Genomic DNA, 72,089 nt, shown 5'->3' with positions numbered 1-72,089 from the left:
CCGATGGTGCAGCTCTACACTGTCCCTCCTCATCATCAGCACATTGTGTAGTTCTGCACTTTCCCTCTTCATCATTAGTTCTACACTGTACCTCCTCATCGCCAGCAGATGGCGCAATTCCACACTGTCCCTCCTCATCATCAGCACATTTTCTAGTTCTGCACTGTCCCTCTTCATCACTGTCCATCCTCATCACCAGCAGATGGCGCAATTCCACACTATCCCTCCTCATCACCAGCAGATGGCGCAGTTCTACACTGTCCCTCTTCATCACCAGCAGCAGGTGAAGTTCATTACTAATTAAAGGCTTTTAGATTTAAGAGTCGCCGCTGAGTTTAAACCGTCAGATCGGCTAAAGCAGAAGCAAACTCAGCTCAGCTTACACCACCCTCAGGTGGCGCTCTGATTGTGGAGCAATTCTAGTCTGGAGGACTGAACTCCTGTCCTCTTTTTCTGGAACACCAACAGGAGAACCACAGCACTAACAACGATATTTATGGTTAAATAAACTTCCCGAAGAGAGAAAAGCTGACGAGTTCAGGTCTTTGACTTTGTTTAGGTTTGCAGTCTCTCTCCAACCGTCTTAAACTATCGCCCAGGTGAGAAGAAAGTCTCTATAATCACTATAACAGAGCGCTAAGAGCACCAGGACGGAAACTAGAGCAGCACCACTGATATTTCTGCAGTTAGCACTTTATAAACACTTCACAACAGTGATGTAGGAAGCTGAGGCTAACATTATTAGCATGCGTGCTAGCAGTTAGAGATAGCTCTTGTTGAGATTCTCCTCATTAACGAGGAAAACATTGGCAGTTCAGCCCTCCTGAGGTTTGTAGACGGAGCTCTGAGCTGATCTGGTCCTGCTGAAGACTCACTGCTTCTGTTTTGTTCTTGTAGCTTTACATTTTCACACTGTTCACTAAAATAACAGCAGCACTTCGATTCAGAACAATGTCTGATCAGCCTACCTGACTCTGGAGCCGCTCTCCTTCTAACACCACACCTCATTGGCTGATCTGTTACCATGTCCTTGTCTGATTGGTCCATCATTAATGTAGCGTTCATGATTATTATGGTGTAAACACTGTGCCAGTCTTAAAATCTTTGAAGTAGAAAATGAATATTTAAAATATTAGCAAGTAATTAAAACTTAAAACTAAATTTAATCATAGAAAAACTCAATCAGCCCGTTTAAACAACCTAATCAATATATATCCGTATTCAGATGATAGCACTAACACCTTAGATCTAAAATTTAAAATCTACTAACACTACTGCTATTAATATTAGTAATATAATCACTTGTAGGTAGTTTGACCAGAGGAGGATGGGTCCCCCCTGGTGAGCCTGGTTCCTCCCAAGATTTCTTCCTCATTTCTGAGGGAGTTATTCCTATTCCTGTTGCCCCTGGCTTGCCTGCCGGGGGCTTTTTACATTCTTGTTCAAACTTTGTCTTTTCTGGAATTCTGTGAAGCTGCTTTGTGACAACATCTGTTGTAAAAAGCGCTACAAATAAATTTGATTTGATAATTGTTTAGGATTTTTCATACCCAAAGGGTGAAGTGCCCATTTTTTGTTGAGGGGGTTCTCACCCCTCCTCTTTTCACACCCACTGAAAGAAGAGTGTCTGAGTTTATCTGATTAAAGACTTACAGGGACAAAATACTTCATTACATAATATTAAAATATGAGAGGAGACCTCCGTTCTGTTGATAGAACCTGTTATCATCAGGACACCATCCTGAGTCCCACTCCATCTGCAGCACTGGTGACCGTTGAAGGTCCAGAAACCTGACCGTGGAATCTGGGTGGATCATGTGACTCAACAATGGAGGAGGTTCACACTCCAGGCTTCACTGGTGCCTCACAATAGGAGCTTTGTGTGTTAGCAAGTGAAACAGGTCAGTAATGAGAGGGGTGGAGATTCCTGTAATGAGCCACACCCACTCCAGCTAATTAGCTTCTTCAGAAGTGCCTGATTGAAACCACACTGTTCATTTTCTTATTCTGCACTTGGAGAAAGCTGTCAGAACTTTAAAAGTCTTTTTTGGGGGGTACTAAAGTGGCGGCATTGCACAAAGCATTGTGTCACAGAACTGTTTACCATCAATGTGAAGACCGGTACTAAAGTACTTAGAAACTATAAAATGGAAAATCTCTGGGTGCAATGGTCTAGAAGTTTGTGACTTCCATGTCTATGATTGTGACAGGCTGTGTTGTATGATAGTACTTAATAATCTAAAAACAATTTTGCATAATTGACCTTAAAATGAGCAGAAAGAACAGTTCAGAAATTCAAGATGTCAAACAGAGTTTGCAGCTTGGTTGGTCACATCTAACATGGTGCTCTAGGATTCTCATTCATGGTGACTCAAAAAATTTGCATAATTATCATATTCTCATCAGGAAATGACAAGAAGTTACCATCAATTTGAGAGCCAGTCCTCAAAGCTGCTATTCATAAGAGGAAGCTTGTTCTTCACGACGTGATTAAAACAACATGTTTAAAGTCTCTTGTCTAAAGTGGAACAGGGGAGCGTCAAAATATGTTGCTGGTATTTCCAACATGAGGCTTGTTGCTGTAACTGTGCAATATTCCTGACCACTACAAGTTTCTGACCACAGTGTCAAACAGAGAGGAAACGGCTTCATCAGCCAATCTTAACGTGGAGCTTCAAGCTTCTCATTTATGGTCCATCCATCCATCCATCCATTTTCTAAGCCGCTTCTCCGTAAGGGTCGCGGGGGGGAGCTGGAGCCTATCCCAGCAGTCTTCGGGCGGAAGGCAGGATACACCCTGGACAGGTCGCCAGTCCATCGCAGGGCAATTTCATTTATGGTAACCCAGAAAATTAGCATATTACCATATCTGGATATCAAAACTTACCATCAATGTGACAAGTAGTCTTGAAGCAGTTAACACGTTTATATCTGTTTTTTCTCTTATAAATTTGGGCTGCTCAAACTGCTTCAGGTCCCATCTGAGGCTATAGAGATGGTTGGCTAGTCTTAAGTCCCGCCCACAGAAGGCAGGAGGACCGCCTCTTTGGCAGTGAAGGGGTGGAGCAAATGTGCTAGCCCAAATTTAATCTGCCATGTTCTACCATGTGGTCAGAGCTCTGATTCTTCGAGATTCGATAGCGCTTCAGGCCTAATGGAGAACGTGGACACGGCCCTCGGGTGTTGGGCGAAGGCCAGGTCAGGGCGGTGGACACGGCCCAGGCAATGCCCTCAGCCGTTGGGCGAAGGCCAGGGCGGTGGACACGGCCCAGGCCATTCCCTCGGCCGTTGGGCGAAGGCCAGGGCGGTGGACACGGCCAAGGCCATGCCCTCGGCCGTTGGGCGAAGGCCAGGGCGGTGGACACGGCCCAGGCCAGGCCCTCGGCCGTTGGACACGGCCCAGGCCAGGCCCTCGGCCGTGGGGCGGTGGACACGGCCCAGGCCAGGCCCTCGGCCGTTGGACACGGCCCAGGCCAGGCCCTCGGCCGTGGGGCGGTGGACACGGCCCAGGCCAGGACCTCGGCCGTTGGGCGGTGGACACGGCCCAGGCCAGGACCTCGGCCGTTGGACACGGCCCAGGCCAGGACCTCGGCCGTTGGACACGGCCCAGGCCAGGACCTCGGCCGTTGGACACGGCCCAGGCCAGGACCTCGGCCGTGGGGCGGTGGACACAGCCAAAGTGTAGAAAGACTTGAGGTCAAGGAAAGAATAAATGCTATACGAAGCGTTTTAAAAAGCACTTTGAACAAGAGAACCTCTTTTGCGATGCTGGTATTTACTCTGTGGGACTAGGCTTCTCAATCGTGGTAGAAATACCTGTTTTTCAGAGTTTTTCTCGTCTTCACCGTCATGCAGAACACCGTTCACATCACAAGCTTTATAAAGACTCAATGGAATTTTTAATTACTTGACTCCTCTGATTGGTCGCTTGCTCATTAACATGCAAATATATGCAAAACTCATGTGGAAGAAGAAGAAGTCCATGAGATTCTTGGTGTCTAGCATTCTGGGAAGGTTATTTGTGCTGCAGAAAATCCAACTGAATGACGCTTTCAGACTGAAGTCAGACCAACAACCAGGAACTTTTCAGCATGGAATGAAGGTCCAGAGGCCAAAATCCAGACCCAGTTCCCTGAAAGCATCACAGTGTTAACATGATAAGATCTGGTAGAGGGAAAGAAAACAAACATATTTACAACATTTCATCAGCTTTTGAACAATTTACAGCTCATTTCTGAAAGGTGAAGAACACCTACTCGTCTTTTCTCACAGACTGATAAAATAAAAACATTTGCAAGATAATTTTCCAATTTTACAGCTGTGATATTTTTCATTTTTCCTCATGGATGAGAGCTATGCATGATGATAATCAATGGAAATCTAAATTTCAAATATATAAAAACATGTCAGAAACATTCTATTTGAATAACAAGCTAGCAGTTTACACTTAAGATACGGACAGTGCTTGTAAGGGTGAGCGCTGCTTCCAGACTCTGAGATTCATTAACCGCATTGGAACATTTTTCAGAACGGGCGGTGCTGCATATCACACACGGTACAGCATAACGTGTCATATGCGTCAGCCTCATCCTGAGAAAACCCATAGAAAACATTGTGATTTGGGGTTTTGTGATGTGTTTTGGCTGTTTTCATGGGTCAATATCACAACGTAAAGGATCCTAATGGCTTAACAGGTGACCAATGTCTGATTCTAAGTTCATTTGATGGTACCATATTGGGATGTAAAGGTGTTCTACAGGAAGCTTGTGGTTGGAAACCGTTAAGCCATTAGGGTTCTTTACATTGTGATATGAACCCATTAAAAACGACAAAACAGATTACAAAACCATCAGGAGCCAACAGAAACACAATGGCTTTCACGCGCGAGCGCTGGTTGACGACTGGGCAGATGTTAGGCACTGAGGCCAAAATAGGGCCACATGCTTTAGAGCTGAAAGCAGCTTTGCCTTGAGTCTATATTACTGGGCCAATTCTGGTGTGACTGCTGTGAACCAATAATGTAAAAAAATGACATTTGTTTCTAAGATACACTCAATAACCTGTCGTTCCGTCCTTTAGTTTTCAGACAATTTGTTAATGAAAAAAGGTAATAAGTGGTATTGAATGTCCTGGTGACCTGAAATCTTCTCTGTCGACTTTACTCTGTCTGGCGCAGTTCTACACTGTCCCTCCTCATCATCAACCGATGGTGCAGCTCTACACTGTCCCTCCTCATCATCAGCACATTGTGTAGTTCTGCACTTTCCCTCTTCATCATCAGTTCTACACTGTACCTCCTCATCACCAACCGATGGTGCAGCTCTACACTGTCCCTCCTCATCATCAGCACATTGTGTAGTTCTGCACTTTCCCTCTTCATCATCAGTTCTACACTGTACCTCCTCATCACCAACCGATGGTGCAGTTCTACACTTTCCCTCTTCATCATCAGCAGATGGCGTAGTTCTACACTTTCCCTCCTCATCATCAGCACATTGTCTAGTTCTGCACTGTTGCTCTTCATCACTGTCCCTCCTCATCGCCAGCAGATGGCGCAGTTCTACATTGTCCCTCCTCATCATCAACAGATGGCGATGTTTTACACTGTCCCTCCTCATCACCAACCGATGGTGCAGCTCTACACTGTACCTCTTCGTCATCAGCAGATGGCATAGTTCTACACTGTCCCTCCTCATCATCAGCACATTGTGTAGTTCTGCACTTTCCCTCTTCATCATTAGTTCTACACTGTACCTCATCGCCAGCAGATGGCGCAATTCCACACTGTCCCTCCTCATCATCAGCACATTTTCTAGTTCTGCACTGTCCCTCTTCATCACTGTCCATCCTCATCACCAGCCGATGGTGCAGTTCTACGCTTTCCTTCTTCATCATTAGTTCTACACTGTCCCTCCTCATCATCAACCGATGGTGCAGCTCTACACTGTCCCTCCTCATCATCAGCACATTGTGTAGTTCTGCACTTTCCCTCTTCATCATTAGTTCTACACTGTACCTCATCGCCAGCAGATGGCCCAATTCCACACTGTCCCTCCTCATCATCAGCACATTTTCTAGTTCTGCACTGTCCCTCTTCATCACTGTCCATCCTCATCACCAGCCGATGGTGCAGTTCTACACTTTCCTTCTTCATCATTAGTCCTACACTGTACCTCCTCATCATCAGCAGATGGCGCAATTCTGCACTGTCCCTCTTCATCACTGTCCATCCTCATCATCAGCAGATGGCGTAGTTCTACACTGTCCCTCCTCATCACCAACCGATGGTGCAGCTCTACACTGTCCCTCCTCATCATCAGCACATTGTGTAGTTCTGCACTTTCCCTCTTCATCATTAGTTCTACACTGTACCTCCTCATCGCCAGCAGATGGCGCAATTCCACACTGTCCCTCCTCATCATCAGCACATTTTCTAGTTCTGCACTGTCCCTCTTCATCACTGTCCATCCTCATCACCAGCAGATGGCGCAATTCCACACTATCCCTCCTCATCACCAGCAGATGGCGCAGTTCTACACTGTCCCTCTTCATCACCAGCAGCAGGTGAAGTTCATTACTAATTAAAGGCTTTTAGATTTAAGAATCGCCGCTGAGTTTAAACCGTCAGATCGGCTAAAGCAGAAGCAAACTCAGCTCAGCTTACACCACCCTCAGGTGGCGCTCTGATTGTGGAGCAATTCTAGTCTGGAGGACTGAACTCCTGTCCTCTTTTTCTGGAACACCAACAGGAGAACCACAGCACTAACTACGATATTTATGGTTAAATAAACTTCCCGAAGAGAGAAAAGCTGACGAGTTCAGGTCTTTGACTTTGTTTAGGTTTGCAGTCTCTCTCCAACCGTCTTAAACTATCGCCCAGGTGAGAAGAAAGTCTCTATAATCACTATAACAGAGCGCTAAGAGCACCAGGACGGAAACTAGAGCAGCACCACTGATATTTCTGCACTTAGCACTTTATAAACACTTCACAACAGTGATGTAGGAAGCTGAGGCTAACATTATTAGCATGCGTGCTAGCAGTTAGAGATAGCTCTTGTTGAGATTCTCCTCATTAACGAGGAAAACATTGGCAGTTCAGCCCTCCTGAGGTTTGTAGACGGAGCTCTGAGCTGATCTGGTCCTGCTGAAGACTCACTGCTTCTGTTTTGTTCTTGTAGCTTTACATTTTCACACTGTTCACTAAAATAACAGCAGCACTTCATTTCAGAACAATGTCTGATCAGCCTACCTGACTCTGGAGCCGCTCTCCTTCTAACACCACACCTCATTGGCTGATCTGTTACCATGTCCTTGTCTGATTGGTCCATCATTAATGTAGCGTTCATGATTATTATGGTGTAAACACTGTGCCAGTCTTAAAATCTTTGAAGTAGAAAATGAATATTTAAAATATTAGCAAGTAATTAAAACTTAAAACTAAATTTAATCATAGAAAAACTCAATCAGCCCGTTTAAACAACCTAATCAATATATATCCGTATTCAGATGATAGCACTAACACCTTAGATCTAAAATTTAAAATCTACTAACACTACTGCTATTAATATTAGTAATATAATCACTTGTAGGTAGTTTGACCAGAGGAGGATGGGTCCCCCCTGGTGAGCCTGGTTCCTCCCAAGATTTCTTCCTCATTTCTGAGGGAGTTATTCCTATTCCTGTTGCCCCTGGCTTGCCTGCCGGGGGCTTTTTACATTCTTGTTCAAACTTTGTCTTTTCTGGAATTCTGTGAAGCTGCTTTGTGACAACATCTGTTGTAAAAAGCGCTACAAATAAATTTGATTTGATAATTGTTTAGGATTTTTCATACCCAAAGGGTGAAGTGCCCATTTTTTGTTGAGGGGGTTCTCACCCCTCCTCTTTTCACACCCACTGAAAGAAGAGTGTCTGAGTTTATCTGATTAAAGACTTACAGGGACAAAATACTTCATTACATAATATTAAAATATGAGAGGAGACCTCCGTTCTGTTGATAGAACCTGTTATCATCAGGACACCATCCTGAGTCCCACTCCATCTGCAGCACTGGTGACCGTTGAAGGTCCAGAAACCTGACCGTGGAATCTGGGTGGATCATGTGACTCAACAATGGAGGAGGTTCACACTCCAGGCTTCACTGGTGCCTCACAATAGGAGCTTTGTGTGTTAGCAAGTGAAACAGGTCAGTAATGAGAGGGGTGGAGATTCCTGTAATGAGCCACACCCACTCCAGCTAATTAGCTTCTTCAGAAGTGCCTGATTGAAACCACACTGTTCATTTTCTTATTCTGCACTTGGAGAAAGCTGTCAGAACTTTAAAAGTCTTTTTTGGGGGGTACTAAAGTGGCGGCATTGCACAAAGCATTGTGTCACAGAACTGTTTACCATCAATGTGAAGACCGGTACTAAAGTACTTAGAAACTATAAAATGGAAAATTTCTGGGTGCAATGGTCTAGAAGTTTGTGACTTCCATGTCTATGATTGTGACAGGCTGTGTTGTATGATAGTACTTAATAATCTAAAAACAATTTTGCATAATTGACCTTAAACTGAGCAGAAAGAACAGTTCAGAAATTCAAGATGTCAAACAGAGTTTGCAGCTTGGTTGGTTACATCTAACATGGTGCTCTAGGATTCTCATTCATGGTGACTCAAAAAATTTGCATAATTATCATATTCTCATCAGGAAATGACAAGAAGTTACCATCAATTTGAGAGCCAGTCCTCAAAGCTGCTATTCATAAGAGGAAGCTTGTTCTTCACGACGTGATTAAAACAACATGTTTAAAGTCTCTTGTCTAAAGTGGAACAGGGGAGCGTCAAAATATGTTGCTGGTATTTCCAACATGAGGCTTGTTGCTGTAACTGTGCAATATTCCTGACCACTACAAGTTTCTGACCACAGTGTCAAACAGAGAGGAAACGGCTTCATCAGCCAATCTTAACGTGGAGCTTCAAGCTTCTCATTTATGGTAACCCAGAAAATTAGCATATTACCATATCTGGATATCAAAACTTACCATCAATGTGACAAGTAGTCTTGAAGCAGTTAACACATTTATATCTGTTTTTTCTCTTATAAATTTGGGCTGCTCAAACTGCTTCAGGTCCCATCTGAGGCTATAGAGATGGTAGGCTAGTCAAACACTGGCTAGTCTTAAGTCCCGCCCACAGAAGGCAGGAGGACCGCCTCTTTGGCAGTGAAGGGGTGGAGCAAATGTGCTAGCCCAAATTTAATCTGCCATGTTCTACCATGTGGTCAGAGCGCTGATTCTTTGAGATTCGATAGCGCTTCAGGCCTAATGGAGAACGTAGACACGGCCCTCGGGTGTTGGGCGAAGGCCAGGTCAGGGCGGTGGACACGGCCCAGGCCATTCCCTCGGCCGTTGGGCGAAGGCCAGGGCGGTGGACACGGCCAAGGCCATGCCCTCGGCCGTTGGGCGAAGACCAGGGCGGTGGACACGGCCCAGGCCATGCCCTCGGCCCGTGGGCGGTGGACACGGCCCAGGCCATGCCCTCGGCCCGTGGGCGGTGGACACGGCCCAGGCCATGCCCTCGGCCCGTGGGCGGTGGACACGGCCCAGGTCATGCCCTCGGCCCGTGGGCGGTGGACAGGGCCCAGGCCATGCCCTCGGCCCGTGGGCGGTGGACACGGCCCCAGGCCATGCCCTCGGCCCGTGGGCGGTGGACAGGGCCCAGGCCATGCCCTCGGCCCGTGGGCGGTGGACACGGCCCAGGCCATGCCCTCGGCCCGTGGGCGGTGGACACGGCCCAGGCCATGCCCTCGGCCCGTGGGCGGTGGACACGGCCCAGGCCATGCCTCGGCCGTGGGCGGTGGACACGGCCCAGCATGGGACACGGCCCAGGCCAGGACCTCGGCCGTGGGGCGGTGGACACGGCCCAGGCCAGGACCTCGGCCGTGGGGCGGTGGACACAGCCAAAGTGTAGAAAGACTTGAGGTCAAGGAAAGAATAAATGCTATACGAAGCGTTTTAAAAAGCACTTTGAACAAGAGAACCTCTTTTGCGATGCTGGTATTTACTCTGTGGGACTAGGCTTCTCAATCGTGGTAGAAATACCTGTTTTTCAGAGTTTTTCTCGTCTTCACCGTCATGCAGAACACCGTTCACATCACAAGCTTTATAAAGACTCAATGGAATTTTTAATTACTTGACTCCTCTGATTGGTCGCTTGCTCATTAACATGCAAATATATGCAAAACTCATGTGGAAGAAGAAGAAGTCCATGAGATTCTTGGTGTCTAGCATTCTGGGAAGGTTATTTGTGCTGCAGAAAATCCAACTGAATGACGCTTTCAGACTGAAGTCAGACCAACAACCAGGAACTTTTCAGCATGGAATGAAGGTCCAGAGGCCAAAATCCAAACCCAGTTCCCTGAAAGCATCACAGTGTTAACATGATAAGATCTGGTAGAGGGAAAGAAAACAAACATATTTACAACATTTCATCAGCTTTTGAACAATTTACAGCTCATTTCTGAAAGGTGAAGAACACCTACTCGTCTTTTCTCACAGACTGATAAAATAAAAACATTTGCAAGATAATTTTCCAATTTTACAGCTGTGATATTTTTCATTTTTCCTCATGGATGAGAGCTATGCATGATGATAATCAATGGAAATCTAAATTTCAAATATATAAAAACATGTCAGAAACATTCTATTTGAATAACAAGCTAGCAGTTTACACTTAAGATACGGACAGTGCTTGTAAGGGTGAGCGCTGCTTCCAGACTCTGAGATTCATTAACCGCATTGGAACATTTTTTCAGAACGGGCGGTGCTGCATATCACACACGGTACAGCATAACGTGTCATATGCGTCAGCCTCATCCTGAGAAAACCCATAGAAAACATTGTGATTTGGGGTTTTGTGATGTGTTTTGGCTGTTTTCATGGGTCAATATCACAACGTAAAGGATCCTAATGGCTTAACAGGTGACCAACGTCTGATTCTAAGTTCATTTGATGGTACCATATTGGGATGTAAAGGTGTTCTACAGGAAGCTTGTGGTTGGAAACCGTTAAGCCATTAGGGTTCTTTACATTGTGATATGAACCCATTAAAAACGACAAAACAGATTACAAAACCATCAGGAGCCAACAGAAACACAATGGCTTTCACGCGCGAGCGCTGGTTGACGACTGGGCAGATGTTAGGCACTGAGGCCAAAATAGGGCCACATGCTTTAGAGCTGAAAGCAGCTTTGCCTTGAGTCTATATTACTGGGCCAATTCTGGTGTGACTGCTGTGAACCAATAATGTAAAAAAATGACATTTGTTTCTAAGATACACTCAATAACCTGTCGTTCCGTCCTTTAGTTTTCAGACAATTTGTTAATGAAAAAAGGTAATAAGTGGTTTTGAATGTCCTGGTGACCTGAAATCTTCTCTGTCGACTTTAAACTGTCTGGCGCAGTTCTACACTGTCCCTCCTCATCATCAACCGATGGTGCAGCTCTACACTGTCCCTCCTCATCATCAGCACATTGTGTAGTTCTGCACTTTCCCTCTTCATCATCAGTTCTACACTGTACCTCCTCATCACCAACCGATGGTGCAGCTCTACACTGTCCCTCCTCATCATCAGCACATTGTGTAGTTCTGCACTTTCCCTCTTCATCATCAGTTCTACACTGTACCTCCTCATCACCAACCGATGGTGCAGTTCTACACTTTCCCTCTTCATCATCAGCAGATGGCGTAGTTCTACACTTTCCCTCCTCATCATCAGCACATTGTCTAGTTCTGCACTGTTGCTCTTCATCACTGTCCCTCCTCATCGCCAGCAGATGGCGCAGTTCTACATTGTCCCTCCTCATCATCAACAGATGGCGATGTTTTACACTGTGCCTCCTCATCACCAACCGATGGTGCAGCTCTACACTGTACCTCTTCGTCATCAGCAGATGGCATAGTTCTACACTGTCCCTCCTCATCATCAGCACATTGTGTAGTTCTGCACTTTCCCTCTTCATCATTAGTTCTACACTGTACCTCATCGCCAGCAGATGGCGCAATTCCATACTGTCCCTCCTCATCATCAGCACATTTTCTAGTTCTGCACTGTCCCTCTTCATCACTGTCCATCCTCATCACCAGCCGATGGTGCAGTTCTACGCTTTCCTTCTTCATCATTAGTTCTACACTGTCCCTCCTCATCATCAACCGATGGTGCAGCTCTACACTGTCCCTCCTCATCATCAGCACATTGTGTAGTTCTGCACTTTCCCTCTTCATCATTAGTTCTACACTGTACCTCATCGCCAGCAGATGGCCCAATTCCACACTGTCCCTCCTCATCATCAGCACATTTTCTAGTTCTGCACTGTCCCTCTTCATCACTGTCCATCCTCATCACCAGCCGATGGTGCAGTTCTACACTTTCCTTCTTCATCATTAGTCCTACACTGTACCTCCTCATCATCAGCAGATGGCGCAATTCCACACTGTCCCTCCTCATCATCAGCACATTTTCTAGTTCTGCACTGTCCCTCTTCATCACTGTCCATCCTCATCATCAGCAGATGGCGTAGTTCTACACTGTCCCTCCTCATCACCAACCGATGGTGCAGCTCTACACTGTGCCTCCTCATCATCAGCACATTGTGTAGTTCTGCACTTTCCCTCTTCATCATTAGTTCTACACTGTACCTCCTCATCGCCAGCAGATGGCGCAATTCCACACGGTCCCTCCTCATCATCAGCACATTTTCTAGTTCTGCACTGTCCCTCTTCATCACTGTCCATCCTCATCACCAGCCGATGGTGCAGTTCTACGCTTTCCTTCTTCATCATTAGTTCTACACTGTACCTCCTCATCATCAGCAGATGGCGTAGTTCTACACTGTCCCTCCTCATCATCAACCGATGGTGCAGCTCTACACTGTCCCTCCTCATCATCAGCACATTGTGTAGTTCTGCACTTTCCCTCTTCATCATTAGTTCTACACTGTACCTCATCGCCAGCAGATGGCCCAATTCCACACTGTCCCTCCTCATCATCAGCACATTTTCTAGTTCTGCACTGTCCCTCTTCATCACTGTCCATCCTCATCACCAGCCGATGGTGCAGTTCTACACTTTCCTTCTTCATCATTAGTCCTACACTGTACCTCCTCATCATCAGCAGATGGCGCAATTCCACACTGTCCCTCCTCATCATCAGCACATTTTCTAGTTCTGCACTGTCCCTCTTCATCACTGTCCATCCTCATCATCAGCAGATGGCGTAGTTCTACACTGTCCCTCCTCATCACCAACCGATGGTGCAGCTCTACACTGTCCCTCCTCATCATCAGCACATTGTGTAGTTCTGCACTTTCCCTCTTCATGATTAGTTCTACACTGTACCTCCTCATCGCCAGCAGATGGCGCAATTCCACACTGTCCCTCCTCATCATCAGCACATTTTCTAGTTCTGCACTGTCCCTCTTCATCACTGTCCATCCTCATCACCAGCAGATGGCGCAATTCCACACTATCCCTCCTCATCACCAGCAGATGGCGCAGTTCTACACTGTCCCTCTTCATCACCAGCAGCAGGTGAAGTTCATTACTAATTAAAGGCTTTTAGATTTAAGAGTCGCCGCTGAGTTTAAACCGTCAGATCGGCTAAAGCAGAAGCAAACTCAGCTCAGCTTACACCACCCTCAGGTGGCGCTCTGATTGTGGAGCAATTCTAGTCTGGAGGACTGAACTCCTGTCCTCTTTTTCTGGAACACCAACAGGAGAACCACAGCACTAACAACGATATTTATGGTTAAATAAACTTCCCGAAGAGAGAAAAGCTGACGAGTTCAGGTCTTTGACTTTGTTTAGGTTTGCAGTCTCTCTCCAACCGTCTTAAACTATCGCCCAGGTGAGAAGAAAGTCTCTATAATCACTATAACAGAGCGCTAAGAGCACCAGGACGGAAACTAGAGCAGCACCACTGATATTTCTGCACTTAGCACTTTATAAACACTTCACAACAGTGATGTAGGAAGCTGAGGCTAACATTATTAGCATGCGTGCTAGCAGTTAGAGATAGCTCTTGTTGAGATTCTCCTCATTAACGAGGAAAACATTGGCAGTTCAGCCCTCCTGAGGTTTGTAGACGGAGCTCTGAGCTGATCTGGTCCTGCTGAAGACTCACTGCTTCTGTTTTGTTCTTGTAGCTTTACATTTTCACACTGTTCACTAAAATAACAGCAGCACTTCGATTCAGAACAATGTCTGATCAGCCTACCTGACTCTGGAGCCGCTCTCCTTCTAACACCACACCTCATTGGCTGATCTGTTACCATGTCCTTGTCTGATTGGTCCATCATTAATGTAGCGTTCATGATTATTATGGTGTAAACACTGTGCCAGTCTTAAAATCTTTGAAGTAGAAAATGAATATTTAAAATATTAGCAAGTAATTAAAACTTAAAACTAAATTTAATCATAGAAAAACTCAATCAGCCCGTTTAAACAACCTAATCAATATATATCCGTATTCAGATGATAGCACTAACACCTTAGATCTAAAATTTAAAATCTACTAACACTACTGCTATTAATATTAGTAATATAATCACTTGTAGGTAGTTTGACCAGAGGAGGATGGGTCCCCCCTGGTGAGCCTGGTTCCTCCCAAGATTTCTTCCTCATTTCTGAGGGAGTTATTCCTATTCCTGTTGCCCCTGGCTTGCCTGCCGGGGGCTTTTTACATTCTTGTTCAAACTTTGTCTTTTCTGGAATTCTGTGAAGCTGCTTTGTGACAACATCTGTTGTAAAAAGCGCTACAAATAAATTTGATTTGATAATTGTTTAGGATTTTTCATACCCAAAGGGTGAAGTGCCCATTTTTTGTTGAGGGGGTTCTCACCCCTCCTCTTTTCACACCCACTGAAAGAAGAGTGTCTGAGTTTATCTGATTAAAGACTTACAGGGACAAAATACTTCATTACATAATATTAAAATATGAGAGGAGACCTCCGTTCTGTTGATAGAACCTGTTATCATCAGGACACCATCCTGAGTCCCACTCCATCTGCAGCACTGGTGACCGTTGAAGGTCCAGAAACCTGACCGTGGAATCTGGGTGGATCATGTGACTCAACAATGGAGGAGGTTCACACTCCAGGCTTCACTGGTGCCTCACAATAGGAGCTTTGTGTGTTAGCAAGTGAAACAGGTCAGTAATGAGAGGGGTGGAGATTCCTGTAATGAGCCACACCCACTCCAGCTAATTAGCTTCTTCAGAAGTGCCTGATTGAAACCACACTGTTCATTTTCTTATTCTGCACTTGGAGAAAGCTGTCAGAACTTTAAAAGTCTTTTTTGGGGGGTACTAAAGTGGCGGCATTGCACAAAGCATTGTGTCACAGAACTGTTTACCATCAATGTGAAGACCGGTACTAAAGTACTTAGAAACTATAAAATGGAAAATTTCTGGGTGCAATGGTCTAGAAGTTTGTGACTTCCATGTCTATGATTGTGACAGGCTGTGTTGTATGATAGTACTTAATAATCTAAAAACAATTTTGCATAATTGACCTTAAACTGAGCAGAAAGAACAGTTCAGAAATTCAAGATGTCAAACAGAGTTTGCAGCTTGGTTGGTCACATCTAACATGGTGCTCTAGGATTCTCATTCATGGTGACTCAAAAAATTTGCATAATTATCATATTCTCATCAGGAAATGACAAGAAGTTACCATCAATTTGAGAGCCAGTCCTCAAAGCTGCTATTCATAAGAGGAAGCTTGTTCTTCACGACGTGATTAAAACAACATGTTTAAAGTCTCTTGTCTAAAGTGGAACAGGGGAGCGTCAAAATATGTTGCTGGTATTTCCAACATGAGGCTTGTTGCTGTAACTGTGCAATATTCCTGACCACTACAAGTTTCTGACCACAGTGTCAAACAGAGAGGAAACGGCTTCATCAGCCAATCTTAACGTGGAGCTTCAAGCTTCTCATTTATGGTAACCCAGAAAATTAGCATATTACCATATCTGGATATCAAAACTTACCATCAATGTGACAAGTAGTCTTGAAGCAGTTAACACATTTATATCTGTTTTTTCTCTTATAAATTTGGGCTGCTCAAACTGCTTCAGGTCCCATCTGAGGCTATAGAGATGGTAGGCTAGTCAAACACTGGCTAGTCTTAAGTCCCGCCCACAGAAGGCAGGAGGACCGCCTCTTTGGCAGTGAAGGGGTGGAGCAAATGTGCTAGCCCAAATTTAATCTGCCATGTTCTACCATGTGGTCAGAGCGCTGATTCTTTGAGATTCGATAGCGCTTCAGGCCTAATGGAGAACGTGGACACGGCCCTCGGGTGTTGGGCGAAGGCCAGGTCAAGGCGGTGGACACGGCCCAGGCCATTCCCTCGGCCGTTGGGCGAAGGCCAGGGCGGTGGACACGGCCAAGGCCATGCCCTCGGCCGTTGGGCGAAGGCCAGGGCGGTGGACACGGCCCACGCCAGGCCCTCGGCCGTTGGGCGGTGGACACGGCCCACGCCAGGCCCTCGGCCGTTGGGCGGTGGACACGGCCCACGCCAGGCCCTTGGGCGGTGGACACGGCCCACGCCAGGCCCTCGGCCGTTGGGCGGTGGACACGGCCCAGGCCATGACCTCGGCCGTGGGGCGGTGGACACGGCCCAGGCCAGGACCTCGGCGTCCTGGTAGAAAAGTGTAGAAAGACTTGAGGTCAAGGAAAGAATAAATGCTATACGAAGCGTTTTAAAAAGCACTTTGAACAAGAGAACCTCTTTTGCGATGCTGGTATTTACTCTGTGGGACTAGGCTTCTCAATCGTGGTAGAAATACCTGTTTTTCAGAGTTTTTCTCGTCTTCACCGTCATGCAGAACACCGTTCACATCACAAGCTTTATAAAGACTCAATGGAATTTTTAATTACTTGACTCCTCTGATTGGTCGCTTGCTCATTAACATGTAAATATATGCAAAACTCATGTGGAAGAAGACGTCCATGAGATTCTTGGTGTCTTGCATTCTGGGAAGGTTATTTGTGCTGCAGAAAATCCAACTGAATGACGCTTTCAGACTGAAGTCAGACCAACAACCAGGAACTTTTCAGCATGGAATGAAGGTCCAGAGGCCAAAATCCAAACCCAGTTCCCTGAAAGCATCACAGTGTTAACATGATAAGATCTGGTAGAGGGAAAGAAAACAAACATATTTACAACATTTCATCAGCTTTTGAACAATTTACAGCTCATTTCTGAAAGGTGAAGAACACCTACTCGTCTTTTCTCACAGACTGATAAAATAAAAACATTTGCAAGATAATTTTCCAATTTTACAGCTGTGATATTTTTCATTTTTCCTCATGGATGAGAGCTATGCATGATGATAATCAATGGAAATCTAAATTTCAAATATATAAAAACATGTCAGAAACATTCTATTTGAATAACAAGCTAGCAGTTTACACTTAAGATACGGACAGTGCTTGTAAGGGTGAGCGCTGCTTCCAGACTCTGAGATTCATTAACCGCATTGGAACATTTTTTCAGAACGGGCGGTGCTGCATATCACACACGGTACAGCATAACGTGTCATATGCGTCAGCCTCATCCTGAGAAAACCCATAGAAAACATTGTGATTTGGGGTTTTGTGATGTGTTTTGGCTGTTTTCATGGGTCAATATCACAACGTAAAGGATCCTAATGGCTTAACAGGTGACCAATGTCTGATTCTAAGTTCATTTGATGGTACCATATTGGGATGTAAAGGTGTTCTACAGGAAGCTTGTGGTTGGAAACCGTTAAGCCATTAGGGTTCTTTACATTGTGATATGAACCCATTAAAAACGACAAAACAGATTACAAAACCATCAGGAGCCAACAGAAACACAATGGCTTTCACGCGCGAGCGCTGGTTGACGACTGGGCAGATGTTAGGCACTGAGGCCAAAATAGGGCCACATGCTTTAGAGCTGAAAGCAGCTTTGCCTTGAGTCTATATTACTGGGCCAATTCTGGTGTGACTGCTGTGAACCAATAATGTAAAAAAATGACATTTGTTTCTAAGATACACTCAATAACCTGTCGTTCCGTCCTTTAGTTTTCAGACAATTTGTTAATGAAAAAAGGTAATAAGTGGTATTGAATGTCCTGGTGACCTGAAATCTTCTCTGTCGACTTTACTCTGTCTGGCGCAGTTCTACACTGTCCCTCCTCATCATCAACCGATGGTGCAGCTCTACACTGTCCCTCCTCATCATCAGCACATTGTGTAGTTCTGCACTTTCCCTCTTCATCATCAGTTCTACACTGTACCTCCTCATCACCAACCGATGGTGCAGCTCTACACTGTCCCTCCTCATCATCAGCACATTGTGTAGTTCTGCACTTTCCCTCTTCATCATCAGTTCTACACTGTACCTCCTCATCACCAACCGATGGTGCAGTTCTACACTTTCCCTCTTCATCATCAGCAGATGGCGTAGTTCTACACTTTCCCTCCTCATCATCAGCACATTGTCTAGTTCTGCACTGTTGCTCTTCATCACTGTCCCTCCTCATCGCCAGCAGATGGCGCAGTTCTACATTGTCCCTCCTCATCATCAACAGATGGCGATGTTTTACACTGTCCCTCCTCATCACCAACCGATGGTGCAGCTCTACACTGTACCTCTTCGTCATCAGCAGATGGCATAGTTCTATACTGTCCCTCCTCATCATCAGCACATTGTGTAGTTCTGCACTTTCCCTCTTCATCATTAGTTCTACACTGTACCTCATCGCCAGCAGATGGCACAATTCCACACTGTCCCTCCTCATCATCAGCACATTTTCTAGTTCTGCACTGTCCCTCTTCATCACTGTCCATCCTCATCACCAGCCGATGGTGCAGTTCTACGCTTTCCTTCTTCATCATTAGTTCTACACTGTCCCTCCTCATCATCAACCGATGGTGCAGCTCTACACTGTCCCTCCTCATCATCAGCACATTGTGTAGTTCTGCACTTTCCCTCTTCATCATTAGTTCTACACTGTACCTCATCGCCAGCAGATGGCCCAATTCCACACTGTCCCTCCTCATCATCAGCACATTTTCTAGTTCTGCACTGTCCCTCTTCATCACTGTCCATCCTCATCACCAGCCGATGGTGCAGTTCTACACTTTCCTTCTTCATCATTAGTCCTACACTGTACCTCCTCATCATCAGCAGATGGCGCAATTCCACACTGTCCCTCCTCATCATCAGCACATTTTCTAGTTCTGCACTGTCCCTCTTCATCACTGTCCATCCTCATCATCAGCAGATGGCGTAGTTCTACACTGTCCCTCCTCATCACCAACCGATGGTGCAGCTCTACACTGTGCCTCCTCATCATCAGCACATTGTGTAGTTCTGCACTTTCCCTCTTCATCATTAGTTCTACACTGTACCTCCTCATCGCCAGCAGATGGCGCAATTCCACACGGTCCCTCCTCATCATCAGCACATTTTCTAGTTCTGCACTGTCCCTCTTCATCACTGTCCATCCTCATCACCAGCCGATGGTGCAGTTCTACGCTTTCCTTCTTCATCATTAGTTCTACACTGTACCTCCTCATCATCAGCAGATGGCGTAGTTCTACACTGTCCCTCCTCATCATCAACCGATGGTGCAGCTCTACACTGTCCCTCCTCATCATCAGCACATTGTGTAGTTCTGCACTTTCCCTCTTCATCATTAGTTCTACACTGTACCTCATCGCCAGCAGATGGCCCAATTCCACACTGTCCCTCCTCATCATCAGCACATTTTCTAGTTCTGCACTGTCCCTCTTCATCACTGTCCATCCTCATCACCAGCCGATGGTGCAGTTCTACACTTTCCTTCTTCATCATTAGTCCTACACTGTACCTCCTCATCATCAGCAGATGGCGCAATTCTGCACTGTCCCTCTTCATCACTGTCCATCCTCATCATCAGCAGATGGCGTAGTTCTACACTGTCCCTCCTCATCACCAACCGATGGTGCAGCTCTACACTGTCCCTCCTCATCATCAGCACATTGTGTAGTTCTGCACTTTCCCTCTTCATCATTAGTTCTACACTGTACCTCCTCATCGCCAGCAGATGGCGCAATTCCACACTGTCCCTCCTCATCATCAGCACATTTTCTAGTTCTGCACTGTCCCTCTTCATCACTGTCCATCCTCATCACCAGCAGATGGCGCAATTCCACACTATCCCTCCTCATCACCAGCAGATGGCGCAGTTCTACACTGTCCCTCTTCATCACCAGCAGCAGGTGAAGTTCATTACTAATTAAAGGCTTTTAGATTTAAGAGTCGCCGCTGAGTTTAAACCGTCAGATCGGCTAAAGCAGAAGCAAACTCAGCTCAGCTTACACCACCCTCAGGTGGCGCTCTGATTGTGGAGCAATTCTAGTCTGGAGGACTGAACTCCTGTTCTCTTTTTCTGGAACACCAACAGGAGAACCACAGCACTAACAACGATATTTATGGTTAAATAAACTTCCCGAAGAGAGAAAAGCTGACGAGTTCAGGTCTTTGACTTTGTTTAGGTTTGCAGTCTCTCTCCAACCGTCTTAAACTATCGCCCAGGTGAGAAGAAAGTCTCTATAATCACTATAACAGAGCGCTAAGAGCACCAGGACGGAAACTAGAGCAGCACCACTGATATTTCTGCAGTTAGCACTTTATAAACACTTCACAACAGTGATGTAGGAAGATGAGGCTAACATTATTAGCATGCGTGCTAGCAGTTAGAGATAGCTCTTGTTGAGATTCTCCTCATTAACGAGGAAAACATTGGCAGTTCAGCCCTCCTGAGGTTTGTAGACGGAGCTCTGAGCTGATCTGGTCCTGCTCACGACTCACTGCTTCTGTTTTGTTCTTGTAGCTTTACATTTTCACACTGTTCACTAAAATAACAGCAGCACTTCGATTCAGAACAATGTCTGATCAGCCTACCTGACTCTGGAGCCGCTCTCCTTCTAACACCACACCTCATTGGCTGATTTGTTACCATGTCCTTGTCTGATTGGTCCATCATTAATGTAGCGTTCATGATTATTATGGTGTAAACACTGTGCCAGTCTTAAAATCTTTGAAGTAGAAAATGAATATTTAAAATATTAGTAAGTAATTAAAACTTAAAACTAAATTTAATCATAGAAAAACTCAATCAGCCCGTTTAAACAACCTAATCAATATATATCCGTATTCAGATGATAGCACTAACACCTTAGATCTAAAATTTAAAATCTACTAACACTACTGCTATTAATATTAGTAATATAATCACTTGTAGGTAGTTTGACCAGAGGAGGATGGGTCCCCCCTGGTGAGCCTGGTTCCTCCCAAGATTTCTTCCTCATTTCTGAGGGAGTTATTCCTATTCCTGTTGCCCCTGGCTTGCCTGCCGGGGGCTTTTTACATTCTTGTTCAAACTTTGTCTTTTCTGGAATTCTGTGAAGCTGCTTTGTGACAACATCTGTTGTAAAAAGCGCTACAAATAAATTTGATTTGATAATTGTTTAGGATTTTTCATACCCAAAGGGTGAAGTGCCCATTTTTTGTTGAGGGGGTTCTCACCCCTCCTCTTTTCACACCCACTGAAAGAAGAGTGTCTGAGTTTATCTGATTAAAGACTTACAGGGACAAAATACTTCATTACATAATATTAAAATATGAGAGGAGACCTCCGTTCTGTTGATAGAACCTGTTATCATCAGGACACCATCCTGAGTCCCACTCCATCTGCAGCACTGGTGACCGTTGAAGGTCCAGAAACCTGACCGTGGAATCTGGGTGGATCATGTGACTCAACAATGGAGGAGGTTCACACGCCAGGATTCACTGGTGCCTCACAATAGGAGCTTTGTGTGTTAGCAAGTGAAACAGGTCAGTAATGAGAGGGGTGGAGATTCCTGTAATGAGCCACACCCACTCCAGCTAATTAGCTTCTTCAGAAGTGCCTGATTGAAACCACACTGTTCATTTTCTTATTCTGCACTTGGAGAAAGCTGTCAGAACTTTAAAAGTCTTTTTTGGGGGGTACTAAAGTGGCGGCATTGCACAAAGCATTGTGTCACAGAACTGTTTACCATCAATGTGAAGACCGGTACTAAAGTACTTAGAAACTATAAAATGGAAAATTTCTGGGTGCAATGGTCTAGAAGTTTGTGACTTCCATGTCTATGATTGTGACAGGCTGTGTTGTATGATAGTACTTAATAATCTAAAAACAATTTTGCATAATTGACCTTAAAATGAGCAGAAAGAACAGTTCAGAAATTCAAGATGTCAAACAGAGTTTGCAGCTTGGTTGGTCACATCTAACATGGTGCTCTAGGATTCTCATTCATGGTGACTCAAAAAATTTGCATAATTATCATATTCTCATCAGGAAATGACAAGAAGTTACCATCAATTTGAGAGCCAGTCCTCAAAGCTGCTATTCATAAGAGGAAGCTTGTTCTTCACGACGTGATTAAAACAACATGTTTAAAGTCTCTTGTCTAAAGTGGAACAGGGGAGCGTCAAAATACGTTGCTGGTATTTCCAACATGAGGCTTGTTGCTGTAACTGTGCAATATTCCTGACCACTACAAGTTTCTGACCACAGTGTCAAACAGAGAGGAAACGGCTTCATCAGCCAATCTTAACGTGGAGCTTCAAGCTTCTCATTTATGGTCCATCCATCCATCCATCCATTTTCTAAGCCGCTTCTCCGTAAGGGTCGCGGGGGGGAGCTGGAGCCTATCCCAGCAGTCTTCGGGCGGAAGGCAGGATACACCCTGGACAGGTCGCCAGTCCATCGCAGGGCAATTTCATTTATGGTAACCCAGAAAATTAGCATATTACCATATCTGGATATCAAAACTTACCATCAATGTGACAAGTAGTCTTGAAGCAGTTAACACGTTTATATCTGTTTTTTCTCTTATAAATTTGGGCTGCTCAAACTGCTTCAGGTCCCATCTGAGGCTATAGAGATGGTTGGCTAGTCTTAAGTCCCGCCCACAGAAGGCAGGAGGACCGCCTCTTTGGCAGTGAAGGGGTGGAGCAAATGTGCTAGCCCAAATTTAATCTGCCATGTTCTACCATGTGGTCAGAGCGCTGATTCTTCGAGATTCGATAGCGCTTCAGGCCTAATGGAGAACGTGGACACGGCCCTCGGGTGTTGGGCGAAGGCCAGGTCAGGGCGGTGGACACGGCCCAGGCAATGCCCTCAGCCGTTGGGCGAAGGCCAGGGCGGTGGACACGGCCCAGGCCATTCCCTCGGCCGTTGGGCGAAGGCCAGGGCGGTGGACACGGCCAAGGCCATGCCCTCGGCCGTTGGGCGAAGGCCAGGGCGGTGGACACGGCCCAGGCCAGGCCCTCGGCCGTTGGACACGGCCCAGGCCAGGCCCTCGGCCGTTGGACACGGCCCAGGCCAGGCCCTCGGCCGGTGGGCGGTGGACACGGCCCAGGCCAGGCCCTCGGCCGGTGGACACGGCCCAGGCCAGGCCCTCGGCCGTGGGGCGGTGGACACGGCCCAGGCCAGGACCTCGGCCGTTGGGCGGTGGACACGGCCCAGGCCAGGACCTCGGCCGTTGGACACGGCCCAGGCCAGGACCTCGGCCGTGGGGCGGTGGACACAGCCAAAGTGTAGAAAGACTTGAGGTCAAGGAAAGAATAAATGCTATACGAAGCGTTTTAAAAAGCACTTTGAACAAGAGAACCTCTTTTGCGATGCTGGTATTTACTCTGTGGGACTAGGCTTCTCAATCGTGGTAGAAATACCTGTTTTTCAGAGTTTTTCTCGTCTTCACCGTCATGCAGAACACCGTTCACATCACAAGCTTTATAAAGACTCAATGGAATTTTTAATTACTTGACTCCTCTGATTGGTCGCTTGCTCATTAACATGCAAATATATGCAAAACTCATGTGGAAGAAGAAGAAGTCCATGAGATTCTTGGTGTCTAGCATTCTGGGAAGGTTATTTGTGCTGCAGAAAATCCAACTGAATGACGCTTTCAGACTGAAGTCAGACCAACAACCAGGAACTTTTCAGCATGGAATGAAGGTCCAGAGGCCAAAATCCAGACCCAGTTCCCTGAAAGCATCACAGTGTTAACATGATAAGATCTGGTAGAGGGAAAGAAAACAAACATATTTACAACATTTCATCAGCTTTTGAACAATTTACAGCTCATTTCTGAAAGGTGAAGAACACCTACTCGTCTTTTCTCACAGACTGATAAAATAAAAACATTTGCAAGATAATTTTCAAATTTTACAGCTGTGATATTTTTCATTTTTCCTCATGGATGAGAGCTATGCATGATGATAATCAATGGAAATCTAAATTTCAAATATATAAAAACATGTCAGAAACATTCTATTTGAATAACAAGCTAGCAGTTTACACTTAAGATACGGACAGTGCTTGTAAGGGTGAGCGCTGCTTCCAGACTCTGAGATTCATTAACCGCATTGGAACATTTTTTCAGAACGGGCGGTGCTGCATATCACACACGGTACAGCATAACGTGTCATATGCGTCAGCCTCATCCTGAGAAAACCCATAGAAAACATTGTGATTTGGGGTTTTGTGATGTGTTTTGGCTGTTTTCATGGGTCAATATCACAACGTAAAGGATCCTAATGGCTTAACAGGTGACCAACGTCTGATTCTAAGTTCATTTGATGGTACCATATTGGGATGTAAAGGTGTTCTACAGGAAGCTTGTGGTTGGAAACCGTTAAGCCATTAGGGTTCTTTACATTGTGATATGAACCCATTAAAAACGACAAAACAGATTACAAAACCATCAGGAGCCAACAGAAACACAATGGCTTTCACGCGCGAGCGCTGGTTGACGACTGGGCAGATGTTAGGCACTGAGGCCAAAATTGGGCCACATGCTTTAGAGCTGAAAGCAGCTTTGCCTTGAGTCTATATTACTGGGCCAATTCTGGTGTGACTGCTGTGAACCAATAATGTAAAAAAATGACATTTGTTTCTAAGATACACTCAATAACCTGTCGTTCCGTCCTTTAGTTTTCAGACAATTTGTTAATGAAAAAAGGTAATAAGTGGTTTTGAATGTCCTGGTGACCTGAAATCTTCTCTGTCGACTTTAAACTGTCTGGCGCAGTTCTACACTGTCCCTCCTCATCATCAACCGATGGTGCAGCTCTACACTGTCCCTCCTCATCATCAGCACATTGTGTAGTTCTGCACTTTCCCTCTTCATCATCAGTTCTACACTGTACCTCCTCATCACCAACCGATGGTGCAGCTCTACACTGTCCCTCCTCATCATCAGCACATTGTGTAGTTCTGCACTTTCCCTCTTCATCATTAGTTCTACACTGTACCTCCTCATCGCCAGCAGATGGCGCAATTCCACACTGTCCCTCCTCATCATCAGCACATTTTCTAGTTCTGCACTGTCCCTCTTCATCACTGTCCATCCTCATCACCAGCAGATGGCGCAATTCCACACTGTCCCTCCTCATCACCAGCAGATGGCGCAGTTCTACATTTTTCCTCCTCATTGCTAGCAGATGGCGCAATTCCACACTGTCACTCCTCATCATCAGCACATTGTCTAGTTGTGCACTGTCCCTCTTCATTACTGTCCCTCCTCATCGCCAGCAGATGGCGCAGTTCTACACTGTCCCTCCTCATCGCCAGCAGATGGCGCAGTTCTGCACTATCCCTTTTCATCACCAGCAGCAGGTGAAGTTCATTACTAATTAAAGGCTTTTAGATTTAAGAGACGCCGCTGAGTTTAAACCGTCAGATCTGCTAAAGCAGAAGCAAACTCAGCTCAGCTTACACCGCCCTCAGGTGGCGCTCTGATTGTGGACCAGTTTTAGTCTGGAGGACTGAACCCCTGTCCTCTTTTTCTGAAACACCAACAGGAGAACCACAGCACTAAAAACGATATTTATGGTTAACTAAACTCCCCAAAGAGAGAAAAGCTGACGAGTTCAGGTCTTTGACTTTGTTTAGGTTTGCAGTCTCTCTCCAACCGTCTTAAACTATCGCCCAGGTGAGAAGAAAGTCTCTATAATCACTATAACAGAGCGCTAAGAGCACCAGGACGGAAAATAGAGCAGCACCACTGATATTTCTGCAGTTAGCACTTTATAAACACTTCACAACAGTGATGTAGGAAGCTGAGGCTAACATTATTAGCATGCGTGCTAGCAGTTAGAGATAGCTCTTGTTGAGATTCTCCTCATTAACGAGGAAAACATTGGCAGTTCAGCCCTCCTGAGGTTTGTAGACGGAGCTCTGAGCTGATCTGGTCCTGCTGAAGACTCACTGCTTCTGTTTTGTTCTTGTAGCTTTACATTTTCACACTGTTCACTAAAATAACAGCAGCACTTCATTTCAGAACAATGTCTGATCAGCCTACCTGACTCTGGAGCCGCTCTCCTTCCTCCATTTGGAGTCGCTCTCCTTCTAACACCACACCTCATTGGCTGATCTGTTACCATGTCTTTGTCTCATTGGTCCATTGATAAGATTATAACCAAGATTATGTAAACACTGTGTAATTTTTCATCTGTATAAGCTCTAGCACCCCCCTGCGGCTTGAGGGAGAAGCGGCTTAGAAAGTGTGTGTGTGTGTGTGTGTGTGTGTGTGTGTGAGACATGTTCACTAGTGCATTCAGTGGTGACTCCATCTCCACAATTCACCATCGCCCCCTTGTGTTGGCATTGACTCACTGCATTACACTCAGAAAAATCATGAATTGTGTGTATTTTGTGATGTTTTTTTCCTCCCAGATTTCCCCTACAAAACATTCACCTGAAGGGTTATAATTACACACCGTATCATGATATATAACTGGCTACTACTGCAGTGTGTGGAACTGAACAGTTCTAGCAGCCCTGAGCTGATACCATACCTGAGCACCCAGTGTTCTTCAGATCTAGTCAAGATTATCTTCTAATCAGTCTTTCAGGAGACTGGGTTTCTCAGATTAACCCAAAAACTTTGATCATTTATGTTATACCAAACAATAATATTGATCAGAACTCGTGATATTTAAAAATCCCATGACGGTGATCTCAGGAGCTCTCACAGTGCATGTGGAAACCAGCACTGTATTACTGAGAACATGGGTGGAACAAGAAATGATCTGGTCTATCTAAATGAAACCCAAAAGTACTGAGTGCAGATAAGAAACAGCATCACTTTCTGTCAACCAGTGTTCAGGCCGCATTCAGTCGGAATTCATTGATGCTAATGTTCATAGTATTAATCAGTATATAGGAAATCAGTATAATATCAGAGGTCGACGAAGTACACAAACCATGTACTTGAGTATCACTCCAGTAAAAGTAGAAGTTCCTCCCTTTAGACCTCCACTTGAGTAAAAGTACTAAAGTATTTGCCTTCAAATGTACTTAAGTATAAAGTAAAAGTACTAAAAGAGTAATTCTGGCTCTGATGTCCTGTTATCATTTTTATAACCAGACTGGCTTCATGAACTCATTTCAGGTGAAAGTCCTCCAGCGTCTCTCTTGGTAAACCAGTCTTTTAATAGAACCTCATTAATTAGTGACGCTGACGTCTATTAAAATGATCATCAGCACAAAACACTGAAGGTAAACAATTTCCATCAGGGAGAACCGAGTGGCTCTGAAATCACTTTTTACACACAAGCAAAGTTTCAGATTTATTTACAACTTAGTTCCAAGTTTAAGTTGAATAAAAACTGGCTTTAAACTCAGGATCACAGATGAGCTCCTTTACTATGTTGATCTGTAGGCCTCTGCTCATAAACATAAACCAGCCCAAACTAATTTACTATAAAATGAAATGGTGTTTGTAGAAATTCAGAAAAAAGCCGCGTCAGTCTCGACTGCATATGTGGACATATTTCTATATTGTGCTCTATTTACACAAAGTTAGGTTGGTTCATCATTTATGTTGAACAGACTCTCCCAAAGTTTTACGCTGCTGCGCTGACGTTGAACCGCGTGCTGCACTGGGTCGGTATGACCAACAGGTCAAAACCAGCTCTAAACAAAGTGACCGCTGGGCCCTGATTGGTGCTCTGGCTTTGCGCTTCTTTCGTTTTGACATGTTACGTTTTTATACACACAGAAACCAAAAGGAACGACAGATTTCTCAAAATGTAGGAGGAAAAAGTCGGATATTAGACTCTGAAATGTAGTGGAGTGAAAGGAAAAAGTCGCCCAGAACGGAGAAACTTCAGTACAGATACACCAAAAATACTAAAGTACAGAAACTAATTACATTTACTCAGTTACTCAGTTACTGTCCACCACTGTATATTATCATACTAAAGAGTCAAGGAGCCTCTTATGACTACCATACATGTGAAAACAGTCTTGAAATACTTGAGGTTTAGAACTATATGCATGTTGTGAAGTTGGTGCCTCACTGTTTTCATTGTTCCGCACTCAGTGCAGGTGAGCTTGGTATAGTTTAGTGTTGGGCTATTGTTGGTCAGAGAATCAGAAGGTGCTTTATGCATGAAGGGAACATGAGGTGGACCTTGGGGCTCAATAGGTGGAGAACAGAAAGTGTGAATTCTGACCCTGGAACTATGGAAGTCTTTGATTTGGTACGATTTTTCTTACATTAATGATCTCTTTTAGCCTAAGTAGAAGTTTCTAGTCTATATCAGAATCAGAATCAAGCTTTATTGGCTTGAATCAAGCTAGATTTCCAATGCATTAAAACAGAATGGCATCCCCTTTTCTCACGACTTTAAAGGAGAACTTATTATTCATGGTGGTATTCATTGTGTTTCTCAACTCTTTCTCACGTGTTGTAGGTCAGACTACGAGCGATCAGATGTTATCCTTATTGTAAAGGCCAATCCTAAATTATACAAGGACTGCTGGACTGTTCATTTTAATCTGCTTTCTACCCTCATCGTCCACTTTATCAGCTCCACTTACTGTATAGCTGCACTTTGTAGTTCTACAGTTACAGACTGTAGTCCATCTGTTTCTCTGAAACTCTGTTACCCTGTTCTTCAGTGGTCAGGACCCCCATGGACCCTCACAGAGCAGGTACTATTTGGGTGGTGGATCATTCTCAGCACTGCAGTAACACTGCCGTGGTGCTGGTACAAATGGATCAGACACAGCAGTGCTGCTGGAGTTTTTAAACACTGTGTCCACTCACTGTCCAATCTATTAGACACTCCTACCTTGTCGGTCCACCTTGTAGATGTAAAGTCAGAGACGACAGCTCATCTGCTGCTGCACAGTCTGTGTTGGTCGTCCTCTAGTCCTTCATCGGTGGTCACAGGACACTGTTGGCTGGATAGTTTTGGTTGGTGGACTATTCTCAGTCCAGCAGCGACACTGAAGTGTTTAAAAACTCCAGGACTGCTGTGTTTGATCCACTCAGACCAGCGCAACACACACTAACACACCACCACAACGTTACACCAGTGTTACTGCAGTGCTGAGAATGACCCACCACCCAAACAGTACCTGCTCTGTGAGGGTCCATGGACATATAAGAACTCTGCTCAGATCTTTATAACTTTATTTGCAGCACCTGATCAGCTGACAGATAAATGAGTCTGTAGAGGAGGTCAGTGTCCGATATTAAATGATCAGTTATTGGTAGAGCTGCAGGTTTGATGGTGCTTTTCTGTACAGCAGACATTTCCATTGTTTTTGTCAGTCAAATAAAGGCTGTAGCAACTTTTTCAGAACTTACCCCACTGGATCTGGACCTGACCGGAGATCTGAAGCAGCCAATCACAGCCAGCCGTGAAGAGTTACTGCGGTCCAGCACCACTAATCTGATTATATTTATCTGCTTCTGCGCACAGTACAGCACAGCACATAACCAGAACAAAACAAGAGGGCAAGTTAGTGAGCAGGTTTATTAAATGAAGGTCAATAAAGGGAGAAACTATCATGATAACATACTGTATGAATCTCTGGATTATTTCAGATGCAGTGGATCTGCTTTGTCTGTCTAATCTGGAGCAAAGCCGAACAACAAAGCAGTGCTGCCCAAGTGTGATTTGGTTGAACCTGCCAGAAATTCACCTCTACCCCATCCTCTCATCTCACACTGTACAAATAATTTCTTATTTCCATTTTAAATCATATTTCTGAATTATTTCCATCGCAGAATAAGGTGTAATATTGTAAAATTATTTTTAAAAACTCAATTTCATCACCAACATAACTGCCTTCTGTTTTCTCTTGCTTGTTTCAACTGTAAATAACTCTGCTGCCCCCCTGTGGCCAAACTCAGCAATACAGCACCACTGTTCCTCAAACTGATATCGGAGCAGCATTAAAGTTTGATTTAACTAAAAATTATTATTGTTAATTTGCTAAATAAATTCAACGGTTCAAGAACGATGACCTCAGAGAGCAGCGTCCCACATCTGGTGGTCAGTAGTGATATTGCGAGTGACATCACAGTAAAAATGTAATATATATATAATTATAATCACTTTATTTCACCATGTATGACATACATACAGGGTATTAATCTCGGTGAGTCACACATGTGACGTGTAACACACTGAGGCAGAAAGAAAACAAAAATTGAATGAATAGAATAAAGAATAAGAGCAGTCAAAATGAAAGCAGCTAAAGAGATGAACATGTGAATACCTGACCATACGCAGGTTTGAGGAGAAATACAACATGTTAAATATTTGGTAAAGTATATCAAAGAATTATATGAACGTCTGCAACATCACAATGCTTGATTTAAAAAAAAATCATTTTCCTGAAGTTTTCATAAAAAGAAGGGAAAAACAAAAAACTACTAATATGACTTATTATACATTTCACACACTGTGCTGGACTAAATCTTGTTAAAAGGGATAAATCATGCGCCTTTTGTAGTGAAGCATGTAGTATTATGACTAAATCTATAAAAGCACTGTGAAATAATTTACTATAATAATTAAGTCAATATTAACGTCAGCCACTCCTAGTTCAGACTGAGGACACCTGTCCTGGACAGCCCATAACTAATTACATATAGCCTGGTATAACCAATGCAGGCTGTTCTTTGTCACTGCGAGTTCAGTCTTCAGTTTTGTAGAGACAGTCAACACATTCAGCAAATCTGTCTCAGTGTGTGCTGATGTAGTAGTATAGAATAAAAATATAAACAAAAACACAGACTTGCTTTGTTCTGCCTTAAGCTTTAGCTCAGCTAAAGCTGCTTTTCTCGCATCTCTAGCAGGAACACTTTCCTCAAAAGTAGAACGGTTTCTTGTAAAAGGCTGAAGTCACTTATCATTCTCCAGCCTTTTCTCTGAATTTTCTGTCTAGTGTGTAGGTACCCTAAGACTCACGGGCTGTGGGTATAGGTAGTGATGTACATACCCTGCTACTTCACCACTGTAGATGGAAATGGGGGCACGAGTTCAATGTGTACCACTTTATAGCCTAGATTCACTTACCCATGACGGTTACTGTTCATTATTTGATCCTGTGTGACCCAGCTTGGGGTATTCCGAGTACTGAGTCAATGGCTAAAGTACACTCACTGGCCACTTTATTAGATTGCTAGTAAAAGGTCGGACCCCCTTTTGCCTTCAGAACTGCTTTAATTCTTCATGGCACACTTTCAACAAGGTGTTGGAAACGTTCCTCAGAGATGTTGGTTGGTTATTTGAGTTCCTGTTGCCTTTCTATCATGTGGAACCAGTCTGCCCATTCTCCTCTGACCTCTCACATCAACAAGGCATTTTCATCCACACAACTGACCGCTGACTGGATATTTCCTCTTTTTTGGACCATTCTCTGTAAACCCTAGAGATGGTTGTGTGTGAAAATCTCAGCAGATCAGCAGTTTCTGAAATACTCAGACCAGCCCGTCTGGCACCAACAACCACGCCATGTTCAAAGCCCCTTAAATCCCCTTTCTTCCCCATTCTGATGCTCGGTCTGCACTTCAGCAAGTTGTCTTGACTGCCTCTACATGCCTAAATGCATTGAGTTGTGGCTACGTGATTGGCTGATTAGCTATTTGTGTTAACAAGCAACTGAACATACCTAATAAAGTGGCTGGTGAGTGTAAGTGCCTTTTGTTGTATTTAAGTACACCTAATTATATCACAGTGGCACCCAGTTAATCTATTCAGTCTGATCTTGACAACTCAACACTGATTTGGTTTCATTTGGCATGAATAACTCTGTAAGAAGGTAGGATGAGTTTTCATACTAGACCTTTCACAGATGTTACCTTCAATCTGTCATGGTGTATAAACCTGGTGTCCAGTCTTCATGGCATTTAGTGTCCACTTCACCATCAGACTGGAAATCAACTGATATTTTTAAATAATAATGTCCGATAAAAGATTTGAAACCAGCCATTAGGGGTGTACTTTGTGTACTTCTGGTGGTCAGGAAGGGCATTAAAATTTATGTCAAAACTATCATGCGGATCACAAATATGATTGCCATACCAGATCGGTCGAGGCCCGGGTTAACAACGACCGCCACCGGTGCTGTTGACCAGCAGGGTGCCGGTAGAAATTGGACTACTGTAGGTCGAAGACCATCAAAGAGGAGAGGAGGAAGGCGGGTTAGAAGGCAGTGAGAGAGAAGGAAAGGCAGGAGTGTGGACTTTACAGTAGGGACTCTGAACATAGGGACAATGACTGGTAAAGGCAGAGAGCTTGCAGACATGATGGAGAGAAGGAAGATAGATATTCTGTGTGTTCAGGAGACCAGATGGAAAGGAAGCAAGGCCAGGAACATTGGAGGTGGATTTAAACTGTTCTATCATGGTGTAGAGAGGAAGAGACATGGAGTAGGGATAATCCTAAAGGAACAGCTTGTGAAAAGTGTTCTGGAGGTAAGGAGAGTGTCAGACAGGATCATGAGCCTGAAGTTGGACGTTGATGGTGTAATTTTGAATGTGGTCAGTTCATATGCACCACAGGTTGGTTGTCAGTTAGAGGAGAAAGAGGAATTTTGGAGTAAGATGGATGAAGTGGTAGATGGTGTCCCTAGAGAGGAGAGATTAGTGATTGGTGCAGACTTCAATGGACATGTTGGTGAAAGGAACAGAGGGGATGAAGAGGTGCTGGGTATGTATGGTGTGAAAGACAGAAAGGCAGAAGGTCAGATGGTTGTAGATTTTGCAAAGAGAATGGAAATGGCTGTGGTGAACACGTATTTTCAGAAGAGGGAAGAACACAGGGTGACATACAAGAGTGGAGGGAGGTGCACACAGGTGGATTATATCCTTAGCAGGAGATGCCACCTAAAGGAGATTGGAGATTGTAAAGTGGTGCCAGGGGAAAGTGTAGCAAGGCAGCATAGGGTGGTTGTCTGTAGAATGAGATTAGAAACAAAGAAGAGGAAGAGAGTGAAGACAGAGCCAAAGATTAGATGGTGGAAGTTGAAGGAGGAGGATGGTTGCAGGCAGTTCAGGTAAAAATTGCAACAGGCCCTTGGGGAGGTATGGAGATGTTTAGGAGAGAAGGCAGTGGACTTTTTAACCAGGTTGTTTAACAAAATCCTGGAGAGTGAGAGGATGCCTGATGAGTGGAGAAGTAGTGTACTGGTTCCCATTTTTAAGAACAAGGGTGATGTGCAGAGCTGCAGTAACTACAGAGGTATAAAGTTGATGAGCCACACCATGAAGGTATGGGAAAGAGTTGTTGAAGCAAGGCTAAGGCGAGAGGTTCAGATCAGTGAGCAGCAGTTTGGTTTCATGCCCAGAAAGAGTACCACAGATGCAATTTTTTGCTTTGAGAGTGTTGGTAGAGAGGTACAGAGAAGGTCAGAAGGAGCTACATTGTGTCTTTGTGGATCTAGAGAAGGCATATGATAGGGTGCCAAGAGAGGAACTGTGGTACTGAATGAGGAAGTCAGGTGTAGCTGAAAAGTATGTTAGGGTGGTGCAGGACATGTATGAGGATAGTGAGACAGTGGTGAGGTGTGCATTTGGAGTGACAAATGGTTTCAAGGTGAAGGTAGGGTTACATCAGGGATCAGCTTTGAGCCCTTTCTTGTTTGCAATGGTGATGGACAGGTTGACAGATGAGGTCGGGCAGGAGGCTCCATGGACCATGATGTTTGCAGATGATATTGTAATCTGTGGTGAGAGTAGAGAACAGGTGGAAGAGAATCTGGAGAGGTGGAGGTTTGCACTGGAGAGGAGAGGAATGAAGGTCAGTAGAGATAAGACAGAATACATATGTGTGAATGAGAGGGAGGCAGGTGGAAAGGTGAAGATGCAAGGAGTAGAGGTCGTAAAGGTGGATGACTTCAAATATCTTGGGTCAACCATCCAGAGCAATGGACAGTGCAAAAAAGAGGTGAAGAAGAGGGTGCAGGCAGGATGGAGTGGGTGGAGACAGGTGTCAGGGCTGATGTGTGACAGAAGGATAGCAGCAAGAGTGAAAGGGAAGGTTTACAAGACAGTAGTGCGTCCTGCTATGATGGATGGTTTGGAGACTGTGGCTCTGTCTAAAAGACAGGAGGCTGAGCTGGAGGTGGCGGAGATGAAAATGCTGAGATTTTCGTTGGGTGTGACAAGGCTGGACAAGATTAGAAATGAGCAGATCAGAGGGACAGTGAAGGTGGAGCAGTTTGGAAGAGGGGCCAGTTTGAGATGGTTTGGACATGTGTTGAGGAGGAATAGTGGATATATTGGGCAAAGAATGTTGGAGATGGAGCTGCCGGGTAGAAGGAGAAGAGGTTTATGGATGTAGTGAAGGTGGACATGGAGATGGTTGGTGAAAGTAGAGGAGGCAATGGATAGGGCAAGATGGAGGCAGATGATCCGCTGTGGCGACCCCTAAAGGGAGCAGCCGAAAGAAGAAGAAGTGTCCGATAAAAGATTTTGTCCCTGTAAATCTGTTTAAGAATGCTGTTGATTAACTAGGACACTCCAGATGTGTCCCACTTCAGGGGCTGCATTTGAAGGCCAATTGCATCACAGCGGCGCGACCTCGCTGTCCCATTTCAAAGGCTCAGTGTGTCTCAATGTGGCAGAGAAATGTGTCCTTTTCCATGGCAACAAAGGATCCAACATGTGGATTCTTCACCAGCCAACATAACCCGAGGCTCAGTATACTGGCGAGGTGATAAAAGTTACACAAGAAAGTATGAGTGTTTATTTAGTATCAGAAGAAAATTAAAAAGATCAAATTTGAAGATAAAACTATGTCGCGTGGTGTTTAAATAAATGCTGAGTCGTAGAGTGATGTTTTTAGGTGCATCTTAAAGAGTGAGCACTGACCTTGACTGTCTATGCTGATGATACACAGCTGTACATATCAGCCAAACAAGAAGATAAAAAGAAATAATGCATTTTTGTCAGGAAGCTCCAACAGGAAACTAAATAAACTTCAATTAGTTCAGATTGCTGCAGCTCGAGTTCTCACTAAAACCAGGAAATTTGATCACATCAGCCCAGTTTTATCAGCGTTACACTGGCTTCCTATCAAATACCGTATTGACTATAAAATTCTCTTATTGATGTATAAAGCCCTGCATGCTCTCTCATCCTAAAATTCAGAAGACTTCAATGGGGGGGGGGCTTTTTCTCGCAAAGCCCCCAAATTGTGGAATAATCTCCCAGTTAATGTTAGGGGCTCTGACACAGTCTCAACCTTTAAGTCTGGACTGAAAACATATTTGTGTAATTTAGCTTTTGATAATTAGCCTGCCCTTTAGAAAAAGGCAGGAGATCCAGGGGTTCACAGGCATAGAGGCTTATAGTAAACTGAGATGTTGGTGCTGTTGACCCACCACTTCACACGATCACACGTTAGTTGATGGTGGAGTGGGGGTCACAGTGTCTCAGGGGATTCTCGTATCTATGTTACCTTCTGGTTCTCTCCTTTTAGTTCATGCTGTTATAGTTAGAACTGCCGGAGTCACCAGCCACACTCTGGGGGAAATCATATTTTTTACGGCCATACTCCTGAGCAGAACTCATTTTGCCTCTTTACTCTTCCTGAGATAATGACTGCCTTCCCACCCTGTTGAAGACTGACCATCAGGGCCTCCTCCTCACCATCACCAACCCACTCTCCTGCTCATTTGTGCCAACTGCAATACCCTCAATTACATCACTGTGCCATCCAGATGTACCAGCATTGAGATAGGATGGGACTGATTCAGCTCACTCCCACTTTTCATAAAGACTCCGTCAGAGACCACCTCAGTCTGAGACCGCCTCCACCAGTGCAGTTTCTAAAGCTTCATCATCAAACAGATGATCCTCTTAGCTCTTATGCGGTATTTAGCTTATTAAACCATAACCCTGTTTGACCAGAGGAGGACGGGTCTCCCCTTGTGAGTCTTGGTTCCTCCCAAGGTTTCTTCCTCCAGTCTGAGGGAGCTTTTCCTTGCCACCGTTGCCTCTGGCTCGCTCACTGGGGGATACGTTGTAACTGTGTGTTTTCAAACTTCTGTAAAGCTGCTTTGTGACAACATCGTTGTAAAAAGTGCTATACAAATAAACTTGAATTGAATTGAATAATACAAGGTGGAATTGAGTTTCACAGTTTGGAAGCAGAATAACGGAACGAGATCTCTCAATGTTTTCTATATTTTACAGAGGGTGTTTGTAGAAGGCCACTATCTACAGATCTTAGATTACATGCTGGAACACAGACAGACACTCTGTGATGTAAACAGTGCTTTAAGGTTATTTAGAGCTTTAAAATCTAGTAGCAGAGCTTTAACACCTGTCCTGAATGATACAGACAGCCAGTGCAGCTCTTTTAAAACAGGAGTGATCTGATCTCTCCGTTTAGCTTTTGTCAGGATGCTGCTGTGTTTTATACGAGGTGTATTGTTTCCTTAGGAAGTCCAGTAAGATGATCATTACAGTGATCAACTCTGCTTGTAACAATGCATCAACAAGTTTCTCTGCATCGCTCTGAGAGAGAAAAGGCCAAACTTTATCAATATTTCTGAAATTAAAAGCTGCTTTAGTGACCGTTTACATGCAGGGTAAAACAGAGCTCACAGTCTAAGATCACAGCCAGGTTTCGTTCTGCAGGTTTGGCATATGAAGCTAGTTTCTCAAATCACTTTTTCTCAGAGTTTCTGTACCAATGATCAATATTTGTTTCTTCCTGATTTAATTGCAGAAAATTTTGCAACAACCACTGAGAAATCTCACACAAAGCTGGTTAGTCTGTCTAGAGTCTTGATCTTCACAAGGAACAGAAATGTACAGCAGCATCAGCATAGCTATGGAAATTTATACTATGCTTCTTAATGACACCACCTAGAGGTAAGTATGTACAAAGAGAAAAGCAAAGGCCCCAAGACTGAACCTTGAGAGACTCCACAATAAATGGCAAATCTTTGTGATGAATGATTTCTAAGTGAAACCATGAACTGACTGTTGCTTAAATACGATTTTAAAACTGATTCTAAACCTGTGCCCGAGAGGCCGACCCAGCATTCAAGACGCTGGATTAAAATCTTGTGCTCAACGGCATTAAAAGCTGTGCCAAGATCTAAAAAAAACCCAAAACAGAAGGATTTTGTGCATCATCATTGATGACACCAATCAATGTTGTCTCTGTACTATGGTTAATAGAACAAAAACTGACAAACTTCTCATATAAATTGTCTGAATACAACATTAAGACTTTACTTAAAAGGTAGGTTTGAAATTGGTGTAAAATTATTTAGAACGGAGGGATCCAGAATACTTTTTTTTTGGCTTTTTAAAAGCTTTTGGAAAAACATCTGTTGCCAGAACAATTTAGTTAAGGAATGAAGTAGGAACAGCATCAAGATCACATGCGGACGAACCTCGTTTCAGTCTGCTGAGCTACACCCCGTCTTATCAGGTCTATTTTATTTTGAAAACGAACTGCGAACTCAATCAAATTGTGAAGATAAACCACCTTAATACACGGGAGCAGACAAGCTGGGGTTAAATAGTCGGTCTACGGTGGAAAAAAGGATTTGTGTATAATCTCTGTGTCTGTTGGAAGCAACCAGGGTCTATGAGCATGCCCTCAGAATCGGGACACTGCTTCTTTACGTGAAACGAGCAGTAAGGCGTAAAAGGGAGCGGCGAGTTTAGGCCACTGAAATAGCCGTTAGTCCAGGTACACAGACAAAGCAGACGGTGATGCCTTAACGTTGTTTAATATGATTCATTTGTACATTTGTAACAGTAATATGTGCAACAAACCATTTTGTCTTTGCCGAAAACAGGCAATTTACAAGTTTACTTTTTCCTATAACATACATGAAATAACCCACAGTCTCGACTCTGAAGTACACTGTTTACAGTACGGATATTTTTCTCCAAACTGAGACGCGGTCTCGCATTAAGCCACAAGCTATAACATAATTCAGCGTGCCCTGCTCGTAACGTTAAACACACATGCGGTTCCAAAGAGAACCCTACCTTCAGGGCACTGCTGATAAACACTCTGAAAAAGACGGTTCTTTAATAAAGGCACCGCCTCTGTGTAGAACCACGAACCCCTCGAAGGAGCGTCTGAATGCTAATATGGTTCGTCGGATCGACGGAGAGGGCGTCGCATATGGTTCTGTACAGAAAAAGGGCTCTTCTATTGTTACGATGTCAACACAAGAACCCTTTTCGGTGCTATACAGAACCACACACCATGCAATTTCCATCGATCTGAAGAACAACTTCACCTAGCAAAGAGCCGTTTTAGCATTCAAATGGCCACGCGGGCGTCCATGGCCCACTGTCTCTACTAAAGAACCTTATATTTATTTATTTAAGGAGTGTGGGGTCCGGCGTTGAGCATCGAGAGCAGTTTGAAAGGCGCGTGGAATCAGCACCACGCCGAACGAATCCTTTAGGTAGTCCGGCTGTGGAGTAGCGGCCAGCTCCCCGGCCCAACTCCGGTTCATCGCTGACATGTTAGACATGATTCAGAAGGTAGGGTGCAAACCGTCAGACGGCCAGCAAAGAAACTGATCCTGAACAAACGCCGCATCCAAACAGGGGCTTTTCAGGACAACTGGGTATAAGATCCAAAAGATCTACTTAAAAGTTTCTTCAAAATAAAGGGAAGAGTCGCCTGCACGCCAACGTAGCTCATAGCGAACGCCGAAGTTGCCAGTTAGCCTGAAGAAGCACCAGCGCTCATTCACCTGTAGCCACATTAGCATTATTTGACGCTAACGTGGCTAAAAATGGATCACGTTAGCATTTACACGGCCGACACGCCTGCAAAATAACGCGCTCGCTGGCAGCAACGAACGTTCGGATGCCAGTGGGCCGACGTGCGCTTTCATCCGGGCAGCGCCAACTCATTCACTGCTAGCCACATTAGCATTAGTTAACTGGCTGGTCGACTGAACGACGCTAACGCAGCTGATGGTGAATGTTTTAGGTTGCCAGTTAGCATGAAGTCACAGCAGCAAGCCTGGCTTCGATTCACCGCGAGCCACAATAGTCTGACATGGCTAATACGGCACGACGTCGAGGCAACGTGAGACCAGCTACAATCACGTTAGCGTTATTTGCCGGATCGGTCTACCGTGTGACGCTAATGTAGCTAATCACGAATGCTTACGTTGCCAAGTGACTAGCTTTCATTTACTGCAAGCCTCATTAGCATCACATGCTAACACGGCAACAGAATAATGCTAACGTGGATAACGGCAAACGATAAGACGCCAGTTCGCATCGCTCCGTCTTTCGCTCCAAGCCGTATTAGCGTCAACTGAAAAATGCGAATGTGGCTAAAAACGAATGGTAAAAATGCCAGCTAGCGTGTCGAGATGGAGGTAATGCTCGTTTCATTCACTCGTAACTACGTCGGCATCATTTCACCAACAGGTCAACAAAATAACGTTAACGTCGCTAATAACGATCGCTGAATTTGCCAGATAGCATGACATCGAAGTAATGAGCTAGCGACGTTAGCGTTACTTGACTGACTGGTGACGTGAACAATGACAACGTGGCTAATAACGAACGGTAAAATGCTAGTTCGCTGGGTCAGGACAGCAGGGAAGACTCACTTTCATTCGCGTTAGCATTTTACTAACATGACAAACGAAATATTGGTCATGGATCTAATAACGATTGCTGAATTCTCCAGTTAGCATAACGTCAAAGTGTCGTAAAAGTAGCGGTCACTGCGCTTGCCCCATTAGCATTATTTGACTGACAGGTCAACTGAATAACGCTAATGTGTCTAGTTATGAGTGGCGGCGAGTCTTTAAGTTACTTCAACGTCTTTCTAACCAGCAAGTTCAACGGTCACCATGAGCTACGTTACCAAATGAGCCTTGCCTGCTGTGTTAACTGTGTTAACGAAAGGTAAAAAACCCGTTAGCGTGTCAAAATAACGGGCCTCGCTTTCGTCCACTCGCAGTTACGTTAGCATTATTTGACGGAACCTTTAAATAAAAAGCAAAACAATAATAAGTGTTATTTCTCTTCTGCGAAAGTGCCGAGATCGGGCTCTATCCCACCACCCTCTGGCGACGGGAAGTCGTGTAGTAACCGATGCAGGCAGGCCTCTCGCTGCACAAGCACCAACAGCGCCGTTTCCCTCCAACAGACCCAGAAAACGAACTGTTCCCGTTCGGATTTAAAACTACAAACGTGTCCAGGTACGTTCCGAACACCTGTACTGTTTAAGCTTTAATGCTTTACGAGGTCAAACCGAACCCGAGCGGTCCAGACGAAGCTCGCTACGCTTTGAGGAAGCATGTAAATGAACGCACAGGTATCTTAAAAAGGAAAAGAAAGGTTCTCAGGTGCCTCGTGTCCCTCGAGTGTTCCAGGGAAGCCAGTCCACTGAGGACTACCAAGTTTACTGTAAAGAGCTCTTCTGTAAATCGGTCAACGTTTATAGCTGAACAGGAAAAGCTATTCGTTTCGGTGTTGGCCCAGGCGTCGCCAACGCTCCAGCGTCCTCCGGGGCTCGACCGCTTCTGAACTCTTCTGAACTCTTCAACCCTGAGGCGTCATGACCCAGGCCAAGACTTTCTTCAGCTTGGAAAATGCACAAATGCCCAAGGTGACACGGGCAAGGAAGAATAAAGCGTCAGTTCAACCATCGTCAACCAGTTTCACGAACGCGAACGTCAGCTAGCAGGACAAACTAACTGACAACACTGGATTTCATTCAGGACCAGCCAGCGTGGCACGGTTTGGTTGAAGTATGCTCAAAAAAAAAAACAAACAAAAAAAAAAAAAACGGTTCTTCAAGTGTTTTCAGCTTGGAACCATGAGTTCTGCGTAGAACCATCTTTAAAATGGTGGAACGGTTCTTCAGACTGTTGTATACGATTCTGGATATCATCCAATAGTTATTCTGCTACTGTTACAACGTCAAGCTTCCAACAGAACCACCACTTTTTGGTCCTGCAAAAGAACCATTTTCAAAAAGCCTCCACACAGAACCATTCCCAACATGTTTTCCATCAATCTGAAGAACGATTTCACCAACATGGTTCCAAACAGAACCACTCTTTACTTAAAAAAAAAAACCCTAAAGAACATTTTTAAGGGTGTACCCCCCTTTACCAGAGCTCAACTTGCTGAAACTGTGCCTTGGCTGGTGGAGCTACATGAAAACCACTGAAACATAAAATAAAATAAAGTAGCAAGACGGGGGTTGACTGGCAGACGTGTCCTTCACAAGCAAAGGTGAACCAGAACATTAATAACTTACCTTCCTAGTGAAAAGGCTTTTCACAGCTCTTATTGCACTGACAAGCAATCGGACAACCACGGAAACAGTGGCAGCTACGACGTAGCACGGAACTAACTATACATGACCTCCGGCCACCGGCCGGGCAGACGGCAACTGGACAAACGCGATAATCAAAGGTCTTACAGTCGCAGCACTATTTTGATCATATCCTTCAGGTGCGTTCCAAATTCAGAACTCCAAAAAAAGCCATAACTGAAGTTCTTATTTTTCCTCCGTATGACAAAATAAACTATTCGACAGGAGACGTCACGACATCCTCCGTTTCTTTTTTTAAAGCAGGGCGTCTATTAGAAATGTTCACAACACATGCTATACATGATTTAGACTCAATACGCTGTTGGGGAGGCTCAACAGGCTACATGTTAACGTCGCTGTCTTTATATTTATATATATATATATATATATATATATATATTCCATATGTGCTGTTCTGCCGCTGGCTGCAAGTGCAGTTTATGCTGCAGGGGGAGGGAAGATCATGCTCTTTTTTTGGCTGTACGATGTTTGGCTACAGCCTAATTTACAGGCTTCTCCTTTTCACGCCTTCGGAATGACCTTCAGGTTCTCTCGGACGACTCGGAAGGATGACAGCAGACACGGAAGGCGAGCGTCGCCTGAAGAGCTGCGGGCATATTAGTGTATGATTATGGAGACGACGTAGCAATTACTAAAACATGTAAAAACGGGGGAAAAAAAAAAAAAATACCCGTCACTTTCTGTATCGTCCGTGTCTCACGCCGTCGCCGAACATGGGCGCGTGCAAACAAAACCGATGAGAGAAAGCGAAAAACAACCCTCCACGAACAAAAAGGAACCATAAAAACGGAAAATAAATGAAAGACGTCCGTCTACTTCTTGCTCCGCAGGCGCTTGGAGTGGCGCGGCAGGTCCAAACTCTTGCGGGGCCGCTTGAGGGACGAGCCGTCCTCGGCCGACCCGGGACTTGAGCTGACCGGGCTGCCCGCGGCGGAGGAGGTGGATGCTACCGCTACCACGGCCGAGGAGGAAGACGGTGCGGAGGAGGAGGTGGAGGGGGCGGAGGCGCCCACGGCGCTCTCCATCAGTTCGCGCAGCTTGTGTTCGAGCTCGGCCAGCCGGGCGTTCTGCTCGCCGATCACCTGCGTCTGCTCCAGCAGCTTCTGCTCCTGGTCCTGCAGCTGCTTCTGCTGCTCCAGCTGCTTCGCCCGCACCTCCTGCATCTCGCGCCTCAGCGCCGTCATGGAGGCGCCGTTCACCTTCACCTGCTGCTGCACCTTGGTCATCTCCGAGCGAGACGGCGTGTTCTTGGCGAGCAGCGTCATGGTGGTCAGCGAGGTGGACGGCCCGGCCACTGGAGAGGAGGGTCACAAGGGTCATCGTTAGGCATGCGTGAGGGGAGAGGTTTCAAAAAGACCTTCTGCAACGTTCAAAAATAAAACATCTCCCAAAACCCCGCTCTCAGAACATATCAGAACAACTGTAGTGTCTGTAGAGTCTGTGGACCCCACCATGGTTAATTAAGAGCTTCACTACTTGTTATTTTTATTTATATTTAAAAACAACTTCAAATAGACAAATACCAGGAGCTAAACACCAGGAGTGATCGCAGGGAACTTCGTTTAAGTTGTTTTGGAAACACTGTTCATCATTAAATAATACACCCTATATGTATTTATATATTTTAATAAAATAACATAAAAACCCTAATTTACGCAGATGGAGTGATCAGCAAAGCCGTGTCTGGTGCCAAGTCCTTGTTTCTGCACTGAACCTACGAGGCTAGTGTAGCCACCAAGTAATAAAAGCTTATGCATATCCATTAATTATATTTTTAATTATTAGCTTTATTTATTGATTGATTCTTTATACTGTTTGTTTTTTTGTGAAGAACAGTTTATATTTATCTGATTTTATTTATTTACTTACTTTTTTACACATAAAACATAGTCATCTATAAAAATGAATGAAAGTGCTGTGTAATTAGACGTTTGTAACAGCAGGGGAACAGTTTTATATACAAGATGCACAGAAAATTTAGCCGAGCATCAAGAGGAGATACGACGGCCAGGACCTGCACCATTACAGGTTTGATACCATTATGTCTCACACGTCAAATGGAATCAGTACAGAAACAAAAGTTCCTGCAAACCCAGTGTCAGCATCTGTATCCGCGGAAATTATGAAGAAAAATGCACAAACGACCGCTTCAAAGTGCAGAGTAGAACAAATATGATGGAATTCCTCGCTTTGGATGACCATCAGTTTCCTCCCACAGTCCAAAGACATGCAGTCAGGCCAATTGGACGTGCTAAATTGCCCCTAGGTGTGAGTGACTGTGTGTCTGTCTGTCTGCCCTGCGATGGACTGGCGACCTGTCCAGGGTGTATCCTGCCTTCCGCCTGAAGACCGCTGGGATAGGCTCCAGCACCCCACCCCCCAACCCTGACGGAGAAGCGGCTTAGAATGGATGGATGGATGACCATCAGATCTTTGTTTATGAGGAAATTTGTTTGTGGTATATTTGCAGGACACTAACACCACAGCGCTGTAACGTTTTACACTGTAATCGTTTTAGTATGTTTGTTTTACATAAACTGTTATTTCCCATCTTTTTTTTGTCTCGGCGGGTCCTGAATTTGTTTTGTCTACGAACTTTCACTTCAATGAATTCTGAATACACATTTTGTGCGTTTCAATGTTAACTCGACTGTATGGGCCTCACCAGGAGCAGATCCTATGAGACGTCCGGAGAGATCCGCGCCTGGAAGCTTCTTCTTCAGGATGGGGACGATTTTCTCGTCGAAGTACTCCATGGCCATGGACGAAATGTCCCGGAGCTCCTGCAGGACCTCGTGAGCTCTCTGCGGCGCACGGGTGGAGTTTACGTAGCGCAGCACTCGGTATATTTCATCTATCACCTGAAATAAGCAGGAAACAGGAAGGGTTTTAACAGTTGTGGTTGAGGGTTAACAACTGATTAATAAGTAAGTGATTTAAATCCCACAAAAGGGGAAATTCCACCTCCGCATTTAACCCATCCGTGAGGTGAAACGCCACATACACACTAGTGAATACACACACACTAGGGGGCAGTGAGCACACTTGCCCAGAGCGGTGGTCAGCCCTATCCACGGTTATTGGGGGTTAGGGGTCTTGCTCAAGGACACCTCAGTCATGGACTGTCGGCACTGGGGATCGAACCGGCGACCTTCCGGTTACAGGGCCAGTTCCCTAACCTCCAGCCCACGACTGCCCCCAATAACTAACTGTATGGCACAGAAACAATACAACAATTACAATATGTAGGAAATGAGGACTCCAACACTTTTACTTCTAATTAAGCTTTTTTACACAGTTCCACTTCAGTCATTCATGTCACACCACGATATCGCTGCTGTCGGATTAAAAAAACCTCATATTTCCGTTTTTCAGTTTTTAACATAAGAAAATTCCTGTCGTCCTTCATCTTCTTCTTTCGGCTGCTCCCTTTAGGGGTCGCCACAGCGGATCATCTGCCGCCATTTTGCCCTGTCCACTGCCTCCTCTACTTTTACACCAACCGTCTCCATGTCCACCTTCACTACATCCATAAACCTTCTCTGAGGTCTACCTCTTCTCCTTCTACCCGGCAGCTCCATCTCCAAAATTCTTTGCCCAATATATCCACTATTCCTCCTCAACACTTGTCCAAACCATCTCAACCTGGCCTCTCTGGCTTTATCTCCAAACTGCTCCACCTTCACTGTCCCTCTGATCTGCTCATTTCTAATCTTGTCCATCCTGGTCACTCCCAACGAAAATCTCAGCATCTTCATCTCCGCCACCTCCAGCTCAGCCTCCTGTCTTTTAGACAGAGCCACAGTCTCCAAACCAAACATCATAGCAGGACGCACTGCTGTCTTGTAAACCTTCCCTTTCACTCTTGCTGCTATCCTTCTGTCACACATCAGCCCTGACATCCGTCTCCACCCACTCCATCCTGCCTAAATATAATGATGAATGGACTAAAAGAAATGGCCCAAAATAACTTTTACATTTTGACTTAAATGAAAAGTAATGCATGTTTTTCGTTTCTCCTGTAAAGTTATCATTTTAGAGACACGGTTTCATCCGACAGCAGCGAGATGCTTTCGGATTATGTTAAGAATACGGCCAGCACTTAAAGAACAGTGAACGACAAATTACAAAAACATAACAATTTTAAGAAAAAAAAAGAAAATAAAAAGTTATTTAACTGGATTAAGTGCAATGGCACATGTTAAATGTTCAACAGAATAATCTGCTTTTATAGCTTTCATTGCATTTTTTTTGGTAATAACTGGGCACTACTGGCTCTTTAATGCATATCCACCACCACCATGGATTACCAAACCATTTGATCATTCAACCTGCGTTCAGTAATCTCCAATTGTGCTCAGCAGACTTGCCGTCGTCATTTATCTCGCTTAAAACATCCGGTTATCTGTAAAAACGAATAAAACTGCAGACAACATGTACCAGGGTAGCTACTACAGCTGTGTTTTTAGCCTCATGCGCCAACTTATCAAACCTTTTTTTTTTTTTTTTTTTTTACTTAAGTCACTGTTTCATCGAAGCAGCATTGTGGTTTTAGGTTATTCTGTTAAAACTAATTTTTAGTAGTGTGTAACTTCTAAAAGTTACACTGCTACTCAGTGCTGGAGCAGGTGCGCCCTCTGGTGTCCAATTGTGTGTAAAACAACATGTATAGTCATCCAGTCTCAATTCCTGACAGAATAAACAGCCCCTCCGATCTACACGTCATAAACGGTCAGCATTTATGTAGAACAGTGACCAAGATCAGCGAGTGGAAACCGGTTTGTGTGGAATTACGGATCAAGAGGCATTTACACCTCACCTAAGAGGTCCTCGGCGCTGTGTCTGCATAGTTAAGTCTTCTCTTATGTTCTTTCAATGGCATTCCCATTCACGCTGAGCCTAATTTCGATTGGCAAATCAATTAACGGTGAGGTACAACAGTATATAAAAGCCTCATCAAGGCAAATGTTCATTCACTTTTAAGGCAAAACCCAGCATCACTACTCAACTGTGTGTTTACGATCAGAGTGTAAAAGAAAAGGGGTACCTTGCCCGGAATGAAGCAGCAGAGATTGGAGTCGACGTATTTCATGAAGGTCATGTTGAGCAGGGAGAGACGCGTTTCCACCGCCGCTAAGATGTCAGCGTGACGGGCCAGAGAGTGGTTCCTCCTCTCCGATTCCCTCCTGACAGACCAAAAAAAAATGATTTATTTATAGAGTTATTCATATCACACACACACACACACACACACACACACACAGTTATATATTAGTGCCCATTGGCTTCTACTATAAATGTGCAGTCAAGATCAATGCAATTTACCACCTTTTAAACAGTAACTATGCGCTTATATCTAATAAATATCCCACTATTTTTCCAATATTTCTGGACAGTTCAAGCACTGAGATAGAAGCAAAAGTCATTCAGGCTGGTCTGATGTGAAATGAGGTAGAGAAACTTGCTAATTCACCAGATTTTAATGCAGTGGCGATGACTGGAACCAGAGCTGCAGTGTCTAATATGACTACACTACAAATACAGCCATTGTATTTACTATCCAAGAGCACCAGGGCCAATGGCAAATTAGAGATGAATCTAAAAAATCGGATTAAATAAAATAACCACAGAAGCCCTGCGTCTACCTCTCTGCCAACAGGCAGCATATTCCCATCGATTTAGCATAATGGAATCCTCTGAAGTAGCTTTTAGAGGCATTAAACGCTTCAGAGGTCTGGCACACATCGCTTCAAACCACTTTGTTTACATCTTATTATTCATGCAGACAATGCAGTGAAAAATCTGTATAATTAGACCTGAAAAGATCCCTGCCCGACATTACATTCAGCAGACTTCATCTGTGATCTAGGAAAACAAAGCTTTCTCTAACAGGATCAGGTGTCAGTTTTCATCCAAGCACTTTCACCACCACGACCGGCGGTGCCACTTTAAGAAGGTGCCCAGTGTGAAGAACCGTGTTGGCATAAGTGGGTCAGCCCCGTTTAATTATTGACTATCCTGCTAGTTTAAAGATTCAGGCCTTTTCTAAAGTGTCAGCTTAGTGTCACGCGCTATATTCACACTCTCCGCTACACATTTCTTTCCAATATCCACAGATTATTTTGAGGAATGTGAGCCAAACTCCCAGAGACTGAGCTCTGCAGAAGCTACTACTCATTAGGTCACATAAATGTGGTCACTAGGCCGTTAATTAAGCCCTATTACGTCTTCAGAATGACATTCGATCAGTTCCCAACACTACACCGGTCAGGCGTAACATTACACTCATCGTCCACTTTATCAGCTCCACTTACTGTATAGCTGCACTCTGCAGTTCTACAGTTACAGACTGTAGTCCATCTGTTTCTCTGATACTCTGTTACCCTGTTCTTCAGTGGTCAGGACCCCCATAGAGCAGGTACTGTTTGGGTGATGGGTCATTCTCAGCACTGCAGTCACACTAACATGGTGGTGTTGGATGTGTGTGTGTTGTGCTGGTGCGAGTAGATCAGACCACCCAGGGTAACAGAGTATCAGAGAAACAGATGGACTACAGTCTGTAACTGTAGAACTACAGAGTGCAGCTATACAGTAAGTGGAGCTGATGAAGTGGACGATGAGCGTAGAAACGAGGAGGTGGTCAGAGTGTTACGCCTGGTCGGTGTATGTTTTCTGTAACACTAATCTCAATTTGAACTCTCTGAAGGAAAAAGCTCAATGTTATTTGAGAAATTTGTGTTTGGTTTTCCAAACGCTATTAATAAAACCTTAAAACTGTAATAAAAAATAAAATCCCTTATGAATCAATGCTGTTATTTTGGGAGTAGAGCTCACCTTGGCAGCTGGGCCTTGACCTGTTTCTGACAGAGGCTGTGATAGCGCTCCACTCTGAGGAAGCCTTGGTTGAGCATGCGCTGGCAAATCATGTCCATGCGCTTGCACACCTACAAAAAGAGAGCAAGTTAGGCTGGAATTAGTCACTGCCGAAGTCTTGACGTACAGAAAAACACCAGTGAACTCATAAGCGATCCCGAGTGTGCGAAATGCACTATATAAATGGAACTTCGTATAGGTCCCATGTGCCAAACACAAAGCCTGTGGGCCAAGTCACACAACCCTATTCAGGCTGTGGAATCACTTTAATTCTTTATTCTTAGTGCCCGTTTCACTACAGTCCCCAGCATGCACTGCAACACACCCTCGTTTCCCACAATGACTTTCTGTGGGCAAGCAGCTACTCAAATAGAAAGGACGTCCGGCGTCTAGTTCAAGCAAACAGGCAAACTACCCAAAACAACTTATTTTTATTTAGAAGCGTTTATGAATATGCATTAAATGCCTATTATGCTGTTGCAGTTTTGGCATAGTCTGAATAAACAACGGCAAAATGTTAAGTAAAAATAAAACAAAACCACGGCTGGCCTACAAATCCGCCAAGATCTCTTTAATATGGCATTTTTGGTGGCTGAGTTTGACCCCCCCCGCCGATCTAGGTGAACATTCACAAATAGACATGGCATCATTGGTATCAGACGGACGCAATGAAAGAACATGATCCAGTCCTGCAACAAATCCAGCCCGAATCACCACATGCGTCGCTGGGCTCTCTGGGTGCCAGCAGAGTTGAGGGGTTTGAGCATCACAGCTGACTTCCAGAAGCTCAAGGATTCAATGTTGGCATCAGAAATGAAAAAGTGGCGTCATGCCATCTCCACACCTGAACCCATCACTAATGATATTAATAAATCCTATAAAATTCAGCACTGATCAAGCGTCTCCGCCTAGAATTGAGGTCCACCTTCATGCACTCGTGACCAGTTATATGGGGTGATTCACAAAGATTCATCTGACTCCAAAGTGATTAATTTCTCTTGTAAATCACTACAGATCAGTGCAGTGAGCTGTAAACGGTTTAAATGAGCATAAAGTTTATTATGTAGTTCTACAAGGTCTCAGTCTGAACCTCCTCCAGCTGAACGGACGACATCAACACCACAAACTCATCCCAGACTGGATTGAGTGTCGGGCGTCACTGTTCTCACGGCTCTTTCAGTGGGATTTCGGAGATCATCCAGTGCTGTGGAACCAGCGCCGAACGCTCTGAGCTGCTGGAGCTTCACTGCTGATGAAAATCCTGCTGCACAGTTCTGACGGATTCACTCTTATTGACGTGGAGAACGCAGAACGCCTTCAGCTCAGGGGTCTCAGCTCCTCTCAGGCTGAAGGAGCCAGTCAGAAACTCTATGACCCCCTCTTACAGTTGGAATGTGATTGGTTCCTCGACGCCTCACGATTGGAAAAATGTGGCGCTCTGGAATCGGATGCATCTTCGAATCACCCTGCATAACACACCCCCCAAGCGCAGCTCTGCGAGATGAATCACTTTCGTTATAGTCTTACTATCGCAGCTTGTGAACTGCTGCGACATCACAACCATAAATAATCGGCAGGCTGGCGCACCGTTCAAGTCCCAAGCTAGAAAAAATACACATGCTGGTCTTCTCAGCCAAAAAAGGCACCAATCACACCTCATTTATAAATAATTTATAACCGCAGCCGGTCAGAAAAATCGTAATAAGACCTTCTGCCCAGGGCGGTGTAGGACCTGAAGGTGGACAAAAAGGTCATGACACTTCAGAGAGTTAATGACACACTAGACAAGTCAAGACATCTACTGTTCTAAGACATCTGATAAGCAAGGACATAAACAGGGCTAGTTCGGCTCTCTTGATCAATCAAATATGCAGCTGGGGAGTGTTTTTAAGCGCCAGCGATGTCAATACGCTCAGACAAGCACACTGACGCGCCGTCGTGTAGCTCATCATGATTACGGTAAGTGGACCTATAAAATTCAACACATACCAGCCCTTTAATAATTGCACTCCGCACGCTCAGCCTGTAAAGACAAGGTGAGATATGACTGACAGGATGACTCCACCTGTCCTCGTCAGACCCAGAGCCGTCAGGACAGCAAACTCCATGTTAGAACTGCAACGAGAGCCACTATATCTAGAACATCTAGCTCACAGTGCACAGCTGCAGCTCCCAGCCTTATGAATCATGGTTACCACCCTCTGCAATAGTAAGCCAGTCAGCTGCAGCTTTAAAGGGGAACCCCACCGAAGTTCTCTGTATAATTACACCGTTGAGCTGTACACGGACTCACTCATGTGCGAATCGCTTCGTTCTAGAGAGCCAGAACTGTTCACAGGTCACAGCTGGTGGTGGTAGGAACCAGATCTTTTTGGCCTAAAACGTATTTTAATCCATTTATTTTCATCTACTCATCATAGGGATACCTGCAGGATCTTGTGAGGCAAAAACAAAAAAAAAACCCTGGAGAAAACCTATCATTTCAGATCCGTCCCCATCTCTCCATCACCATCACACGTTCTCTGGTGGTTCTGGATGCTAAATAGAACGTCTATAGTCACCTGTGCTGTAAACTAGTCATGGTGACCCCTGGCTCCCATCACCACCACCGTGAAGAGATCTGAACCATCTCACACCAAACCACCTCTTAATCACTCTGTTTACAGCTTAATGTCTGAAACAGGACAAATATATATATATCTTTTTTTTTTTGGAAAATTCGGTGGATCTCCCCTTCGGGATCTTTCCACAGCTGTGGCAACTGGCTAGCCAACCTTAAAAAAACAAAAAAAAACAGACGTTATGTTAATTTTTACGGTACAATTTGGGTTTCAGAGACCTAACCTAAGTAGGTTAGAGCAGACTGGATGACAAGTTCCCGGTCCACCTTAAACGCCGCAGCGGTTACACTCCGGCTGCTGCAGCAGCGTTTAAGGTGGACCGGGAAAGCTCGAACAAGACGCGGGCGAACGGGAATAGGAAGCCAACTTCAGCCTCGCCTTTACGTGGCGCAAAGGGAGACCGGCCCGCCGTGTTTAACCCCCTCGGAAAGAATTTGGGTTAGCGGCTTCAGAGGAAGCCCACCGAGGTCGGTTCTGCGGGGCGTTAAGGCGGCGCGGACCCGCGGGCGAAGCTAACCGCTACTAGCCGCTCCGCCTTTGTTTGTGTCCCGTCTCCCTCACCAGCCGCAGCAGGCTGATCTCGTCGTAGGACAGGAAGTTGAGGATGGTCTCGATAGCCACGATGGGGAGACCCAGCAGCGGGTTGTTCTGGTGGGGCTGGTCCGGCGGCGGAGAGGGCAGCCTGGGGGACAGCGCTTCGGGATCCGCGGCAGCTCCGCCGCCTCCCTCTGCTCTCTCCACAACAGCCGCCATCTTCTCGAGCTACATCAAGACTGGGGGAAGTGACGCGCCGTAAAGAGGCTCGGCTCGGAGGAAGTGGGACCCGCAGACCCGGTGGTCCCGGAGTCCTTTTGTTTGTTTATTGTTTTGTAGACCACCACACCGAGGCCTACCAGTGCGTCCCCTTTATTCCTTTGGAGCGGCAGCGTTCGTTACAGTAGCACCGCCGTCTCAGTGGTGGACAGTAACGAAGTACATGTAATTAGTTACTGTACTCAAGTACTTTTTTCCCCATGTATCTGTACTTTACTGGATTTTTTTCCGTTCTGGGCGGCTTTTTACTTTCACTCCACTACATTTCAGGGTCTAATAGCTCACTTTTTACATTCTGAGACGTCTTTCGTTCCTTCTGGTGGCCATGTGTGTAAAAACATAACATGTCGAAACGAAGCCCAAAGCCAGAGCCACGCTGGGGTGTTTTCACCCAGAATGAGCCGATAAAGCAGGGGTTTTCTTAGAAAAATGACGATAGATGCCCAAAATTTTGGATGCTCCGTCGCCTCACAGCGAGAAGGGTCTGGGTTCGATTCCCCAGTCGGGTGACCAGGTTCCTCCCCGTGTCTGCGTGGGTCTCCCACAGTCTAAAGACATGCAGTCAGGCCAAGTGTGTGAGTGAATGTGTCTGCCTGCCCCGCGATGGACTGGTGACCTGTCCAGGGTGTATCCTGCCTTCCGCCCGATGACCGCTGGGATAAGCTCCAGCACCCCTCGTAACCCTGAGGGAGAAGTGGCTTCGAAGATGTGCGTGTACTTTTGATACTTAAGTACGTTTGAAGGCAAATACTTTTGTACTTTTCCGCAAGTGGAGGTCCAAAAGGAGGAACTTCTACTTTTACTAATTAATTAATAGTAATATTTTACTTCGGGCATCTACTATAACTCAAATACATGGTTTGTGTACTTCATCCACCACTGATCCGTCTTTAATGTCTTTTAAACTATAATTTAATTTTTGGAGAAAACACAGTACTTTACACATACAAAAGATGTCAGAAGCCCCACCAGTGACATCCAGACGACATAAATAAAAATAATGTGACCACACTATATTAACACCGGGGAACAAGAGTGTGACGACTGAATAAGCTGTGGGACCAAGATAACCAAGTTGGGCCACGACGGTAAGGCACGGGAGTGAGATCATGCCGTATTAAGCTGCAGTCAAGGCTTAATTATCTTGTTCACATGCCTTACTAAGTCGTGGCCACACATCGGTATCTCCTTCCCATGCCTTACTAGTGGCCACACATTTTTATTGATTCAGGATGTCATCAGCACCGCTCCAGAGAAGGCAGACTTAGTAAGCCCCAGCACATGTGTTTTAGATGCTGGTATGCTTGTCAACCAGCATGACGATGTAGGGTGACCAGATAAACCAGCACCAGACCGGCATTAGAACAGAATAAACCAGCTTAGACCATGGAATTAATGCTTGTCTGAGCCGGTTTGTTTCAGCAGGGAATATTCAGTATGGGTGTGAGTTTTAGTAGATTTGCTGTTCAAAGGCCTTGACATGTTACCTATAGACATTTAGAGGGACTCAACATCAAAACTAACTCATACGCATAGGAAACTAGCAATGTTACAGCACTGGCAAAGTCAATGAGGAGATGCACCATCAAAGCACTTATTACATGGATTGTCATTATGAAGAACCTTAAAACGTGTTTTTTTGTTTTTATAGAGGACAAAAACGTATGAGAAGCAAACCACATACCAAACAACTTTGAGGTTTGTGTACAGTGATCTTGTATTCAATTTTGGTTCTCTCAAAGTTTGCTGCCTCAGTTTTTTTTTAGAACATTTTGTCAGATGTTTATATGGTATAATGAAGTACAATTATAAGCGTTCCATACATGTGTTAAGTTTTTGACAAATACATTCAGTTTAAGCAAAAACTTCATATTTACAGTGTTGACCCTTCTGCAATTCGCCTGGGCATGCTGGATATAAGCTTCTGGGCAAAACCTTGAATGATGGCAACACATTCTTGCATAATCAGTGCCTGGAGTTGATCACAGCTTCTGGGTTTTTGTTTGTCCACCCTCTTTTTGAGGACTGACCACAAGTTCTCAATGGGATTGAGATCTGAGGAGTTTCCTGGCCATGGATCCAAAATTTCAATGTTTTGTTCACCAAGCCACGTTTGCCTTGTGACTTGGTGCTCCATCATGCTGGAGAAAGCATTGTTCATCTCCAAATTGCTCCTGGGTCGTTGGGAGAAGCTGCTCTTGGAGGATGTTTTGATACCATTCCTTATTCATGGCAGGGTTCTTAGGCAAAATTTTGAGCAAACCCACTCCCCTGGATGAGAAGCAACCCCACACATGAATGGTCTCAGGATGCCTTACCGTTGGCATTACACAGGACTCGTGGTAGTGCTCACCTTTTCTTCTCCGACAATCATTTTTCCAGATGTCCCAAAACAGTCTGAAGGCGGCTTCATCAGAGAAAATAACTTTACCCCAGTCCTCTGCAGTCCCTATACTTCCTGCAGTCTGTCCCTGATGTTTTTCTTGGAGAGAAGTGGCTTCTTTGCTGCCCTTTTTGATACCAAGCTGTCCTCAAAAAGCCTTCGTCTCACTGTGCATTCAGAGGCACTCACACCTGCCCTCTGCCATTCCTCAGCAAGCTCTGTACTGGTGGTGACCCGATCTCGTAGCTGAATAAAGAATGGTATCAAAACATCCTCCAAGAGCAGCTTCTCCCAACGACCCAGGAGCAATTTGGAGATGAACAATGCTTTCTACAGCATGATGGAGCACCATGTCACAAGGCAAAAGTGGCTTGGTGAACAAAACATTGAGATCTGGGGAGTTTCCCTGCCTTGGACCCAAAATTTCAATCCCATTGAGAACTTGTGGTCAGCCCTCAAAAAGAGGGTGGACAAACAAAAACCCAGAAGCTGTGATCAACTCCAGGCACTGATTATGCAAGAATGTGTTGCCATCATTCAAGGTTTTCCCAGAAGCTGATATCCAGCTTGCCCAGGCAAATTGGATGTATTTGTCAATAAAAAGTTAACACATGCATGGAACGCTTATAATTGTACTTCATTATACCATATAAACATCTGACAAAATGTTCTAAAAAAAAAAAAAAAGAGAAGAGAACCAAAATTTGTGCCATTCTTAACTTTTGGCCACAACTGTACACATAATACTATAAACCCGATATATACGGTTTGTTCCGTACTGTTAGAGTAAGCAGTTATTGTGTTCAATATGCAGTGAACAGTCTGTTGTATGGAAAAAAAAAGGGATAATTAATAGAAATAGTGTTCATCATACAAGTCTGAGTATTAGTGGAGTGGTGTGGAGTTCAGCAGGGTGACGGCGGATGGAAAGAAGCTGGACCTGAGCCGACTGGTTCTGGTCCGAAGGCTTCTGTATGAGGTTAAACAGTGTGTGGCTGTGGTGGGAGGAGTCCTTGATGATGGTAGGGAGCTGCGTGGCCAGCGGTGCACTCAGAACTTTTGAAGGACCTCCTATCGGCCTCAACGGAGCCGGAGCTGCTGCGTGTATATGCGCACACACACAGACAGAAAAAAATAATTGTAAATACAGATCAACTTAGACTTAATTTGATCTACTAAATCACTCCTTTTTTATTTAAAACTGCTTTATATTTTTTTTTAAATTGGGCAGTCGTGGGCTGGAGCTTTGGGAATCAGCCTTGTGACCGGAAGATCGCCGGTTCAATCCCCAGAGCCGACAGCACATGACTGAGGTGTCCTTGAGCAAGACACCTAAACCCCAACTGCTCCCCGGGTGCTGCGGATTGGGCTGCCCACTGCTCCGGGCAAGTGTGCTCACTGCCTCCTAGTGTGTGTGCTCATTAGTGTGTATGTGGCGTTTCACTTGACGGATGGGTCAAATGCGCAGAGGTGGACGAAGTACAAAAACCATGTACCAAGACTGGCTTCATGAACTCATTTCAGGTGACAGTCCTCCAGCGTCTCTCTTTTGTCATTAATTAGCGACGCTGACGTCTATTAAAATGATCAGAAGCACAAAACACTGAAGGTAAACAGTTTCCATCAGGGAGAACCGAGTGGCTCTGAAATCACTTTTTACACACAAGCAAAGTTTCATTTTCAGATTTATTTACAACTTAGTTCCAAGTTTAAGTTGAATAAAAACTGGCTTTAAACTCAGGATCACAGATGAGCTCATTTAATACTCTGCTCAAAAAATAAAGGGAACACTCAAATAACACATCCTAGATCTAAATGAATGAAATATTCTCATTGAATACTTTGTTCTGTACAAAGTTGAATGTGCTGACAAAATCACACAAAAATCATCAATGGAAATCAAATTTATTAACCAATGGAGGCCTGGATTTGGAGTCAAAATTAAAGTGGAAAAACACACGACAGGCTGATCCAACTTTGATGTGATGTCCTTAAAACAAGTCAAAATGAGGCTCAGTGTTGTGTGTGGCCTCCACGTGCCTGTATGACCTCCCGACAATGCCTGGGCACGCTCCTGATGAGGTGGCGGATGGTCTCCTGAGGGACCTCCTCCCAGACCTGGACTAAAGCATCCGCCAACTCCTGGACAGTCTGTGGTGCAACGTGGGTTTGGTGGATGGAGCGAGACATGATGTCCCAGATGTGCTCAATCGGATTCAGGTCTGGGGAACGGGTTGGCCAGTCCATAGCTTCAATGCCTTCATCTTGCAGGAACTGCTAACACTCCAGCCACATGAGGTCTAGCATTGTCCTGCATTAGGAGGAACCCAGGGCCAACCGCACCAGCATATGGTCTCACAAGGGGTCTGAGGATCTCATCTCGGTACCTAATGGCAGTCAGGCTACCTCTGGTGAGCACATGGAGGGCTGTGCGGCCCTCCAAAGAAATGCCACCCCACACCATTACTGACCCACTGCGAAACCGGTCATGCTGAAGGATGTTGCAGGCAGCAGATCGCTCTCCACGGCGTCTCCAGACTCTGTCACGTCTGTCACATGTGCTCAGTGCAAACCTGCTTTCATCTGTGAAGATCACAGGGTGCCAGTGGTGAATTTGCCAGTCCTGGTGTTCTCTGGCAAATGCCAAGCGTCCTGCACGGTGTTGGGCTGTGAGCACAACCCCCATCTGTGGACGTCGGGCCCTCATAGAGTCGGTTTCTAACCGTTTGTGAAGACACATGCACATTTGTGGCCTGCTGGAGGTCATTTTGCAGGGCTCTGGCAGCACTCCTCCTGTTCCTCCTTGCACAAAGGCGGAGGTAGCGGTCCTGCTGCTGGGTTGTTGCCCTCCTACGCCCTCCTCCACATCTCCTGGTGTACTGGCCTGTCTCCTGGTAGCGCCTCCAGCCTCTGGACACTACGCTGACAGACACAGCAAACCTTCTGCCGCAGCTCGCATTGATGTGCCATCCTGGATGAGCTGCACTACCTGAGCCACTTGTTTGGGTTGTAGAGTCCATCTCCATCTCACGAGTGTGAAAGACCACCAACATTCAAAAGTGACCAAAACATCAGCCAGAAAGCAGAAAGGTACTGAGAAGTGGTCTGTGGTCCCACCTGCAGAACCTCTCCTTTACTGAGTGTGTCTTGCTAATTGCCAATAATTTACACCTGTTGTCTGATCCATTTGAACAACAGCTGTGAAATTGATTGTCAATCAGTGTTGCTTCCTAAGTGGACAGTTTGATTTCACAGAAGTTTGATTTACTTGGAGTTATATTGTGTTGTTTAAGTGTTCCCTTTATTTTTTTGAGCAGTGTATATTGATCTGTAGGCGTCTGTTCATAAACATAAACCAGCCCAAACTAATTTACTATAAAATGAAATGGTGTTTGTATAAAATTCAGGGAAAAAAAAGAAACGTGTCAGTCACGACTGCATATGTGGACATATTTCTATATTGTGATCTATTTACAGGTTAGGTTAGGTCCATCATTGGTGCTCTGGCTTTGCGCTTCTTTCATTTTGACGTTACGTTTTACGCAAAAACCAAAAGGAACGACAGATTTCTCAAAATGTAGCGGAAGAAAAAGTCGGATATTAGACTCTGAAATGTAGTGGAGTGAAAGGAAAAAGTCGCCCAAAATGGAAATACTTTAGTTTTTTTTCTGTATCTGTACTTAAGTACAGTAACGAATTACATTTACTTAGTTACTGTCCACCACTGTAAATACAGAGGTGAAATTTTCCCGTTGTGGGACAAATAATGACTTAATCTTAATCTTGAGGTGTGTTATGTGATATGACCACATGTCAGATCTTTTATTTCTTTAATTTAGTCATTTTTCTTTTGGTCCATTCATCATGAAATGTACACACAACGTAAAGACCAACAGGCATTTTCAAATGACGACAAAAACCGAAAAACAACAAATACAGAGATTCCTACAGCAGAGATGTCATATGTGAAGTGAAAGGAAATGCATACAGCAAGATTACGGCTGGGGGTCATTCTACCTCTGAATCAAAACTCGATACCAATGTCCGTAAACGTTTCTAACTTCCCAAGTTTAGTAGCATCTAAAGAAAGTCCTCACACAAGTAAATAAACTTGGAGGAACTCCAGAATTTCTTTCTAAAATTCTGCATAATTAGATGCTTGAGATGTACAGTCATTCAGAGTGGTTCGGTGTGAAACACTCCGTTCTAGATAAACTTACCAAGTCACAGTCGTTCACGTTAGTAGTGATGGGAACCAGACGTCCACCTCGAAAAGCTTCTGTGCACCGTTAATACGTTAAATGGTTATGGATTCGCCTGATGCCTGTGAGAGGTTTATGATAAAATTTTGGGCAATAATGTACTGTAATGGGTTTATTTGGTTTAGAATAATCTGTTCATAGGAGGGACCTTTGGTATAAAATGGTTCACTCCTCTATAAAAAAAAAAAAAACACCCTGGAACATTTGGCCTATATAAAGTACACCAAATGGCAATTCAGCAATAGACTAGACCCTCCCTCATCACCTTACAGAAACATTAAATGATTGAATTACTGTAGGATGAACAGGTCACCATCTCCAATCTACTCCAAGGCTCTCTGAGGCCATTGTGGTTCCTTCTTAAAAACGTTAGTCCTCTTTGTTTATAGGGTTAGCTGTGCATATTAAACATGGAATGAACAAACAAGGCCATTCTTTTCCACTTCCATGTTCCCTCGCCAAAAAAAAAAAAAAAGTTTCCTCAAAAAGTTTGTTCCCTCACAAAAAATTATATTCTCTCACAAAAGTTAGGTTCCCTCACAAAATTTTAATTCTCACAAAAATTACGTTCCCTCGCAAAAAGTTAAATTCTCACAAAAATTACGTTAAATATATATATTTAAGTCGTTTAACGCCTTTCTGTGAGGGAGCTTTCAGACGTGGACGTTGGGCAAGTTTCTCTGGAGCAGAGCATTTCACACCAAACCTCTCTGAACGACTGTTCACAGCCCAGCTGCTTCACTCTGTAGAAAATTTGAAAAGTCGGTGGAGTTCCCCTTTAAAGCTGACCTCAAAACATCCTACCTACAACTTATGTACACTAACCCCCCCCCCCCCTTTAAACATGGTTCTCCAGTGGTTCTCCATAGAACCATCTGCATGCTTGAATGGCTCTTCAGGTTGATGGAGAACGTGCTGTGTATGGTTCTGCACCGGAACAGCAGAACCCATTTGTTAAACAGAACCGCACAACGAACACTTTAAGCGTGCGGGCGGTTTTATATAGAGCTCGTGGTTCTAAAGGGACCTAAAGGGCCCTTGAAGAACCATCTCGTATGAGTGTGCAGGGAGCTGCTTGTAATAGACGAACACCGGTACTTTAGGTGGCAGTGTCCGTTCGTCAACACGCCTCCGGTGGGTAGAGCTGAGCGCTACGGCGCCACCTGCCGGCCGGAGCCTGCGCTGCAGATGACTTGCAGTTGGTCAGAGTGAGGGGAAGTGCGGGTCTAATCCTCGGCGCAGGGCCATGGACAGCGTTACCGAGTGGAGAACTGCGTGAGAGGAACCACAGACGATGCTCTTGGACAGCCAGGTACTAACGGCGGTGGTGTGTCTGCAGGCCGCTCGGCTGCTCAGCTACGCGGGGTGGGCGTGTAGTTTTCCCTCGTTGCAGCAAACGAGGCTGAAGTTGGCTTCCTATTCGAATCTCCCCGGGCCACCTTAAACAGTGCCGCGGTTACATTGTGGCGCTTGTGGCGCCAGTACGCAACCCGTGCGCCATTTAAGGTGGAACGGGAAGATTCGCTCAAGGCCTGCGCTGGAGCTCGCCAGCTAACGCTAACTAACGTTACCCGTGCTATGTAGCCTACTGCACTCCTAGAAACTATACAATTCAGGCACTTTGTGCGTGTTTGTGAGCAACTCTGCGCTTTTAGACTTGTTCGTCTTTCGTCCGGGTCTCGGTTGGAGTTTGTTGGCGGTGTGTGTTTCGGGTTTGAAGCAGTCTGTTAGCCCGGCCTAGCGCTAACATGCTAGCCCGCGTCTGCAGAGCGAGATAGTTGGTTTGTTTATGATTCTGATGACGTTAAAGGGAAAGTGCGCTCGTTTATCGCAACGTCTGAATAATTCAGCGCTTGCAGTGTGAAAACAGTCGTCCAGGTTGGTTTGGCGTGAAATGCTTCGTTCTACATGGTTCACTTACAGACTCGGGTGGCTTTACAGTGGCGGCGATAGGAACCGGGGGTCGCCATGACTACAACACAAGTATAAACAACTTATTTACTACCCCAAACCACCTACACGTGTCTTCGGTGTGTGTGTGTGTTTAACGATAATAGCGAAATGGAGTAAAATCTATAAAGTTTGAAAAGTTTTAGTGGGGACTACTTTGCCCTAGAACGCCCTACACGTATCCCTCCACTGTGAGTAGACTTAAGAAGTTGACAACACTACGTTTTAGGCCAAACTCGTGTCTCAGGCTGTCCATATTCAGTGTGAGGAGGCTTTTCGAGGTGGACGTCTGGTTCCCATCACCACTTCCACTGAATAATTTAGACTTGGTAATTCATAATGGCAAAATTCCAGTGATAATGTAACATATAACCGCTTGAAATGCTGATTGAAGTACATTACATTATTATTACTGTCACAACAGTCAAGTTCAGGTGTGATAGCAACTCTGCAAAACTCTCAAACGCACATGCAGCGAGGTTCTAGATAACTAGTTCTAGCTCTGCAGCTCTCCCATAATCATGTATAACAGTATCTTCTCTTGTCTCTTAATGTAAATGCCATAACATTCAGTATTAACCCCTTAAAGTCAGCCCTTTTTTCTATTTTCCCCCTAAAGTTACACACCCAAATGTTCAGGCATTTCACTCAAGCGGTACATAAACTAGAGAGAATGCTGTAATGTTACTGAAACGCCTTGAAAATGGTCATTGAAGTTAATTTGTAATGATCAGAACATGATAAACAACTTAACAGTTGGTGCTTTCGTAAATGTAATCTTATATGTTATATTTTAGTGACTACAAACGAAAGAGTTACCCACAGGTGTCTTGCTCAAGGACACCTCAGTCACGTGCTGTCAGCTCTGGGGATCGAACCGGCGACCTTCCGGTCACGAGGCCGGTTCCCTAACCTCCAGCCCACGACTGCCCCAATCGAAGCCAATTCAAACTTCTGTCCTGTGCCCCTGGTGGGAGAAATGTGGAAAAATGAGTGGAGTTCCCCTTTAAGGGAGATGGTGTTAGGCACCATAAGCATTATTCTGTTCTGTCGCCTGACTTTTGGACTCTGTACCCTGCTTTACTCGCTGAAACGGCCTCGAACTGAAGGTACACGACCACAGCAGGAGTGCGTTTGTATGTAAAATGAGTGCAAACAGCAGAATTTCCATCTAACACTAGGCAAAGGTTACAAGCTCTCCTTTCCACTCACTTTGGCTGCAGTTCCCTCATCCACAAGAGAACCCGAGTTCCTGTTGACAGCTGTTGGCACTTTGTCCACAGTTGGAGTCGCTGAGCATGGCTGTCTTCTCTAAATGAGTTCGCAAGCATGCTGGCTTTTGGAGTTCTTGTTGTGCCACCAGCTGTACATGGTTAGAAGCTGATTGGTGAAGACCCAAAGCTTGGCACTGGAGATCCGCCACCCTGGAGAGTTCAGATCCAACACTCCCAGCAATATTCAGATGCCCATGAAGGGCCTCGTTACCTGGATCAGGTGGAGCTAAACTCTGCAGGGTGGTAGACTTTGAGGACCGGGCTTAGGCACACCTGAACTTATGGTAGAACAAGGATGCCCAATCCTGGTGATCTACCTCCAGAGTTTAGCTCCATCTGTGATCTAACTCAGCTGATCCAGGCAGTGAAGGCCTTCAGAGGCATCTGACTTCTAGAGCCAGGCGTGTTGGATCGGACTTTTCCAGGGTGGTAGATCTCCAAGGCCAGGATTGAGCCCTTGTGCTAGACCCTTGCTGTGTTTGTAGAGGTGCTTTTACCTTTACTCACGTGTAGTCAGGTACACTTTGATTGGAAATCGGGAGGAGAGGTTGGTAGTTTTTTGTCTAGGAGTTTGACAGTTTAACCTGTTGAATTGATCATAATGGGTATTATCAATTAGGGCTGGGCAATATGATCGTATTTATCACTATTGTGGTAATGACACAGTATGCTTTACTGAATATATCGTCAATATCAGCAGTACTTAAAAACGACTCCGTTTATATACACAATATGTTAGACGGGAACTGTAAAAAAGCTTTCTGCCCTAGTTTTTAAATTTATTTATTTATTTATTTATTTATTTATTTATAATTTGGCACCACTTTTTTTATTTAATACTGATCAGATGTCAGAAAAAATATATATTGACATTGTGTATTATGAAAACAGTAAAGGGAAAAAATTGACATTGTCGTATCGCCCGCCTCTACTATGAACTATTCAGCAGCTCTTCTGATATGTAATACAAGTTATGAGGAATTGAAGCCTGGGCCCACATACATGCCCTCAGAGATTCAAAAGATTAATATTTTCTTATGTACATTCTTAAACACACACACACACACACACACACAGCACTGCTGTGGACTTCTAATGTAAGTGAATGGAACCAGACATTTTTCAAAGCAGTTTGGGGCGTTTTATTTATTTTTTTATTAGTCTTATAAGTGACACATAACAAAGGGCAACAGGTTTTTTCAAATTATGCACTACGCCCCTCAGCATCCGCTGACCGCTCTGTCATTTTACCTGGCCGACCACTTCGTGGCTGAGTTGCTGTCGTTCCCAATCGCTTCCACTTTGTTATAATCCCACTGACAGTTGACTGTGGAATATTTAGTAGTGAGGAAATTTCACGACTGGACTTGCTGCACAGGTGGCGTCCGATCACGGTACCACGCTGGAATTCGCTGAGCTCCTGAGAGCGACCCATTCTTTCACTAATGTCTGTAGAAGCAGTCTGCAGGCCTAGGGGCTCGGCTTTATACACCTGTGGCCATGGAAGTGACTAGAACACCTGAATTCAATGGTTTGGATGTGAGTGAAAACTTTTTGAAAAGTACTTTTGGAAATCTATAAAAACCCTTGCTGTTGTCGGAAGAAAACCTCATATCTCCGTGTTTGTCGTCTTTCGGTTTGTGACAATTGAAAACGCCTGTTGTCCTTTACATTGTGTGTACATTTCATGATGAATAGATCAAAAGAAACATCCCAAAATGACTTGACATGAAAAAAGTCTGGTTCCATTGACTTGCATTAAAAGTGGTGTGTGTGTGTGTGTGTGTGTGTGTGTGTGTGTGTGTGTGTGTATAATATAATATAATACACACACACAAAGGTACAGTATATATTTGCCAAGGCACCTAAATGTAAATCAACGAGGGCTAAAAATGCAATTTCCAGTCACATGAGCTACTGATATATTCTACCCAATAACACAGAGGCTGTGAGCTGCCAGTCGAGCACATTACGTTCAGCTTTCAAGCCTGAAAATCAATAAATCAGTTAATCAATAAATAAATAATGAAGCTGCTCACTGGTGACGACAGTTTGGGAATTTAGTGTGAGGAGCTGGAGAACGAACTGCCGGCTGAGCGGCGAGTGGGCGGAGCTCGTTACTCTGACGTAGCAACGAGCATCTCGTTAAGGAGCTATAATTAGGAGGAAGGAACTGAACATTAAAACATTAAACGCCAGTTTATTCATTTCTTACTGTATTTATTTAACTGCTGTATTAAAGCAGTAGAGACACTCGAGGAGTGAGATATCACCAATGTCATCACGGCTGTGATGATCTACGGACACCAGATCACAGCCGGGATGTTATTATGTGATAACACGCTCCCTCTCGTGTCCTATTGTTTAAACATACCATCTCAGAGGTGAAGACTCCCAGTAGCTGGAAGCTCAGGCGAGCAGTAGGGTGTTATATTCGTTTATTCCTTCATTCATCTAATGGAAGTGTTTTTCTTCCCTCTCTTTCCAGAATAACCATAACAGCGGAAGCATTCATGGATATAGCTGGCACGTTTAACCATTTGATTCCCAGTGACCAGTTGGAAGACTCCTTACTTCTAGGACAGAACCTGGAATGTGAAGCAAGTGATGAGTTTACATCTGGTCACAATCGGCCAGAAGACTCACTCAAGAACATGCTCAGCGACAAGGATCCCATGTTTGGATCTGCTAGCACCCAGTTTCACCTCTTAGAGAACGATGATGCAAACTTCCAGCTTCCCAGCGCAACAGGTGGGAGGAATTGCTGCACGCTTTTAAACGATGGTGCTTCAAGGGTTCTTCAGTGAAGGAAATGGTGCTATGTAGAACCAGGAACACGTAAAGAACCCTTTGCATGATTAAAGATGTCTTTGCACCAGGAAAGGGTTCTTCAGGTTGATGGAGAATGTGCTGTAGATGGTTCTCTATGAGTAGATACCCAAGGGCAGAACCCATTTTGGTGCCATACAGAACCCTTTTTGAAAAGGTTCCATACAGAACCCTTTTGGAAACGGTGCCATACAGAACCCTTTTGGAAACGGTGCCATACAGAACCCTTTTGGAAACGGTGCCATCTAGAACAATCTGCAGCACATTCTCCATCAATCTGAAGAACACTATCATGTTGCAAAGAACCCTTTAATTATGCCGAGGCTTGTTCAAGTGTTCATGGTTCTATATAGAACCTGTACCCTTGTAGAGCCATTGAATTCTGCAAGTGAGACTGTATGAAACCTGGCAGGGGCCAGTTAACACATTCATTTTCTGTACACCAGCTGATCCACATAAGCCTTTATTTCAGTTTATTAATTATCATTTCATGTATTATTAACAGTAATAAATGAAACTGCTCTTTTAGACAAAGTATTCCTATTAATGATTATTCTGTGTTGTTGGCTATTTGTGATTTCAGAACTTTATGGAACCAAAACTTTAATGTCCAACTATTATTTATGACCTAATAAATTAATTTTGTGCCATAATTTACAAACACTTAACCACCCCCACTGTGCCTGTAACCTGCTTTACCTGATTTTTACCACTACTAGCTTATTTTCATCATTTTATTATTTATTTGTTAGTTTATTATTCTTCATATTCTTATTCTTCTTTTAGTTATGATTATTTAGTTTGTCATTTTATTTTATTTTTTTACTTTTTATTTGATTTTATCAACCTTTATTATTATTATAGTTTTATGTATTTTTATGATGTAATGTTTCACCTTTCTTTATGGTTACCTGATTTGAGTCTTTTTATGTATTAAATTTACTTTTATTATTTGACATGTTCTTACACATCATCAATCCCTTGTTCTGTATTAACTCGGCACCATTATCATTGAGGGTCACCCTCATTGTTCTCTGAGATTATAAAGGTTGATTGTTTGAAATAAAACATTTTTTAAAAATCAACATGCAAAATATTAAGTATCAAAATGTCCAAAATATGTTGCAAACTGCTGCAGTCTTTACACTGTGTGTAAATTTCCTGATGAATGGACTAAAAGAAATGACCTAAAATGACTTGGGAAAGACGTCCGGTTCCATTGACTTACATTAAAAGTAAAGTAGGTTTTTTCCTTCTCCTGTAAAGTCACCATTACGGAGATACGAGGTTTCGTTTCGACAGCAGGCATTTTCACTCACTCTGATAAAGGTACTACTCCGTTTTCCAGTTTCTGCTTTCATTTTTTGTCTTTTTGCTGATTGAGCTGATATTTTTTGCTTCTGAAGTTTCGGCACTTTTTAAACAAGGAGTGGGTTTTAAGGAAGGGGGCATTCACTTGCACATTCTGGTGGTCAGCTGATTTGGAGTAAGCGCACCATTTATGGTGGAACCGGAAGATTTTGTATAGGAAGCCAACTTCAGCGTCGTTTTCTGCAGCGAGGGGAAGAAGTGCCAGAAGTCAGAAGCAAAAGAAAGATTTCACAATCAAAAGAGCGATTCCTGAAGCAAAAAATCAGCAGAAATAAAAAAAAAAAAAAGAAAGCAAAAACTGGTCAAATGAGTAATAAACTTGCCAGAACGAGTGAAAATTGGTAATAATGTTTTTGAAAAGTTAGAGTTGATTTAACTCTCATCATCTTTTGCCTATTTTGTACATTTTGATACTTAATATTTTGCTTGTGGGTTTTATTTTATTTGAAACATTTGGCACAAAACTAACTCCATACTTTTCCTCTTGTAGTTTCAAGCCAAGACATGAACCCTCCAGACATTAGCCAGACTTCTGCTGCTGAGGACGAGACTCAGTCCAGCTTTTCCCAGGGAAGGAGGAAAGCAGCTGCTCAGATACAGAAGAAACAAACAGGTACCTGAGTGTGATGAAGGCTTTGATGACAGCACTGTAACTGGGTTTGACTCTTTTGCTAATGGAGAAAATGCTAAAGCTGTTTGTAAAAGGGCAGAATTATACCTTACATGTACATAAAGCAAGGTCAAATTATATTGTTTTGCAAAGATGTTTTGAAGCGTTATAGAACAACAAACTGGTACCTGTTGTAAGGCAATACAGTGGTATGCAAAAGTTTGCCCCCACCCACCTCTCCCCTAATCTACATAGAGGTGGGCAAAAAAATATTGCAATACTTGAAGAACATTTTAACAATACACAAGTCTCAATGCACCTTCGGGAAAAAATGTAAAACTGTGTGACCACTTTGAATTTTATACACTGCAAATCCAGGGCTAATTTGATCTATTTATATTGAATTATGCAGTTGGTCAGTGTCTAGAAGTATTGATGTACACAGTATGCTCAGAAAAGCATATTGTACTGTATTTTGACAATTTACCACATTAACAATATACATTGTCATTTTGTGTATCCATACCTTTACAGAAAACACAATACATTGTGCACTTTGCAGAAAATTGCCATGTTTAAGTTCCCAGTAGAAATCAACTACTGCATGTGACTATTGCACAGAATGGTTGAAATCGTAAAAATGTGCTTTACATAAAATGCTTAAATTGGTATGTAGTAGTTTTCATTGAAATGATAATAGTTGCATAACTAAAAACAGACACCACCTTAACCTGTATTTTGGGGAAAATCTATAAATTACATCATTGCAGGTTCTGTTGCTTTGAGCAAGTCACTCTTCAGTGTATAATCTTCAAGCATCAAAGAGTTGACCGTGTTTTTAATGTAATGCAAAAGTGGCTGTGTGAACCTCTATTGCATCTTAGTGGCCTAGTTTCTTTTCTGAACTTTCTCAGGGACCAGAGGGCGAGGTAGAGGTGGACCAACGAGGGGCCGAGGTCCTTGGAGAGGAGTTTCAGCTGCAACGCAGGGGAGGAAATCTGAGAGGAGACCTGCAGAAAAGCACAACGAAGAGCCTGCTTCAAGCAGCAACTCGCTAGATGACCGTTTCGCAGAGAAAAGGGAGGACTTGCTCAGCCGGCGATTTAGCATCCATGACATTGACCCATCCATGAATCCAGTGGTTGTGCTGAGGCGATTGACGGTCACTGTGGGGGGCTACAAAATCGAATTGCTACCCGGACCATCTCACACTTCCGGATCATTTAACACAGGCGCTCTCGAGGCTTTGAGTTTCCAGGATGATTCCATGGCAGCCGACAGCATGGGGCTTGACTTGGGACAGAACCAGGGTTTTGATGTGCATTCTGCCCCAGAGGTTGTGGAAGAGCTTAATGTTGGTGAACACATGGCTAATGAAATTCCTATGGACTTTGGGCCATATGTGAATCCTAATGATGTTCAAGAAACCAACGGTGCCCTACCTTTCAAGCCCAGCTCAACGGAGGCAACCGCAGACACTAAAGTCAGTGAGGAAAGTGAGGCTGAGAAGCCAAGCGTCTGCAAATCGCAGAACAAAAACGGCACGGCAGAAAAACCTGCTGCCAGAAAGCAACTGAAACCCAAGCAGCCGCTGTCTGTAACCAAAGACAAGCATGTCCAACTTGCCAAACCTGGTGTCCTGCAAAAGGGGTCCAAACATCTCAAACAAGATAAAAAGGAACAGAAGGACACGGAGGAAAGTCTGCAACATGCCAAAGGTAAGCCAGACAGCGCGAGCCTAAAACGGCCGGCTGTTTCCGTCACACCGAAACCAGCCTCCAAACTGCAAAAGGTGCAAGCAAATCATCCAGTGAAGCAAAATGCCAACCCCGCCGTTCCGGCCTCTCCCACGATAAACAGAAAGCCGTCCTCCGATTCTAGTCCCGGCACCAAGGTCGTCGCGAATAAATCTCCCCACTCTGTGAAGAAACCGCAGATTCCACCCCCAGCAGCAACCAAACCAAGCCAGCCCGAGAAGGACAGCCCAGTAGGGGAGGAGCAGGACAGGACGAAGGTCAAGAAACCAGATAAGATCATGCAGAGACAGAGGAGCAGAAACAGCAGGAGCATTTCTGTTGACGAACCAGAGCTGTTCATCCCTGATAATGCTCCTGTGGTGAAGAAGGGGCCTGCAGAGGGTGATCCTCCACCTGCTTCTGAAAACGAGACCACATGGGATTCTAGCAAGCAGTGCGGATTATGCAAGAAACCTCACAATAATAGGTATGTTGTCCATGCACTGTAAGACTGTAAAACCCATTTCACCCCTTGCCCCTACCACTCAGCCCTTTTCCCCTCCATTTTGCTTGTTCTCATCTAGGTATAGGATGTCCCGATTCTTGTTGAGATAGAGGGGGTAGGGCGAAGTGTTAGATTTTCCCCCAAGCGGAGGTTTTTCAGAGATTCCAAACAAAGTGTTATGAGGAAAAAAAAGAAAATCCAACAAAATGGCTGCACAAGAGACCAAAGAAACCCAAATGTGAGAATGCTCACTGTTAAAAAAATTACAATTATCACTGTATTATTTTAGTTTAATGTTGTTTCAGTGTATTATGGTCCTTTTCTTCATTAGAAGCATTAAAGAAGATGGTAGTAGCTGATGTCTTGGTAGCTGGCTAAATATCCTGGTCTACCTTAAATGGTGCAGCAGTTGCATTCTGGTGCCTTCAGCTTCGTATCGCTGAAATAATTGCCCCTCTGAAGTTATACGACCCCCTAAATGTAGCTAAAGCCCAGCAGTGAGGAGCTGAACTTTACCCTCCTCTGCTATCACTACAGACTGGTAGGGTCGCCTACAGGGCAGCGATAGTAGCTGTTAATAAAGTGATGCTCTTTTTATTTGAGGGCACCTTGTAATACAGTTACAATGAGCAAGGTTAGGGACAGGGTGTAGGAGTGAAAATAAGAAATGGGATTGGGTCAAAGTCTGTGTACTGTACAGAGAACTTTCCTATATTTAATTTTACAACCGTATAGTTATTATAGCTATTATAAGGACTCGCCGAAGTAAAGCCATGAATTAAACTAGTTACAATGGGTGAATTCTCAGGTTCATGGTAGGCTGTGGGCGCTGCGATGACTGGTTCCACGGTGACTGTGTGGGACTGGACCTGGCTAAAGTACAGCAGATGGAGAAGGATGACCAAGAGTACGTATGTCTAAAGTGCTGTGCTGAGGAGGATGGGAAAAGCGAGACCCAGGCAACGGACCACTCGGACAACACGTCTGCCCAAAGACAGAAACAGGCCACTGAGCCATCTGTCACAACAGGAGGAATCCGCCCCTTTCGGAAAGTAAGCAAGTTGCCTTGTTTGCGAGTTTTGTACGACAAAATATTGTGTTTTTATTTTACATTGTCTAGCTCTGAAGAATGAGTACTTTAGAGGTAAAATAAAACCTTAGTAAAATACACCATACAATTGATCTAGACTTTGTACGACAGTACAAGGTTGTCCAACAATGGGAGAACACCAGGGTGAGTTTCTTTTTTCTTATAACATAGCCCGGGGCCTCTTGCACTGCATGGTATCTTCTTTGCCTACAGTAACCCCTTTACAACTAATAAAGGAATTAATAGGGCTTACTGTACTTGTGTGGCACTGGGGAAGACGCAAAACTGCAGCTAATAGGACTCTCTGAATTCAAGGTCACAGTTCAGTTATTGATTGTTCCTTGCAGTTTTACAAAGCAATATGTCTACCCTGCAGTTTGCATAACTTTTACAATTTGTATAACCTGCATCTGTTTTGATTGAATCATGCCTGTTTTACCCTCGTTGACTCAGCTGATATGTGTCATAGCCACCTGCTTTCTTTTAGAAGCTTTGTTCGTAATTTTTTATTCTCAGTAATATTTTATCTATATTTTCCAAGCACAAACCCACACGGGTGTTCAGGAATTCCTCGGCTCCCACTTACAGCAGGTGACATTCGTCACGGTTTTGTGTTGACCACACTTGTACACACTTCACAGGTCAAGAACCACCTCTTGCACAAGAGCTTGATTTGATTTAGCTTCTGTTGTTCACTGCTTGGCGTATGTGTGAGAGACAACAGCCAGAAGTGTAACTGTTCTCTGAATTTGATTCAGGATTCGGGGGACAGAAGACCATCAGATTCGGCGCCCAAAAGTGGTACGAGACCCCATTTAACTTGCATGATATGAAAGCCTTGCTTGAATTTTTCTGAAGTTCATTGAACACAGAGCAACTCTGTTTTTGTCAGGCTCAAATGTGAAGCACGAGTTCAAGAAGGGTAAAGTCTCTCCTGCAAGCTTAAAGAAACCATCCACTGGACAGATCAGAAGAAGCGTACGAGACTCGCTGGAAGAGATTCTGCTGAAAAGGTATGAAATGCATGGACAATTTAGTGGCCATATACTGGTTGTGTTTTCAGACAGATCTTTTTTTTGTCCACACTGATTTCTGACCATAAGTGCAAATGGTAGCTTTTTTGTCCAGACCGCCCAGAGATTTGCTCAAGGTCAGTCAGTCATTAATGCCGAATATGCCTGTAAGCTATAGTCCAGTAGTCATGTTGGATATTCATGAACCTGAGGCAGTTTTGTAGCATGAGTACTCAAATGTATAATTAGTTATATTAATTTTTCTTTCCCTGAAGTATTATAGCACTATTTGACATAACCCTGTATGGCTAGATATGGGGGTAATGTATTTTTGGCTCCCAAATTGTCAGTGCATTCCCGATTTATTAACCACTTGCTTAAAGGTTAAAGGACTCGGACTTGAAGATTTCAACAGAGAAGCCAGCTGAACTGGCTAGAAGGACGGAAAAAGAGCTTTTTGCACTCTTCCAGGGTGTAGACAGCAAGTACAAGAACAAATACAGAAGCTTGACGTTCAACCTTAAAGATACAAAGAATAATGTAAGTGCTGTTTTCTGCCTTGCATTGTGCATCAATACCAGCGAGTTAGACTGCAGCCAAACTAATGTACGCAGTCAGCACTGATTTCTAAACATATTTTTTTGGGAAGTCATTTTAAATATACCATTTAGAAAGTTATCTTGTGACGAAAAAACCAACATGAGTGCACCAACTCTTCCAGGTGTTGTTCAAGCGTGTTCTCAAGGGGGAGATTTCTCCTAGAGATTTGGTTCGTATGAGTGCAGAAGAACTAGCCTCCAAGGAACTGGCTGCTTGGAGACAGAGGGAGAATCGACATGTAAGTAACTTGCAGAACTCTTAAAGCAGCCATACAGTCAAATATTTGAAGATAAATTCAGAACGGAGCTCACAGTCAGTCCTGTTTGCAGACAATTGAAATGATAGAGAAAGAACAGCGAGAAGCAGAGAGACGACCGGTAACCAAAATCACTCACAAAGGAGAGATTGAAATTGAGAACCAGGAACCTGCAAAAGCCCCTGAGCCCATAGAGC

At 44.4% G+C, this 72,089-nt stretch overlaps 2 protein-coding genes and 1 long non-coding RNA gene across 4 annotated transcripts in view; 1 reads left to right on the top strand and 2 right to left on the bottom strand.

The window, feature by feature from the left end:
• Positions 1-23,829: 23,829 nt before the first annotated feature.
• On the bottom strand, positions 23,830-26,551 carry LOC119262089. The gene is made up of 2 exons (XR_005129410.1): positions 26,403-26,551; positions 23,830-24,085 (listed from the first exon to the last, which is right to left on the bottom strand). It is a non-coding gene; the product is annotated as an uncharacterized LOC119262089 (long non-coding RNA).
• An 11,533-nt stretch (positions 26,552-38,084) lies between these two features.
• On the bottom strand, positions 38,085-51,993 carry fbxo28 (F-box protein 28). Of its 2 annotated transcripts, none has more exons than XM_017682180.2 (5): positions 51,762-51,993; positions 48,541-48,650; positions 46,754-46,892; positions 44,372-44,567; positions 38,085-43,000 (listed from the first exon to the last, which is right to left on the bottom strand). In XM_017682180.2, exons 1-5 carry the CDS (start codon positions 51,951-51,953, stop codon positions 42,519-42,521), a joined length of 1,119 nt encoding a protein of 372 aa, XP_017537669.1. In that variant the 5' UTR covers positions 51,954-51,993; the 3' UTR covers positions 38,085-42,518. The 2 variants fall into 2 exon arrangements, with proteins under 2 accessions (XP_017537669.1, XP_017537670.1); XM_017682181.2 differs by lacking the exon at positions 51,762-51,993 and adding an exon at positions 50,569-51,299.
• A 7,820-nt stretch (positions 51,994-59,813) lies between these two features.
• phf3 (PHD finger protein 3) overlaps positions 59,814-72,089 on the top strand; it is a 16,822-nt gene continuing 4,546 nt past the window's right edge. The window contains exons 1-10 of the mRNA XM_017682179.2: positions 59,814-59,970; positions 64,371-64,633; positions 66,573-66,695; positions 67,607-68,915; positions 69,742-69,985; positions 70,782-70,824; positions 70,916-71,036; positions 71,420-71,576; positions 71,758-71,874; positions 71,966-72,089. The exon at positions 71,966-72,089 is cut by the window's right edge and continues 5 nt beyond it. Of these exons, the coding sequence (XP_017537668.2) occupies positions 64,396-64,633; positions 66,573-66,695; positions 67,607-68,915; positions 69,742-69,985; positions 70,782-70,824; positions 70,916-71,036; positions 71,420-71,576; positions 71,758-71,874; positions 71,966-72,089 (2,476 nt within the window). The 5' untranslated portion in view covers positions 59,814-59,970; positions 64,371-64,395. The remainder of the gene's footprint in view (positions 59,971-64,370; positions 64,634-66,572; positions 66,696-67,606; positions 68,916-69,741; positions 69,986-70,781; positions 70,825-70,915; positions 71,037-71,419; positions 71,577-71,757; positions 71,875-71,965) is intronic.

The sequence above is a fragment of the Pygocentrus nattereri genome, chromosome 22 (assembly GCF_015220715.1).
Source record: "Pygocentrus nattereri isolate fPygNat1 chromosome 22, fPygNat1.pri, whole genome shotgun sequence".
Taxonomy (NCBI): Eukaryota; Metazoa; Chordata; class Actinopteri; order Characiformes; family Serrasalmidae; genus Pygocentrus; species Pygocentrus nattereri.
This window is presented reverse-complemented; position numbering and strand designations above follow the sequence as displayed.

Coding starts and splice junctions, on each gene's coding strand:
- fbxo28 (XM_017682180.2), bottom strand. CDS start 51,953: ATGGCGGCTGTTGTGGAGAGAGCAGAGGGAGGCGGCGGAGCTGCCGCG. Junction 48,651..51,761: donor AGATCAGCCTGCTGCGGCTG/GTGAGGGAGACG, acceptor CTCTTTTTGTAG/GTGTGCAAGCGCATGGACAT. Junction 44,568..46,753: donor GCTGCTTCATTCCGGGCAAG/GTACCCCTTTTC, acceptor TGCTTATTTCAG/GTGATAGATGAAATATACCG.